Below are 72,089 nucleotides of genomic sequence, written 5' to 3'. Positions count from 1 at the left end.
AATTGTACATGTTTCCATGAAGACAAAGTAAATGTTTATTTACAAATGGGTATAAGCAGTACTCATGAATGTGCAATTTACAACCCTGTTGCCAGAGATTTACTTTTTTTTTCTCATGAGGAAATGAGGGGCACCTAGGAGAAGGATGAAAATAAATTCAAAACCAGAAATCCGTTTAGTAATTTTAATAGCACCATAACTGAATATGGAGAAGGAATTGATGTATAACAGTAGTGGCCATTTCATGAAGACTTAATGTGGCTTTCAGTGCTGTCATCTACTACATTCTGGAGAATTATGCCTAAGCCCTAAATTTAGAGTGCCCGATTGGTTTGGTCAGTGTATTTACATGTAAAAATCAGATTCCTGACTAGTTCTGGATTTGGTATCAGGCCTCTCCTCCATGTAATGTGAGTATGTTGGTGTTTTAATTCTCCATTTTGAACTAAGTATTATAACAATCTGTTCTGCATTTCCAATATTGTTCTCGCTTTGTTGGTTTGTTCTCTGGTGTTCCTCAATCCATATGTATATATCTATCATGTTATCAGTCCACTTCATGAATCATTTGGAGTAGCTGTTGCCTGTAAAACATTATGCTGCAATAAACCAATGAGTCTTTAAAGTGCCACAGAAGTTGCTGCTTCTTCCTCGTCTTCTTTAAAATACTATGACTATATTTCTGAAGTGTTCTCAGTATCAGTACAATTAAACATCTGCCACATATATTTCATAACATCTAACCTAGAATTATAAAATGTTGCTTAGGAAAGGCATCTATTCAGTGGGCCTGAAGTTCTGAAAAAAGCAGGGAGAATATCACAGTGTATGGGCTTCCTTAAGCATCTGATGACAGAAAGGAGAGATTTCAGAATATTTTGCTCTCTAAAGAAAAATAGAAGGAGAGTTAAGTGTGGCTATGAAGAAAATAGCTGGAATGAAATATTTGTATTCAAGAATATTGGCTACTCATACTTGGTACACAGTATTCCTCTCAAAGTAGTGTTTGGTAAGAGCATCAGCTATATGAAAATGTATTTTCTCTCAGTCTGTTCTTGGGCTTCTCTGTTCATATCTTTATTTTCCTTTAATGTTCAAAAAGATACTAAATTGGGAAGGGAGACATTTTGGAATGGTGTGTCTAGCCATATAACAACTAACATGCAGGGGTAGCTGTGTTGGCCATTTAACAAATCCAGACAAAAATCCATTAGTGATACTTTTATTGGCCAACCAAAGTGCACAATATACTTGTTGCAAACTTTCAAAGCTCCATGGGCTTCTTCATCTGGCAAGATGTTACAAACCAAACAGGTCAAAAAAACAATTGGAGATGTTAGATGCCTGCATGTTGTTTCAGTCCTTAGAAAAGATGGTATGCTGTGGAGGATATCTTTTTGCAGGCAGGCTCCTCTTCCTTCTGGGCATGTGGCAATAAGGGGGTTTTCAAAGTCCAGGAAATTTAAAGTCTATTTGCATCTCAACAGGGATCCCTCTTTTGCAATCCAATATTTCTCCATTCCAGTGAGGTCACAGGCCTCTTTGTAAGTAGAGAACAATGGATTCCTAAAGAAGTGGCCATGTTTTTGCATCAGGAATATTTGGGTGTTGTAGAGATAAAACATGCAAATTCAGTCCAATTTTAAGAAGAAGAAAAAATGTTTTACCTTGGTTGGAGGTACCAGTCCACAGGCCACTCTTCATCGTTCCCCTGTTTCAGCTACAGTACAGTATCTCACAACACAGAAAACATGCAGGGGTAGTTGTGTTGGCTATTTAACAAAGCCAAACTGATGCCAACTGATGTTTCAGTCCTTTGTTTAAAAAAAACAAACATCTCCAGTTGTTTTTTTCTCCTGTTTGGTTTGTAATATCTTGCCCGATGAGTAAGCTTATGGAGCTTTGAATGCTTGCATTCAATTATTCAGTATACATTCAATGTATATTGTCCATTGTATTTTTATATTGCATTGTATACTGAATTTCTAGTACACCGCTATGATCTATTTGGAATAGCGGTTTATAAATAAAATTATTATTATTATTATTATTATTATTATTATTATTATTATTGCAATAAGTATATTGTGTATTTTGGTTGGCCAGTAATTGATGGATTTTGTCTGTATTTGTTAAATGGCATCTGAGATGACCATCTAGCCTCTGTTTAAAAACCTCCAAAGAAGGAGACTCCACCTCTCTCTAAGAGAGTTTGTTCCACTGTTGAACAGCTCTTACTGTCAGGAAGTTCTTCCCAGTGTTGAGCTGGAATCTCTTTTCCTGTATCTTGCATCCATTGTTCTGGGTCCTATTCTCTGGAGCAGCAAAAAACAAGCTTATTCCATCCTCAATATGATAGGTAAAGGTATTCCCCGTTGACAAGGTTGTCAAGTTCTGTCTGACGTTACTAAGCCGAAGAGCCAGCTGTTGTCAGAGACTACTCTGTGATCATGTGGCCAGTATGATTGCACAGAACACTGTTTACCTTCCCACCTGAGTAGTACCTATTTATCTGTTAATGCATATTGAAGGTAAAAATGTTCAGATGTGACAATGGCTGCAGAAGTCTAAATTGGCTACAGCTAGAGGCCAAAGTCCAGAGCCACAGCCAGATGTTCAAGGTCAGCTGAACAAGACTAAATGTAAATATGATATGTCTTCAGTATGAGCAGGGATTGGTTTCTATGTTGCATAGCAACTTGTACAGAAGGAGGCTGGACTTAGTAGTCACATCGTGGGAGACTTGGGAGTCTGGGAGTTCAGAGTTTTGAGAGTTTGGTGATAGTGTGGTGTGGCAGTAAGAGTTTTTGTATAGTAGTAACTAGCTAGTGTTTATTAGAAACAAAGTAATAAAGCCCTCTAAGGAGTGAACTTGCTGGAGTGTGATTCTTTAATTAAGCAGCTGTTTCTCCAGGCATTGTTCCAGCAAGCTGAAAGCCTGTTTGGAGTTTTCGCTCTGATCCTGAATTGGAGAGAAACCGGCATCTTCATCCAGTTGGCACCAGACCGGGACCATGGGCAAGGTTCATCACCCAAAATATCAACATTATCTACTTGCATTTGCATGCTTTCGAACTGCTAGGATGGCAGAAGCTGGGACTATTGATGGGAACAAACCCCATCATGCGCCACCCAGGCCTCAAACTGCCAACCTGCCGATCTTGTAATCAACAATCAATGTCTTAGCCACTTGAGCCACTGCATCACATCAATATGATACCCCTTCAGATGTTTAAACAGGGCTATCCTATATCACCTCTTAATCTTATCTTCTCCAGGCTAAGCATGCCCAGCTCCCTATGTCTCTCCTCATAAGGCATGGTTTCCTAACACTTCACCATTTTAGTCGCTCTCCTTTGGACACGCTCCAGCTAATTAACATCCTTTTTGAATTGTGGTGCCCAGAACTGGACACAGTATTCCAGGTGAAGGCTGACTAAAGCAGAATAGAGTGGCACTATTACTTCCCTTGATCTAGACACTATACTTCTATTGATGCAATGTATTGGCCTTTTTAACTGCCACATCACACTGTTGACTCAGGTTCAACTTGTGGTCTACTAGATCCTTTTCACATGTCTTCTTGTTAAGCCAAGTGTCCCTCATCCTATATATGTGCATTTCGTTTTTCCGCCATAAATGCAGTACCTTACATTTCTCCGTGTTGAACTTCATTTTGTTAGCTTTGGCCCAGCTTTCTAATCTATTAAGGTCATTTTGAATTTTGATCCTGTCCTCTGGAGTATTAACAATTTCTCCTAATTTGGTGCCATCTGCAAATTTGAAAAACATGCCCCCTATTCTTTCATCCAAGTCATTTATAAAGATGTGGAATAGCACTGGGCCCAGGACAGAATCCTGTGGCAACCCACTGATCACATCTTTCCAGGATGAAGAAGAGACATTGCTGAGCACCCTTTGGGTTCGGTCGCTCAACTAATTACAAATCCATTTAACAGTTGCATTGTCTAGCCCACATTTTACAAGCTTGTTTGCAAGAATGTCATGGGTGACCTTATCAAAGGCCTTACTGAAATCAAGATATGCTATATCCACGTATTCTCTTCATCTTCCAAGCTGGTACTTTTATCAAGAGAGAGAGAGAGAGATCAAATTCAAATTCTCTGAAACCCGTGCTGACTTTTTGTGATTATGGTGTTCTCTTCTAAATGTTTGCCGACTCAGTTTAATGATCTACTCCAGAATGTTTCCTGGTATTAACTGAAAACATTGGGATCCTCTTTTTCCCTTTTGAAGATGGGGACAACATTTACCCTCCTCCAGTCTGCTGGAATTGCTCCTGTTCTCCAGGAGTTCTCAAAGATTATTGTCAATTGCTCTGAGATTATATTTGCCAGTTCTTTTAATACTCTTGGATGTAGTTCATCTGGTCCTGGAAACTTAAATTCATTTAGATTAACAAGGTATTCCTGTACTACCTAGAATCAGAATTGTAGAGTTAGAGACAACGAGGGCCATCCAGTCCAGTCCAACCCCCTGCCATGCAGGAAATCTAAATCAAAGCATACCCGACAGATGGCCATCCAGCCTTTGCTTAAAGACCTCTAAGGAAGGAGACTCCACCACACTCCAAGGGAGTGTGTTCTGTTTTCAAACAGCCCTTACTGTCAGGAAGTTCCTCCTAATGTTGAATCACTTTTCTTGTAGCTTGCATCCATTGTTACAGGTCCTGTTCTCTGGAGCAGCAGAAAACAAGCTTGCTCCCTCCTCAATATGACATCTCTTCCAATATTTAAACAGGGCTATCATATCACCTCTTAACCTACTCTTTTCCAGACTAAACATCCCCAGTTCCCTAAGTTGTTCCTCAGGGCATGGTTTCCAGGCCCTTCACCATTTTAGTCGCCCTCCTTTGGACACGCTCATTTCTCAATGTCCTTTTTGAATTGTGGTGCCCAAAACTGGACACAATATTCCAGGTGGGGCCTGACCAAAGCAGAATAGAATGGCACTATTACTTCTCTTGATCTAGACACTATACTTTTATTGATGCAGCCTAAAATTGCATTGGCCTTTTTAGCTGCCGCATCACACTGTTGGCACATGTTCAATTTGTGGTCTACTTGGACTCCTAGATCCCTTTCACATGTAGTTTCGTTCAGCCAGGTGTCCCCCATCCTATATCTGTGCATTTTATTTTTCTGCCGTAAGTGCAGTACCTTACATTTCTCCATGTTGAATTTCATTTTGTTAGCTTTGGTCCAGCTTTCTAGTCTATTCAGGTCATTTTGAATTTTGATCCTGTCCTCTAGGGTATTTGCTACTCCTCTTAATTTGGTGTTATCTGCAAATTTGATAAGTATGCCCCCCAATTCTGTCATCTAAGTCATTGATAAAGTGTTGAATAACACTGAGACCAGGACAGAGCCTTGTGGGACCCCACTGGTCACTTCTTTCCAGGATGAAAAGGAGCCATTGTTGAACATCCTTTGGGTTCAGCTGGTCAACCAATTATAAATCCATGTAATAGTTACCTTGTCTAGCCCACATTTTACAAGCTTGTTTGCAAGAATGTACCTCTTTACTTATTCAGTGCTGTATTTCCCCTATTGTGTCCTCTGCTCCATTTTCCTCAGGTTGAGCAGCCTTTTCCTTTTCTGAGAATAATGAGACAAAGACGGCGTTAAGTAGTTCTGCCTTTTCTCTGTCCCGTTAGCATTTCTCCATCTTCACCGTGCAATGGCCCTACCATTTCCTTCTTCGTCCTTTTGCTACACACATACCCTAAAAGCCCTTTTTATTGTTCTCAACCTGTCTAGAAAACTTGAGCTCATTCTGCCCTTTTGTTTTCTGACTTCCCCCCTACATGTGCTTGTTATTTGTTTGGATTCTTCTTTGGTGATTTCCCCCTTTTTCTATTTCTTATACATTTCCTGTTTAAAACTTAGCTCAGCTGAAAGTTCTTTAGTCATCCATCTTGGTTTCTTAAAGACATACATTAAGAGAACTAGTGCATTTGTTGAAGCATTAATTTTTTTTAATCCAAAGACACTAGGGAATATAGACGCTAAGGTTTTGATGGCACATTGGCTAAAGGTGTGTGTATATTTCTTTCTTATGATGTGGCAAAGGTTGCTAGACCTCAAAATAAGTGGCCCCATACAACATGGTCTTTGTCAACAAGTATAGCATATCTAGTTTTGTTGGGCGAGGCAGTACATGATGGGTTAGCTAGTACCATCAATTTCTCTTTCTATGCAACCCTGGGATGTGTCAAATTCTCTGAGAGGAATATGCCAAGCAGATAAGAAAGTCTAGCTAGTTGGTAGGAAAAGAGATAGCACCCTAAGCAACTGTCCCCAAGGGGATATAGCAGTGTACGTAGAACTTGGAAAATCCTGGAACTTTTGTAACCTAGATCTCATCGTAATGCTGAAACTGGCCACCCCAGGTGCAGAGTTACTATGTTAATGAAGCAGAAATAATTAAGTGAATATTATGGGATGTGTATGCACATGATCTGCCAAGCATACATCCACCAAAAATGTAACTGGTAAATGTAATTACATAGTATGCTGTAGTGCTTGGTTAAAATGTATAAACGTTTGGATGCTTGTTTCACTAATCATGCCTGCTCTGTGGAAACAATTCCCCAGACGCTCTTTTCCTGCAGCAAATAAAGAAAACTTTGTATCCCATCCCTAGTATAATTTCTGCCTGGCATTAGTTGCATTGGGGCAAGAGAGCTCAAATTGGCTTGAGAATAACAGTGGCAGCATTGTTAGAAGATGTCTGCAATGTGGCTGGATGAAAAGAACCACCAACCTTTATAAAGAACTGTAAAACAGACAAATACAGGCCAGCACAGGCCACCTTTGGGCACACTGTTTTGCAGTCTAATGTAGTCTGAGGCAGCCACAATAGCCCTATAGGAAAGAGCATTAAGTACACCCTAATCTTGTGGCTTGCTGCTCTGTGCCATCTAAAGAATGAAGGATTGATTATATTGGTATTTGCCCTAAAGGTTCAATACTGGATGGCCCAGAGCAGCAATCCACCATCACCCTAGAGTGATGGTTGCACCAAAAATAAAAGAATACACACATATATCAAACATTTGACCTTGGGCAAGTCACACACACAGCCTCAGAGGATGTCAAGGGCAAACACCCTTTGAAAAAAACATGTCAAGAAAACCCCGTTATAGGGTTTCCTTAGGATCACCATAAGTCAGAAATTACTTGAAGGTACACAACAGCAGCAAATAGTAGTAGTAAAGTGAGATAGTAGACATGAAGAACTTACCTATAGACTTGCCAATGGACTTCATTGAGGGATGCAAAAGCAGAAACATTCATGAGACAGGTGTGCAGCAGGCTTCAGAAAGAAACTAAAGTGAAGACACAGGAGTCAGCTGTATTGACAGAAAATAATCTTGGACTTAGCCCTTCTGCTACATGAGCTGGCAAATGGAGAATAATCCAGTTGCGTGCATTGCTTTTCCAGGACATCCTAGAATGAACCTCCACAGTAAGTACCAACCCCTTCATCTCCTACCTTTCCAACAGTTAATGACAGGGCTGGGTTGCTATCTGTTTTTCCCTGTCCAGAGTTTTATTGCTTTTCTCCCATGATGTGTGTATTCATTAACTGCAACACTGATTATTTGATACAGCTATCACAGGTTGAACACTACAGACAGAATGTTTACACCACCTTAAAATATACCTTTTCAGTCAAAGTTCATATATTCTGCTCTTAGAACGTATTTAAACCAACTCACAGTTACTAATCTTGTAATGTGGAAGCTTATTGGAAACATTTCCCTTTTCCTAATAGATGCACATACATACAGAGATTAGTAAAATTAGCCTCAGAGGATACCAATGGCAAACCTCCTCTGAAGAAACTTGCCAACTTTGTTTGCCTTTGTTGTCGTGTGCCTTCAAGTTGTTTCCAACTTATGGTGACCCTATGATGGGGTTTTCTTGGCCAGATTTCTTCAGAAGTTGTTTGCCACTGCCTTCCCCTGAGGCTGAGAGTATGTGACTTGCCCATGGTCACCCAGTGGCTTTCATGGCCCAGTTGGGAACTGAACACTGGTCTCCAGAGTTGTAGTCCAACACTGAAACCACTAGGCCACGCTGACTCCAAGGTTTGCCTTATGGTTGCCATAAGTCAGAAATGACTTGAAGACACACAACAACAACAATTACAGTCGTCCTTCCACTTTTGGCTGGGGTTAGGGGCACAGGACCCCCGTGAATGTGGAAAACCCATAAATAACAAAAACTGAAGGAGCTACAAATGCTTAGTGGAGTGTTCTCTCTAGAAATCTCTAATCCATCAGCGGGACTTTGGGTTAAAGTTGACCATAGAGTTGCGCTGGAGGACCTAGATATTCCTAGAGAGAACATATTAATAACAATCAGTGAATTATCAAATCCTCAAAAGTCAAAGCTGCAAATGTGGAGGGATGAGTGTGCTTTGTTTATTTCAAAACAGGACAAACCAACTTTGATGTGAGGGCCCAAACCCGTTCCTAGTGCAGGGGAGCAAGGAGGGGTGGCCCAACCAACATGGTGGTCTTGGCCTTCTTCCTCCTCTAAAGGTGACCAGACTTGGTCTTCCTTTTCCAGGACATGCCCTCCATTTCAGTCCAGGAATTTCACAATATTCAGGATGCCATGAATGTATGAGTGTTTTTAGCTTTTATATGTGGTCACGTCTCCCATTTTTCCTGAATGCCCTCCCTTTTGAGCAGGACTAAGAAGTCATGAATTTATATGAATGTTTTCAGCTTTCATATGTGGTCAAGTCCTCCATTTTTCTTCAGTGTCCTCCCTTTTAAGCAGGACTGACATTTCTATGAGTGTTTTGAGCTTTCATAGGTGGCAATTTATTTATTTATGTATTTATTTATGTAGTTCAAGGATTTATATCCCACCTTTTCCCCAGACAATGGGATTCAGGGCAGGTTAAAATAATTTAAAAAGATAGAACTAAAACACTGATTACAAAAGTTAAAAAATAATAATTAAATATAACAAGTATTAAAGCATACGTTTAAAACAGCATAGTTAAAACCAGTTTATATGTGCCCACGCCCCCCATTTTTCTTGAATGCCCTCTTTTTTGAGCAGGACTAAGAAGCCATGAAGTGACATTTCTAGGTGTTTTGAGCTTTTAGATGTGATAGTCTTCCCTTTTAAGCAGGACTAAGAAGCCCTGCATTTATAGGAGTGTTTTGAGCTTTTATATGTGGTAAAGTCCTCCCTTTTTGAGCAGGACTAAGAAACCATGGGCTGACATTTCTATAGATGTTTTGAGCTCCCTTTTTCCCTGAATGCCTTCCCTTTTAAGCAGGACTAAGAAGCCTTGAATTTATAGTAGTGTTTTGAACTTTTATTTGTGGAGATGTCCTCCATTTCCCTTTTCTAAAGAGGACTAAGAAGCCCTGGGTTTATTATGAGTGTTTTTGGGTTTTCCTATGTGTTAAAGCCCTCCCTTAAACGCCCTCCTTTTCGAGCAGGACTAAAGGAAGCCGAGGACGGAGGGGCATAATTCCTGGGAGTGTTTTGTGCTTTTGTTATACTCCATTTTGGACCTCTTCCTCTGAGGCAAGAGAGAAGGAGGGAGGCGCCTCTCCTTCCTTCCTCCCTCCTTCGTCATGACAGAGGCGCCATTTCCAGGGCTGCGTGCGCAGCGGGGCCCATTGCAGCGTCATCCTGAGGGGCCGGTTTGAATGAGACCCCGGCGGCGGAGCAGAAGGAAGGCCGAAGGAGGAGGAAGAGAAGGAAAGGGAGGCGCCGCCGCCCGAGCCCAGGCCCGCTCCCCTCGGCCCCGCTGCAGACCCCATCGCCATGCCGCTCTTCACCGGTGAGCCCGCCCGCCCGGCTCTCCCTCGCCAGGCCTCGCTCCTGGGAAGGAAGGCCGGTGCTCGGGCCTTTGGGCTCCGCAGGGTCTGGGGGGAAAGTGGCAGGGCTTGAATGGAGCCCGCATGGACATGGCGGGAAGACTCCGTCCTCCTCCCCCAGGAACTGTCCTCCAGGGCAGCTTTATTATGTCCAGGAGGGATTCCAAAGGGTCCTCCATTTTGAGCAGGACTGAGGTGGCCAGACTTGGTCCTCCTCCTTTCCCAGAACCTGTCCTCCATTACAGTCTTTTGAATCAAGGAGGGATTCCAAAAGGTCCTCCATTTTGAGCAGGGCCAGGGAGATCAGACTTGACCCTCTTCCTTTCCCATTACCTGCCCTCCATTTCAGCCTTCTGGGTCCAGGAGGAAATCCAAAAGGTCGTTGCAGGGCCCAGTGTGCCCAGACTTGGTCCTCCTCCTTCTCCAGGATGTGTCCTACATTTTAAGCCTTCTGTCCAGGAGGAGTTCCCAAAGGCCCTCCTCCATATTGAACAGAACTAGGGTGGTCAGGCTTGGTCCTCCTTTTTCAGGGCCTGTCTCCCATTCCAGCCTTCTGTCCAGGTCCTCTGTTTTGTCATGACTTAGTCTTCTTTTGACAGGACGTTCCTTACATTCCAGCCTCTGTCCAGGAGGATTCCAAAAGGTCCTCCATATTGAGCAGGACCTGGCCTCCATTTCAGCTTTCTGTCCTGGAGGAATTTCAAAAGGCCCTCCATTTTAAGCATAACTAAGAAGCATGGGATTTTTGTTTATATGACTGTTTTTAGATTTTATTTGGAATGTCTTTCATTTTCTTGCATGTTCTGCATTTTGTGGTGCCTTGTCCTCTTTTGCGGCACAGACATAGGTTTTTTGTTTTAACTGTTTTCCAGTGGCAGTTTCTCTCTGCCTAGAAAAAAATGGCTTTCCACATTGCCTTCCCATCTGGGGTGATTTCGAGCACTGTTTTATCACAGACCTAGCGCATTAATTTAAGCAGCAAACCCACAGCGTGGGACTGGCTTCACCTTACAGAAAAATTATACAAGTCGCCCCCCCACATTTGCATCTTGGACTTTTGCGGCTTAGATTATTTGCAGATTTGATTAATATGTTCTCTCTAGGCATTGCTAGGTCTTCCAGAGAAACTCTGCAGGAAGTTGACCATAATGTTGTGTTCCTCAAGAAAAGAATCCTCTAGGCATTTGTAGGTCCTCCAGCATGAGTCTGTAGTCACATTCTGGCATTGTTGACCACAGAGGTCTGCTGGAGGACCTAGAGATTCCTAGAGAGGTGTTCTCTCAGATTGAAAAGGTAAGGATAGGAGCTGGAGAATCATTTCTCACATAATAGTAGTCTTTTTTTTTAGCTGTCAGATTATGTTTCAAAAAGGTAAACATGGACAGTGGGGACAACAATTGGCCTTCCACATTTGTGGCTTTGACCTTTGAGGATTTAATATTATGTTCTCTCAAGAATATCTAGGTCCCCCATTGAGACTCTGTGGTCAACTTCCACCATAAGTCATTCTGGAGGAACTAGAGGTTTCTAGAGAGAACAGGCATTTGTAGGTCATCTAGCACAGTTCTGTGGTCAGTGTCCAGCGGATGTTGACCATAGAGTTGTGCTGGAGGACCTAGAGATTCCTAGAGAGGTGTTCACTCAGGTTAAAAAATAGTTGGTTTTTTATCTGCGGTTTTCCCACTTTCACAGGGATCTTGCACTCCTAACCCCAGCAAATGTGGAAGGCCCACTGTAAATGGTGGTGGTGCCATTATCAGCAGATAAGATATTATATTGGTTACAACCCCACTAGCTGAAGAGTGATATTATTTTTTCTGGACTGAATTACTCAACCGTTGTATATGAACTGAAGTCCTAAATATATGGAGAGGAAGAAATAGGCTGCTGGTATGATCTATGTATTTGGTGCTAATAGCTTATTAGGTATTGTATAGGGGAAAAGTAAAATTACAAGTGCAAAGGATTTGAAAGACACAATAAAGTAGATCCAAAACACACTGTAGAAATAATCCAGTTTGAAGAGGCCTGCCCTGGCACCAGAACTCTTCAATAGAAAAGACTAAATGTCTCACAAAACTACAGTTCCCAGAATTCCGTAGCATTGAGCCAGGGCAGTTAAAGCAGTCCCAAACTGGATTATTTCTGCAGTGTGATTTGGACCGTAGTTATGTTGAAAGTTTGGGATTTGACAGTGGATAATAGAAACAATGTGGCAAAATCTAGTAGAAGAGTCCAGTGAAGATAAAAAGAAGCTGCAGTGGTTTCATGAAAAACATCATTGCCCATTCTGAGATTTTTGTATGTAATAAGAAAACTTGCTCTTGTTGCTGTGTACCTTCAAGTAGTTTCTGACTTATGGCTACCCTAAGGTGAACCTATCATGGGGTTTTCTTGGCAAAGTTTCTTCAGAGGGATTTGCCAGTGCCCCTTTCGGAGGCTGAGGGAGTGTGACCCACCCAAGGCCATCAAGAAGGTTTCATGGCCAAGCAATGAATTAGACCTGTTCGCCAGAGTCATAATCCAACACTCAAACCACTACGTCACACTGGCTGGAGCTAGCTGAAGGTGGTGGTTGTGTGCCTTCAAGTTGTTTTTGACTTACGGGGATCCTAAGGTGAACTTATCATGGGGATACTAAATGTAAACAGTAGATCATAATGAAGGAAAGCATACCGAGTACTATTGGGACACTTCCCCCACTCTTAGTTGAATAGGTAACACATGTGCTGGTTCATTTGGCACAAAACTGATATGGAAGAAGGTATGGTAGTATCAGCAGGGGATAGTAAGGATAGTCGTGGGGATAGATACAGACTTTTCATAAAATGTCAGATTTTGTGAAGAAAACATAAGAAATCCACCTTACGATTTGATGCAGTTATCATTGTCTTTAGGGTTGTCTCTACAGAAATCAGTGGGTGTCTCCTGGGTCAGGCAGAGATACAGCTGGTTGATATAGCCAGCTGTGGTGCTTGGGGAGGCCCACGGCTAGTTGGGCACTTCCATGTGAACAGTGAGACTCCGGTGATTGTCCCAGAGGTGGCTTTGTAGACTTAAAATAGAATGGCAAACTCAATGCTAAAAGGAGCGGAAACTGTTACCTATCTTCCCAGTCCACTTCTGAACTGCTCTGTTGGATTCATATAACAAACTATTATCCACATACATGCTTGCAGGAATAATAAAACATGTCATGTACAACCCTGGAAGTAATCTTTTCTGATGGGGCCTGTTTTATAAGGTCGGTCAGTATGTATTGCAAAGTTCATTATTGGAAGCAAAGGTCCAATGCTACTGTTAAATGTTGGTAGATATGTTTATGTGACATGGCAAGCGAGGGATCTAGAATAACCCTGGTTTGTCTTACTGGTGCACATTGCTCCAGTGCTCCTGTTTGCACAGGAACGGCTAAATAAATCATCAAAATCTGCTTTGCAGTTGATTTATCATGCTGTGTGGATGAGCACATTTCTGCCTGCAGTTTATTTCCTTCCAACCAAACCAGATAAAGAAATCGAGAACAGATTCTGGATTCTCTATCTGGTTTGTCTGAAGGGAGCAAACCAGGGAAGGAAAACTGCCTTCTGCAAGCGTACCTGATGAACCAATGACAGAATGAAGCCAAGGCCCTCATGGATCTGTGGCACATGAGTCATGCAGATGAAATTATTTGGAAATATGCAGGTACTCAGCCACAAGTTTGCTCCTATTGCTTTTAGCAAAAAGTGAACAAGAGATCTGATGACAAAGCATCTAGTCCAAAAGTGCCATTTATTTATTTATTTATTTATTTATTGAAAGGTTTAGTTGTGACTTAAAAGAGTTTTGATCTGGAAGCTGGCTCACCTACAAAATCCTTTAGGTTTCATTATAAAACTTAAACAAACCTGACTTTACAGTATTTTATAGACCTGCTGTGACATTTCAGTGTTACTGCCATTGAAACACACATTGTTTCATCTGTCATTTATATATTGAAGCTGTATTGTTAAATTAAAATCTTAGTGGACTCAACTACATATGACAGTTTGCAATCTTAATGACTAACACTTGTTGACAGAATTAAGACCCTTTTTGACAATCTCTTTTTTTCCTTTTTTTACAGTTAATGTAAAATGGGGCAAGGAGAAATTTGATGGAGTGGAGTTGAATACAGATGAACCTCCAATGGTATTCAAAGCTCAACTTTTTGCTTTGACTGGAGTTCAGCCTGACAGACAGAAAGTAATGGTGAAAGGTGGAACTGTAAAGGTAGAGTTTGGTAATAATCTTATCGTGTTTTAGATACAGTATTATATTTATTTAATGTAGATTTGAGCAACAAAAATGTTGGCTTGTTGCTTTCTAGAAGAGCTGCGCTTAAGTAAAAAAAAAAGAAGACAAGTGACAGGAAATGATGTTTCTCTTTATGTACTCTTCTTGAGTCATAGCTATGATAATCCACAGGCTTGCTAATATCTTACCTTGAATTTTGAATTCTCTTTTAGTTCTGTGATATCTTAATGTTATTCCAAGGGAATAATTTATTTTGTTTTTTTCAATTAGGATGATGACTGGGGAAACATCAAAATAAAAAATGTAAGTACAGCTGAGTAATTGCATTAGATAATTGCTATGCCTTGGATCGTTCCATGAATAGAAAATAGTTAATATTCACAGAATGATGTTTTTCAGCCTCTTTCTGTTGGCTGCAGGCTGAAAATGTTCTCCATATATGAGGGAAACTCTTGGGAATGGCATGGGTATGGTGCAGGATAGGGCTGCAGATGAATAGTATTTTGGGGATAAGTTATGCTCTTGGTGTGTCAGAGTGGGGAGTTGTATTGCCTTCCAGACATTGTTGAACTGAAGCTTCGTGTAGCCTTTGGCAGCATAGCCAATTAGGAAAAAGTAGGAATTGTAGTTCAAAAACTGAGGTCTGCACAATTCCTAACCCTATCTTAGCTGAACAGAGGAGCAATTTAGGAGCCAACCATGCATTTATGAATTATATACAATTTCTTCTTCATATTATAGTATTGACAGTCATATTTGTTGCTATTATCTGTTGGACTTTTTAATGTTATTTGTTCTATTGTCTTTTGAAAGAAGTAAACATTAAGATAGAGGTTGGATGTCCAACTTAATCAATGATGCTTTTATTTATTAACAATAGTGATTACTCTGATATTCTAGTTAAGAGAAACATTGCTGCTCCAAAATTTATGAAATTTGTAAACCATCATGTATTTTGTTTCAAACTACTTGAGGACATTCTGAATTGCTGTCATCAGATGGACTGATTCAATCAAGGCCATAGCCCTGAGTTTTCAAGAACTGAGTAGGATATTGGTGACCAAGGTTTCTGGAGGTCTCTCATTCATATGGTGACTGTGGTTGAAACCAACTTGACAGCAAATAACAAACCTTTATTGCCTTTTTTTGAACAGGGGATGACGTTATTAATGATGGGTTCTGCTGATGCGCTTCCTGAAGAGCCAGTAGCCAGGCCTGTCTTTGTGGAAGATATGACAGAAGAACAGTTGGCCTCAGCTGTAAGTCTGCTTTTTCTTTATTGTCCCAAAGTGTGAATTACTGCAAAACATTGTATCACTGCATATTTAGTGAAAAACAAATGCATTACGAACTTGCTTACTTTTCTCACCAGAAGCCAGCATATACAGAGCTACAGAAGTAGTGCTGTAAACTTAAAAAGGAGTTGGGCTTACCCCCCTTCACTGAGAAGCAAACATATTGAGAGGCTATGTTTTTTCAGGTAGCCTTGTCTTACCGTATATACTCATGTACAAGTCGGCCCCATGTATAAGTCGAGGGCAAGTTTTGGGGACAAAATTTTGGATTTTGCTATGACCTGTGGATAAGTCGAGGGTACAATTTAGGGGCATGTAGCAAAGGATGTAAATGACAAAGCCCCCCTCATGCACGCATGCTCTCCTTGCAAAATACTATCAGGGCAGTTTCCCTCCTCCCTGGGAAAGAGAGAGACATACACACACACTCTCTCCTTGTAAAAAAAAGCAATCAGAGCTCTTTCCCAGGGAGCAGGGGAACAGCTCCAATTGCTTTTTGTGAGGCATGTATTTTGTGTTTGGACTTAAGATAACATAGATTAGCATTAAAAATTTAATGGATAGGAAATTTGATTTATCTAACTTTTGAAGAATGGAATTATTGATATACTAATAGAAGAGATAGCTTGATAGATAGGAAAACTGGTATATAGTTAGAGGTTTAAGTGTGAAAACAGAAATGAAAGCTAGATTGATTTAAATAGCACTAACCCTTTGAAGATAGGAAATAATTAATGAATTTAATTGTACTTTTGTAGTTCAAGAATCTGATTTGTAAATTTTAATAATGAAAATAATAATAATAATGACGACTGTGGAGTCCCAAATGTGGGGAAATGCCCCCATCTCCTCAGGCAATGTGTGTGGATGTTTTAATTTTTAAAAAAAAATATTTGAAAAAAGTTTGGGCCAGGAATTTAAGGGAGTCTGTAGGTGTATCAGTTCATGGGCTGTACTTCCCTACCGCTGTTCTGAACAGTGATAATAGTTATTAGCCAGTAAGCATCCTTTCACCCTGGTTATAATTCATAACAAATGTAATACTATTTAATTAATACATCTTCAGTTGTAATATTTATTACATTAATTAATACATCTTCAGATGCAATATTTATTGTCCAACATGTGAACATTAGTGATTGCACCATTCCTTTATACTGAATATAATGCTAACCAGCAATGTTTAAATGCTACAGCACAATCTTGTCTTATAGTCTGTCTTCCTCTCCTCCTTTCTTAACTGTGTTCTGTCATATCCAAATCCTGTTTAACTAACACATCTTCATTCTCTCCACATTCTGACAACTTCACCTATTTTTGTTCTCTCCACCAGTTATTGCCCACATGCAAAAATGCCTCTCCCAACGTTTGGCACCTCTCACTCAACCATCATATATACTTCTAATCATACTTAGCATCTTATATTATATTACATTATAATATACGAACAAAAACTACAGTTATAGTTTATGTGATGTCACAATAACCAGCACTTCAAATTGTGCCTGAAAAGGAACTGGTATTTAGTAAAGTTGTTGTACTTTGAGAGTAGCATGTTCTAGTTAAAAGTCTGAAACATTCCAAACTAGATGAAGTTGGTTTATTTGTGATGGCTTACAGATTTGTCTTAGATAAGATAATCATAAATAACCAATTTCTTCTAGTTCAGAATGCTTCTGCAAACTATCATTTGGGCCCTGAGGATGGTTCTGAGGGCAGTTTATAAAATAACATACAAAACAATACCAAAATTAAAAGAGAAAAGCAAAAGCAGCAAATTTAATCCTTTGATTTAAAAAAGAGAAATGTTTTTAAAGCTGATATCATAGTTCTTTTGGTGTCTGCCTTAAAAAGCTGATCTTTAACTCCTGGAGAAAATTGGTGGTAAGGCGTACAACTAAGCCTCAGAAGATGTCTGCCAGGTTCATAAAAAAATTTGTTGAACCATGATGTTGAGAATATATTCCTAGAAGAAAAGTATTAAAGTAACAGGTCTCTCTAAAATTTTCAAGCACTTATATATTTCTGTGACAGATGGAGTTACCGTGTGGCTTAACAAATCTTGGGAATACTTGTTATATGAATGCTACGGTTCAGTGTATTCGCTCTGTGCCAGAACTGAAAGAGGCCCTCAAGAGGTAGGTTTTATAACTATATAAAATATTGTTAATGTTTCTCAATTTAACTGTTCAAAATAGTTATGAAATGCCAGTACTTTGAGACTGGGTTGCAACTGTTCTAACATGAAAATTATTCAGTGAGCCTGCGTCATGTGCGGCTGCGCCGGAAAAAAAGCCTCTTGCGTCCCGGAAGGAGTAATGGGGCATGCGCCCGTGGCATGCACCCCATGGCACCCAATAGGCACGAGACCCATTGCTTCTTATGGGGCTTTTTCTCTTATGCGGGGGGGGGGGGTCTGGAACGGATCTCCGTGTAAGAGGAGGGCCCACTGTATTGATGGGAACTAAAGCACATCATAGGATGAAATTATTGGTAGAATTATAATCATTCAGTTCTGGAATAAGATCTACATCTGGGCAAATCACATTGTATACTGTAATTATTATAAAACTATTCTTGCATAATTTATTCTGTAATATTTTCAGCATCTTGTTAGCTCTTAAGAATGTGATAGATTCAGTACATTTATATTGCTTTGTAAGAATACTTATGCCTGACAAATCCTAATGTACTATATCATGGGATATGAAAGTAACTGATATACTAGTACTTTAATATTAAGTAGTTGGTACAAAATGAATTTGCCATGCCTTGAAAAGAGTGTCTTCATGCTTAATGTTACTTCTGTGTGTTCTTTACTGCCACTTTGCTCCTGGTCTTTGTGAATTCATCAAGAAGCAGAATAGGCAAAGGTTAGTCTTGCTAGCACTTTACAGATGTAGGAATCTAATGAATGACTTGTTTAACTCATTTATTTATAAAAGGGGATCTGCAATATTTTAAAAGCATTCCAACAATCTTTTGTAGGAATAGCTGTTCTTAAAATCCTTAATTTAGATCAAATAGTTCTTTTCTGGAAGTGGAACTCACTCCTTGCATACAGCAGTCTCTTAATTTTTGCCTTTCCTGTGGACCTCTGCAGCGTTTCAATCTACTGGACCTTTGATGTGACCTTTCAGGAGGTGCAAGGGGATGCATTAGAGAAAGGAAGGGTTGGGGATCCCTGCTATACAAGTGGAATTTGGATCCGTGTTCTTGACTTTTATCAGAACCTTCATTTTGAGTGTACTTTGAATGTTCCCCAAACATTTTAATGAAAAGAAAAGTAAGTCATGATAGGTCATGACTAGCTACATGACTCAGCATACTTTGTACCTAACAGTTAAAATTGTTTTAAAAATGCATCAAACAAGGTGATTTTTAAAAAAATAAATGATTGCAAAATGTAGGGGTTTGTTTGGTATTTGGGGGATTTATTTAGCTGGCAGAAGTGATGGAAGAGGAAATGGCATGGGATATTAAAGTGCACAAGCTGTTAGTACAGATATAAAGTTACTCATATTTCTTTGTGCTGTTGAGACCCCTTCTCATTCTTGAATTACCCTCACTATGTCTAAAAATGATTGGCTAGCTTATCTGCATAGCTGGAGAGCTTCTATTTCGAAATAAATGTATGCTCTCCTTTCCAGTTCCCTAAATAGGTCAAAGCAATGCAGTGATAAGTTAAACCTTCATCTCACTGAATTCAGCTGCAAGGGAGAAGCAAGTTTGTCAGATTTGAAGATACATGGACCTTAAAATGCTTTATAAGCATTGCATACACTTATTTTATTTTGCTTTGATTTATATCTCACCTTTGTCCCAAAATAGGATCCAAAATGGCTTTTTATGCTCACATCTACATGACCTTTTTCTATTAAAAATAATAATGCTAGTAAGAATTGTCAAAGTTTCTACCTTTCCACAAAATAGCTGTGCGACAAGTGCACAGAAGATGCTCATCTTGCTGAAGTCCACTTCAGTGTTATTTGTATGTGTTATTGCTTCTAAAGCTGAACTAAATTTATTTTAAATATTTCTTTAGGTATGCTGGTGCCTTAAGAGCTTCAGGGGAAATGGCCTCGGCTCAGTATATTACTGCAGGTTTGTATCAGAGCAGCAATGTGCAAGCTCCTTTTGGTTACTTGGAACAAAGCATACAGAATTCTGTTCATGCAAGAGTATTTTTTCCCTCTTTTATATTCAGATTTCTATCTCTCTAGCACCACTTCAAATATCAAGTGTCCTTTTGAACTCTAGGCTACTGCACTTGTGCTCTTTAAAATGTAGCTTATCAAAATAATGTCCATTGCCACAAAATTGCCACTTACAGATGTAAAGAGAAGCTTTTAAAAGTCTAAGGTTACTCTGAACTATAAAGTGCACTTTGGAATATAGCAACTGCTTGACCACTTTGTTTTCTCCCCCCCCCCCATTTGTGATATATGTCACTCCATTTAAAGAAAAAGAAAAAAATAAAGAAGGAAAGGTACAGGTTTGAATGTGCCTGCTGTTTCTAAAGGTTTAAAAGCCATTCCTTTTTTTTGCTCCTTGAAAACAAATCTATTGAGTAATATTTCTGAATGTTTTTTTGGCATTGTCCTGGCTTAGGACCACTTGCAAGGATGTATCATATTTGATCCAATTGTGTGATTATACTGATCTTGCTTTCTTAAGCTGTTATAGAAACAAGCATTTAAAAACAAAACAAAATGTGTTTTGTTTGGTTATTTAAAGTTGAACTTTTTATCCAAAATGGTAATCTCTGGATGAATTCCATGTTTCAGTGTTAAGTTAGCAAAACAAAACAAAACTGTTGAGCAGCTTGCATTTAGCTGCATCTGTCAGGGAATTATAAAATTGGTTCTGTGACCATCACAGAGGGTTAAAGAACATAGGGCTGTTCTGTGGTGATCCTCTTTCTCATTTATTAAAGGGAGGGCTGGGAGGCAACTTGTACCTTTAATTGAAATGAAAGAAGAGGCATTGTATGCAGAGCAGCTGTTTATGTCTCCCCTTTGGGTGGTTTACTTAAAGTGCTGCTGGACTGGTAGTGGTGGGTGTGTTTGCCCACATTCCTTTCATATATTTTATATATACTTTCATATGCTTTGTGACCTAATACCAAATATGCAAAGTCTTAAAGAGAAGAAGCAAAAATGGAGACAAATCCAGGAGAGTCCACAGAATAAGCAAGAGACATACTTCAAGATTCCTAAAAGATAGTTGCTATGCTAAGAAAGTCCGACATGTTTTGGAATATGTGTATTTATAAGGTCTACTTCAAGGAACTATATAAAATAATAAAAGGAAAAAAATGTAAATACATAATATCACATCACATTGTCAATATCACATTAATAATAATAATAATAATAATAATAAACTGTTTATTTTTATACCGCTTTTCCTTGAGATCAAAGCGGTGTATATTTATACATCACCTATAATCTTTACATACTTAGAATCAAACTCTAGAAATTTCTGAATCAGGGATTCAAACCAAAAAGGTCAGGTGAGTAGTGTTTATTGGTTTAGGAGAACATTTATAACCACTTGCTGATCAATAATGTTTGTGATATTATATAAATTGTGAAAAATGCTTTTATTTCTATATTGTGCTTTAATGTAATTTCAAGTGTATAGCTTTCAGAACATAATAAATCTTCCCTTTGAAATCTCAGGTATAATATCATGACACACCATTTTAATCCTTGCAGATAGGAAATTGCACATTTATGTAAATATGTGGGTCCATTTTTAATGGCTTACTTGAATCTTTGTATGAGGAGGGTTTTCCCCCTTTATATACACTGACCACTGGGATATTATTGAAACCAACTGTCATTGAACTATGTATGTGTATGTTTCATCGTCAACCAGTATTTCCCTATTTTTTTGAGATACTCAGATTGTGCTTTAAAATATGACGGTGTGAAGTGGCAATTGTCAAAAGAACAAAATGTGTTGCAAGAGTAGTGCTGCAAGAGTAATGGTCTAAGGAGCATATGTTAAATTTTAAAGCACTCATTAGCAAGTGATTTATTGATTAGGCAATGTTGCCATATAGTAAGACGTAAATCCTACTCTTGGTCTCAACAAGCTAATTGAATAATTATCAGTCTGCAATTTTGTGAGTTCCATTGATTCTGTGAGTTTAATAGGAACAAACAATAGGGTTCAGGTCTAAGCTTCCCCATGTAGTCTTTGGCAGCTGTGTGATATATTCAACCTTCTTTTGTAGGTAGACTGGTTGTGCAGATGATTCAGAAATAGTCCTCGACTGAAAAGTTCTACTATAGGCATAAGGGATTTTATGGAATTGGTAGCATTGATTATAATTTTAGTACATTATGATGTAATACTTAATCTCTTTTTTAAACTAATTCTATTTTATTTTTAAGCTCTTAGAGATTTATTTGATTCCATGGATAAGACCTCTTCTAGTATCCCTCCCATCATTCTCCTCCAGTTTTTACATATGGCCTTTCCCCAGTTTGCAGAGAAAGGAGATCAGGGCCAGTATCTTCAACAGGTAAATGCTTTTCATCCATTTTCAACGTGTAGATAGCATGTTTTTTTTCTAAAGGAATACATGTGTTGTTCAAGAAGCCTCACAACTTTAAGAGTTGAGGCAATAGCATCATGCATATGTTCATGTGTACTCGAAATTAGTGGTTGTACTGGTATGGTTCCTTAGTGACCTCTGTCAAATAAAGAAGGACATTTTTTAAAGAACATTGATACTTTATTTATTTATTTCATTTATTTATATGCTGCCTTTTTACTGGATTAAGGGTGGTTTAGAAAATAAGCTAAAAACAAAGCACCTTCCATTTCCATAAGAAGCTTTCCTGCAAGCAGTTGCTCATTAATAGCTTGCTTAAATGGTAACTCCCCAAGAGCCATCAGGAATACATCTAGATCCATAAGTCTCCTGGGGCAGACCATTTTAATTGACTCCCCACTCCTACAGAGTTTCTGAGTCAAAGTGAGTCTAAACACCACCAAGTAGTGCTCAGTTCATAACAATGAAACTACATAAAGTTCCTTCACATCCAGATTACTGTCATCCCGCCAAGTCTTGAGCTGCTTCAGATATAGCAGTCTCCATGTACAAGAGATGAGGGGATTCCAACATCAGTGCTGGGACAGACAGGAATACTATTGAGCATGGGGTGGGTGGTACACCATCAGATTCTGTCCCAGCCATCCACTTTCAAGAACACACCCTCAAACACAGCAGACTGTGGGACAGAGACATGGCATCCTGATAGATCGCTGCCACTCTGTTTCCCCACCCTCCAGGCCTTGCCAGCTGCCCTAGAGAACACAGGTGGATAAAGCTGGGGGAGATTAACCCTTCTACCTTCATCCAGCCAACTCTCTAATACAAGCCAGGTCAGCATGCTCATCCAGGATCATGTCCTGGATCAAAGATGTTTTTCCATTTATCAATCTGCCATTGAGCAGCAGCATTTTCAGCCTATGAAGTTTGTTACCAAGGCTGCTTCAGATTCAAATGTTTGTAGTTGTATCCAGTCAGTTGGATCCATTCTCCATTGCAGATAGAGTTCCATTTAAATCACTGGCACACAAATTATCGTGACTATCTTAAATCCTGTTGATTTAAATATGCCTAAGTCTACGTTATTTGCATTATTTTTGTCAACTTCAAACTATCAGTATGTCATATATTGGCTTTTGATCTGTTTCTTACATAGGATGCCAATGAATGTTGGGTACAGATGATGCGAGTACTGCAGCAGAAGCTAGAAGGGATAGAAGGTGATACAGTTATGGAAGTAAGTTACCTTTACCTTATAAAGGGAAGAAAATACTAGCACATAAACTAGCACACAAACTCTGTTTAGCCAGGGTTTTGACTATTTTCTCATTCCCCGATTTTTTAACCTTTTAGCCTTTAATCAATAACATTCCTAAAAGCTTAGTGAAAAGCTGAAGTGTTAGTGAATTTGTAGAGACTTTTCAAATGTATATTTTATGGCCTAAGAGAAACCGTATACCATATACTGTGGGGTTGGAATCTTTACACGCTAACACTTGCGTATTGAAATACATGAGAGTACTTTTGAGTAGCCACAGTAGAAATATGAATTCATGAGTGCAAAGTGTAATTATTAAGAGTTGGCAATCAGTGGCTTTTGAATGCAGAGAACCACTAGACATGTTCATGAAACCTGGTCTTATTAATGTACTCTCTCTCCTCTTTATCCCAAATGTTGTAGGATGGTTCTCATAGAGAGCCCCCCCCCCCAGCCCTACCCCCTTTTGTCCAAGCTGAGACTTATACGCAGCTCTAATCAACAGAATACTTAAGTTGTAGGAGTGAAAGGAGTTAGCAACCTATATATTGTGGCTTACAGAAATTTAAAATTTTAAAAATTCTTTCTTTCTTTCTTTCTTTCTTTCTTTCACAGACTGACTCTGGAGCTTCAGGAGCAGCTGCAGCACCTCCTAAAAAGAAGAGCTTGATTGATCAGTTTTTCAGTATTGAATTTGAAACTACGTATCCTATACAAATACAGAAGGGGTGGTCATGATAATATAGGCAGAGTTGGGATTTGTAAATTTTGCTTTCATAGGAATAATGCTCGCTAGCTTGTTTGTGATTATTGCCTATGTAGTTTACAAAGCAATAGATAGATGGAAATGAAAAATGTAAATTAAGAAAATTTCAGAAAGTAGGAGCTACACTTGGCTTGTTGTTGTTTTTTTTAAAAGAATGTAACAGAACAGCCATTTTGCATTAAAACTATGTTTTTTTAAATGTCATGATGCACAAACGTATCCTGTACTGATTACAAGCAAAACAGCTGGTCACTGCAATTAAAACAGTTGATATAAACACTGAACTTAATTCCTGAAAAAAGAATTAAGCATTGCTGACACATTTCAATATTACATTAAGCTCTATAACTTTTAAAATGGAGCAGTAACTCGTGTCTTCACAATTTTTATCCTTAATGTTATGTGAAGCATGAAATGTACAGAAGCAGAAGAGGAGGAGGTCACAAAAGGAACAGAGAATCAACTCCAGCTTAGTTGTTTTATCAATCAAGAAGTTAAATATCTTTTCACAGGTCTTAAATTGGTGAGCAACTTGTAGTATCTTTAGGAGAGCTTTCTTTCTATAGAAAAGGTATTTGAAAGGCCCTAGCTTCAAAACAAACCAGAAAGGGTTGTGGATGGTATTAGCAGTATTGCTTTGAGTTTAAGCAGCTTTTTATATCACCATGATTTTGCATCTTATTTCTGTCACCCCCTCTTTCCATATGCTGTAGATAATCTTGGAGTATGACTAAGTGAACATTTGATGCTAATAAGAATACCAATATTGAAATAGGGCAACAGAATAAAATATTGCATACATGGTTTTAGTATGGGTTGTTTATGAGAGGGTACTAATGGTGGAACTGTTTTTGAGATAACTATGATTATGCACCGGATTGTAAACAGAGAGAGGATGATTTGTAGGCCTAATCCAGAAGGTCTGAATCTATAAACTTAGCCAAGAAATTCCTACTCTTATCTCCAGTCTGATTGGAGATACCAGGATTTCCCTTTCAGTTAGTAGTTTCCGGAATTGTGGAAACCATCTGAAATTGTTTTGTATCTCCATCCTTTTCTTTACAGAGAGCAGAGGGTGGGAGAACAAAACAAAGAACTTATCGCAGGTGTTCCTGGGGGCTCCTGGAAATACAGTAGGCCCACACAGGCTAGCCATCTGTTGATTGGAGCTCCTTCAGATCAGTCTGCCCCAGATTAGTCAATGGTAGTACATGCATGCAACTGTGCCAATGCAGGCATGTGCATGTCACAATCCAGTGACTAATATAGGCTTGAACTCCCATATTTTTCCTATCAGCGAGGCCACCCTGAATGGAACCACTGCAGATGGGAAGAGTGCACTCTACTCACTGAGAGTCCTTAATTACTTCCCCATCCTCCTTCCTGCAGAACTCTTCCCCTTTTAGTTCTGCCAGAAGAACTTTGTCTTGACTGATGCTACACATAATAGAAATTGAAGTAAAAGCTTGGCAAGGGCAGGTTTAAAAACTGAGATGATAATCTGACATGATATGATATAATGTTATGTTTCTGTTTCAGCGCCTTCAAGAAGAAATTACTAAACTGTCTCCAACCTTGCAAAGAAATGCCCTTTACATAAAATCTGTGAGTAGCCTTGGTTATCTCTTGTGTTGAGTGCCTTATAATTGCATATAAAGGCAAAATATAATTAGTATTCCCAGTTGTGAGCTAGAACATGGCCACATAGCCCGAAAAACCCACAAAAAACCATGGATGCCGGCCATGAACGCCTTTGGCTTCACGGTTTCACAGTGGTTCATAGAACTGCAAGTCACTATTTATTGTAAAGTTGGGGGTGGAGAAGAGATGCTGCTCTACATGAAAAGTGATAGGGTGAAAGCTCCACCTATGAAAGCAGAGTCCTGTTGTCTCTGTTGTCCCCCGGAATCCTTGGAAAAGGGTGGAGGAATCATTCCATTCCCTTGCATAGAGAAAAATAGCCTGGTGGCTGTCACAGCTGGGCTTTGCAGACACGGTAGTATCTGTGAGCTAACATACATCAGTGGCATCCTTACCCACTTGGTGTGCACAGGGGTGGGGGTGGCAGTGGCCAAGAGGGTGTACTTGCCCTTTTTCTTTTGCATTGGCAATTGCCTTCTGCTGAGAGCGAAACTGCCACCATGGTAATACCTGGAGGGGCGCACTTACCCTTCTACTTAGTGCTAGTGGCCCTCTGAAGAAGAAGTTGCCCCCACTGCAGCAAAGCCAGAAGGGGCATGCTCATCCCAGTCCAGTCATGGATAATTTGCTGTTGTTAACCTCTTTTCAGTGAAACCTTGAGTGTCTGTGTTTGCAGCTTAAGAATTGACTGTTTATCATGTTTTGTTGATCAATTGACTTATTTTTCTAGTCAAAAATAAGTCGCCTACCTGCTTACCTGACTATTCAGATGGTTCGTTTCTTCTACAAAGAGAAAGAATCTGTGAATGCCAAAGTTCTCAAGGTAGTGTATTTCAGATTCCGTAGGTTTTGGTATACAGTCAGCCTCGTGATTGGCCAGTCCCATGAGTCGCCAAGCTTCTGTCTGTAATGAAAGTGAATGCTGTATCACCATACTCATGCCTTCTACTTGATTAGGTTCAAGATTCTTCTGCTAGAAAACTTGGTAATTAAGTTTGTAGGACTGGATTTTTATTTACAGTGGGACCTCGATATCTGCAGACATGCCATCCTCAGATTTGAGCATCTGTTAATGGCAAGCCCGCATTGTCCCCAGTGGCAGCGTGTGTATTTGGCTGTGCCACCATTATGGACAATGTGACTTGAGTATTCATGGATTGTAGTATACGCGGGGGGGTGAGCATGGTCCAGAACGGATCCCCGAAGATACCGAGGTTCTACTGTGTTTATTGAATCTGAATTTATGAACTGCCTTTCTCTGGCAAGTGGTTATGAAAGGCATAGTATTACAAACTGTTATGCAAATGTTGCAGTTTAACTCAGCACTATTGTATTTATGCTATGATATAGTCTGCTTAAAGCTTGGGAATAAATGTGGTGAAACATGCCTAGTATTTCAATTTTTCCCCGCAAGTCTTCACATTTTTAGGGCCATATCTCTGTGGGAGAGAACATGATTTGCATTCAAGACATTCCAGGCTTTGACTCTGGTATGTCAGTATAGGGCAGGAAAATTAATTCTCTGAAACTCAGGAAAGATACTACCAGTCATTGAGGATAATATCATGTTACGTAGACCCATACTCTAACTTGGTATAAAGTGAGACATTAAAAAAAAAATCTTAGGTCTCTATTGAAAATACTTGTTTAAACATGTTAAATGAATTGCATTTAAAATAGTAGTGGACAATAGTGTCTCTGGTGTTGATTAGCTAAACATTAAACCTTTCTTTTAATTGTCCTTAGGATGTTAAGTTTCCTCTTATGTTGGATGTATATGAATTATGTACACCAGAACTTCAAGAAAAGATGGTTCCCTACCGGTCAAAATTCAAGGATTTGGAAGATAAAAAAGTAAATCAACAGACAAAAAATGTAGGTGATCCCATTAAGTTTGTTATATCAGTATACTAAATTTTAAACCTTAAATTCTAGTCAGTTGTGTGTAGGTGAACTCTTATTGCGGAAGTATACCATGCTGAACTTTTTAACAGTAATAATTTCAAATCAGTTTGAGGTATGATGAGTTGTTGTGGTGTCTAGTAAATCCTTGCAGCCACACTCGTTTTTATATAGATAACGAGTTTCACTTCTTTCTCCTTTCCCAAACTTCACATTAGTTTCACAAGAAAGAAAAGCTTATGAGAAATCCTACTTGTCCAGAGCAAAGTGACTAACTCTATCACTTATGTTTCTGACTTGACTTTTATTTTTGGAGTTTGAGCTTCTAACTTGGCACATTTGGGACTGCTGTTCAGAGGAGGGGAAACATATGTGCAGGCTTGAAGGACATGCTGCGGGTTGAACCAGTGTCTGAAATGATATGCAACTTTCAGATTTCTTTGTGTTGGTAATGCTTTAAACAGAACATTGAAATCCCTTTTGAAATCCAGTTGTCAGTGCCAGACAAAACAAAACAAAAAACATGCAGTGTTAAGTGCAATGTTTTTAGAATTAAAGGCTGATCAAACTTTCTTTGATGTTCTATATTTTGACAGAAAAATCTTGCTGTAATAAACCGTTGTTAAACCCCTGTGGCAAAGATGGGCACTGTATCTGCCAGGGGTCATAGGTGTGCCGCTCTCTCTTCCCAACTCCCTGAGCGCTATATTCCTTGGTAGTCCATCATAATCTGTTTTTTAAAGGGAGTGTCTTTCATTTAACAAGATAGTTCTCATTTAAAATAAATTTGATGGAGAATGAATACCTTGTTCAAGAGCTAAGCAGGCTTCCAATAACACAATTTTTATTCTTAAACAAGGCTTTCAGATTCTATGTTATTACATTTTAGCTCTTTTCTAATTGCTATAGAATTTCTATAGGATTTTATAGTGTGTTTTACTTGTTTTAGTGTTATTTTGTGTTATTTTAAAGTGGCCTAAGGGCTAATCAATAAACATTTCTTCTTCTTAAACAAGGCATACACTCCATGTCCACCTACCTTTACTGAACAAATTCCTTTTTAAAGGGGAAAAAAAAAAAACCAAGGTTTCTTCCTCTGGTGCACGAATTTTAGCAAAGGGGAATGAAATTGGCCCAGCAAGCAGTTGTATCATATGGCCTAGATATTGCCTTAGACAGAGGGAACCAAAATAAACTCAGGAATTCTTCACAGTGGTTATTATATAATAGTGAAGCTAGAATGGACTTCAATCAGAAATTATCAGAACAGTAAAACTTCATTGAAATTAGATTGGAAATATGAACTGTTTAGAAATGGTTTGAATCTAGAATCCCCACTCCCCCAGAGAATTGTGTGTATCATAGAGAATATGTGAAGATTAGGGTTTCTGAATGTTCACATATTCCTGCAGCCTCTCCCTGACCCTGCCAGACAAAAGGAAATTTCCCACAAGCCATAACACGTAGCGTGGGTTAAAGACTTGTTTTTATATTTAAATGATTTCTTATTGGGAATGAGGCACTTGGATCAGTTGTTAGGGTTATCTTTTGATTGTATTTTTAATGTTACTTTACATTAAATTAACTCATTTAAACTAAAACCATGTTAATTTTTAAGTCTAGTAAAGGTGATGGTGCACAGAAAGAAGTTAAATATGAGCCGTTTTCCTTTTCTGATGGTAAGTGGACACTGAAGGAGGTATAGTCCCCAAATTTCAAGTTCTTCTTTTTAAAAATCGCACTTTAATTACCATAAGACAATATTCACTAATAGAAGGAACTTTAAACAACCAGTAAACTTTATTATTCTCATTAATTTCTCTGAATATAAAATGCAGTATATATTTTGGAATACCAGAGTGAAGATGTAAGCTTATCTTAAATGACATATACTGTTTTGCAGTAAATAATTAGCAAAAGGCTTCAAAGCTCATAAATGCTATAGAAATGGAGCATGGAAGAGCAGAAATGAGTGATTAGGAAGCTATTTTTTCTTTCAAGTAATAGCTTATAAACTTACAAGGGATGCAGTGGCTTAGCAGTTAAGACGCCAGTTCTAATGATCTGAAGATCAGAAGGTTGGCAGTTCAAGGACCGAGTGCTACATGATGGAGTGAGCTCTCTTCACTAGTCCCAGCTACTGGCATCCTAGCAGTTCAAAAGCATGCATATGCAAGTAGATAGATAGGTACCACTTAACTGGGAAGGTAACAGCATTTGGTACAGTCATGCTGGTCACATGACCGCCAGAGCAGGCCTTGGAGAATGCTGGATCTTTGGCTTAGTAACGGAGATGAGCACCGCCCCTACAGTCAGTTACAATTAGACATTTATGTCAAGGAACTACCTTTACCTATTTTTATAGCATATGCAGTCAGCCCTCCTTATCCACAGATTTTTTTATCCATGGTTTCAAGCATCCACGGCTTTAAATTTTTCCAAAAAAAAAAAAAAAGTATAAATTCCAAATAGCAAACCTTGAATTTGCTATTTTATATAAGGGACGCCACTTTGTTGTGCCATTGTATTTAGTGGGACTTGAGCATCCATAGATTTTGTTATCCACGGGGGGTCTTGGAAGCAAACCTCAGTGGATAACAAGGACCCTCTGTATATTACTTCTCCAGCTGTGTGCACTGTGTGTTACAGTGTTATGATTTCATTTTTCTTGACACTGATAGTTTTTTATTGAATTTCCTTATGAACTTTTATTTATAAATTTTATTTTGACACTTATTTACTGAAGGGCAAGTGGAAGTTTGTTTTAGTATTCTGCTGCAGGTAATTGATTTGAACAAAAATAATGTAGTCAATGACTTATTTTCATCAGGCTACAGTTCCTTATATGGTCACTATTTGGAAATACTGTGAAATCGTACAAATGAATAAGGACATGAGATCAAAATGCCCTTGCACCTCATATCCAGCATCTTAAGACCCAGGAGAGTCTTCTCTATGAAAAGCTCATTTTGATTTGAACTGAAGGCCATTCATACATACCAACCTATGCCTATTTGCACAAAAGTCAGCCTCAGATTAAGAAACTGGTCCTGCATACCCGAAACAAGCAGCACGTCAGCCCAAATTATGTCACATCCAGAAGAGTCTCTTCTATGAGATGAAACGTTTGAATTCCATCTCACGGAGACTTTCCTGGTTTAGAAGCAACTTGCAACTTGTTTTGGGTGCTCAAGACCAGTTGCTTAATTTTGAGCTGGTTTTTGTTCCAATGGGCACAGGTTGACATATTTGAATGTGTCTAGAAACACATTTGGGCGTTTCATCTTACAGAGCAGACTCTCCTAGATGTTTGAATCCATGTTTTGGGTTGATCTACACCTTGTTTTGAGGTGTGCAAGGCCAGTTCCTTATTCTTGAACAATACATAAAATAGACTGTTTACAAGCTGGATTTGGGGCGTAGGCCAATTTCAGCCTTGTGGATTTATTCATCTGTATGATTTAGCTCATTGTAGATATTTTGTGCAACTGGGAATGAGGAACCATATTCATGTTGATCTTTGTTAGCATTTCATGTAACATTGTTCCATGTGCTATGTATGTCTGTACAGTTCCTCAACAGCAGACACTCAGCTTAATTTTGCAAACCATTCTTCCTTTCATATTGTCCTTTGTGTACTTACATACCTTGGATGCTTGCTTCCATGGAAATGTATGTGGACTGGGATTTAGTGGTAAAACCCCAACTGACATTGGTTTAGAACTAACTTGTGTTAAAAACCTTAGTTTGATTTTTCTGGGGCTCTAATTCTGAAGTTTTGCATGAGGGTAACAAAAGGACATAGATAACCAAGTGCAAAGTGTGTTTTTCTGTGGTTACACTGTGGTGTTTTCTCTCTTTATCCTTCCAGATATTGGCTCCAGTAACTGTGGTTATTATGACCTGCAGGCAGTGTTAACACATCAGGGAAGATCTAGTTCTTCTGGACACTATGTATCTTGGGTTAAAAGAAAACAAGGTACTGAGGCAATGTTAGCAAAATAACAGTGTAACAGTGTTATTCAAAATGAAAAAGATACTATTAAAATATAAAAAGCAAAACAGTTCATTCTAAAACAACATAGCATCCTCAGACTGTTCTTTAAAAACCTTCAGTTTTAAAAGCTAGTTTAAAAATACCATTTAAATGCAAAGGGTGGAACACTGAGTCTAACAAGTATACCTGAATGTTCTTAAGAAAAAGCAAAGAAAATGATGAAATGGGGGAACATAGTCTACTGCCCCAATAATACATAAATTACAATAAATAATCTTTAAGACAAGACTTAAGTGTTAACACTTAAGCTTGCTAAAGCATTGAGAGATTTTAAAATGAAACACCAATCTGATTTCTGAGTAAAAGTTCAGGACTACTAGAATATGAGTCACACACCAATAAGACTAAATGAAGGCAAAGTCAAAATTGAAGTGCCTGAGTTATGCTTTAGTTTCTGCAAACCCTATGTCACATTTCCAGACATATGACTGCATGTTCGATACAATTTAGTACCCTCAGAATACAGCTAAAGTGCATCAACATTTTCTGTAGTCAAAGGGCCAAATCAGTCCATACAAAATTACCTTATAACAACTGAGTGTGTTAGTTTTAAAGACCTTTGGAGCTAGGGAACACTGAGGTAACCATGTATGCAGTAAACGTTAGTTCTGCACTGGAATTTGCAAGCTCTAAGTGTTGCAAACAGTTTTCCTCCAGTTGGAACAATACATTTCTTTAGAAAACTGGGCCAATGCAATTACTATATATATTTGACTATAAGTCAACCTCATGTATAAGTCGGGGTCAGATTTAAGTGCCAAAATTATGGATTTTGATATGACCCTTGGATAAGTTGAGGGTAAAACCTAAGGACATATAACAAAGGACCTAAAGGATGAAGCAAAGCAAAACAATGTCAAAGAATATCCAAAATTCCAGTCGGCATAAATCTTTGTGCTCACTTCTTAAGGTTGGATGGACAAGAGAGTAGAGAGGGTCAGTGCTTCCAGGACAGGTTATACTCTTGCCTTTCACCAGGGTATGGTTCCTTCTGTTAAATAAGAGTTAAGATACAGTACTTACATTGGCCCGTGGATAAGTCGACTTAGGTTTTTTGGGTCAATTTTTTGACCTAAATTTCTAGACTTATATATGAGTATATCCATTATCTAATGTAATTTGCCAGAATCTTAAGGACAGATTTTCCTTTTAGCAAAGCAGAGCTGTAAGATTCCTGAAGTCCCTCAAACTCGGACTTGTATACTACAATATAGAGACTTCTGTTATGATCGTTTTGGTCATGCTTTTAGACATATTAATCAGTCTAACATCTGGAACCCCGGTAATGTACTGTGTGTTAGTGGAACTGAATACATTGTACCTTTGTCTTATTGCTCCTTTACTTTGAATAAATAATGTGGCTGCACTGGAACACTAACTTGGTAAATTGGAATCAATAATAGATCAATAATAATTTAGTGCTCTGTTTTTATTCACAGATGAATGGATTAAATTTGATGACGACAAAGTCAGCATTGTTACACCTGAAGATATCTTGAGGCTATCTGGGGGTGGAGACTGGCATATAGCTTATGTTCTACTATATGGGCCACGCAGAATTGAACTAATGGAAGATGAAGCTGAACAATAGACTTCAATTCTATCTAGGTGTGAAATAAATTTCTTAACTCCCGAGCTTCATAGATGCCGAAAAATTGGTTCATATGAACTCTCATTTGGAGCCAGCAAGGAAGCCAGACCAGATTTTAAAAGATCTGCGTTAAAGCCAGTACACTATGCAGCCACTCAATAGTGGCAGCAGGTTGATATTTCAAACTAGTCTTAATTGTTGTGTTGCAAAAATCCATTTTAAAAACCATCTAACTATTGGTAAAATAAGGTGAGATTCCTCTCTTCTCTAATATTGTCAGCAAGATATTTATTACACACCTACTCATGCATCATCTGTTGTTAACTCTTGCATGGTTTTTACCAGTTCAGTAGCTTTCCATTCTTTCTATTGTGTCTGATAGCTTTGTCAGAAAGGTGAAAAATCAATTGTTGCCTCAACATGTAATTCAGTGCTGCTGCCCATAGCCTATGGAAAAAATGGCTGCAATCACGTATTTGTTCAGCCTGACGTGCCAACTCAGTCTGTTCTGTTGCTGGCATTTCATGACTTTAAATAAATGGTGTCAGTAATGACCATGCTTCTTACATAACCATGGTTGCTGTTTGATCTTCCAGTTAAAGTTTAAAGAGTATGGTTGGATAGTTGGCTTTCTATGCATACTGTTTGCACAATAATACTTCCCTCTCCCCACACTTAAAAACTATCCATGATAAAAGAACAGAAAAATATAAATCTTGAAATACCATTCATTGGGATTTAACTACAGAAACCATACAAAGGAGGTAATTATGTTGAGCACTGGTCACAACAATGCCACCTGCAGGTAACCCGTGGGGGTTATTTTTCAGCACTTCCAGCACACATACCAGTACTTTCACTGGAATCTCCCTTAAAATTATGGCAGGAAACATGACCACTTCAGTTGCCATTTTGAGAGACATTTCAGCTTGGGGGAACTGGACCCTGCACAGCTGTTACCTGGAACTAGGTTCAGTCAATTAAAGCAGAGGAAATGTTTAGTGAGGCTCAGCAAGAAACTTTATATTTTATATAAAATAGGATTCATTCCATTCATCCATTTGTTCATTGCATTCACTTACAGAGTTGCCTACTAAAACATAGGTCAGCATAATATGAAAGATGTTATAGTAGGAGTGAGAAAGTGTAGCAGTGGGCAAATTTGGTGTTCCCAAGACCTTTGGGCTGTACAACTTGTCAAAAAAAGGAGTGTGCACAAGTTGTATTTTTATTTTGGGAAGTGGGTATTAATGGTAAATCGCTGCTTTTGGGGGCATCAAGAAGAGGCAAATAACTTGGCAAGAAAATCAGGCAGTATAGAGAGGAGTGCATCAGCAGATATGGAGGCCCACACTTCACACAACTGGTTTACAGTATATGCGCCGATTCACCCCACTCAGATAGCTGCAGTCCAGTGAGCCTCTGAGAGGAATGACAGTACAGTTGAATTTCCTTGTCCACTGATTCAACCATTCATGCTTAAAAATGTCCAAAAATATAAAGTCCAAAAAGCAAACTTTGATTTTGCTATTTTATATAAGGGACACCATTAATGGGATTTTGCATATCCATGGATTTTGGTATCCATGGGGCGTTCTGGAACCAAACCCAAGGCGATACGAAGGACCCACTGTATTTTTTAAAAAAAATCATCTCATCCAGCAAAATTGAACTGGAACAGTTAAGAGAGAAAAACAACGCTAACAAAAACAAACAAAGCCAGATAAGATGATGGTGCTGGGGGGGGGGGCAGTGAAGAAAATAAATTGGCCAATAAAGCTAAGAAACCTGAGCTACCTCTTTGGTCAAGGCTAGAAGCTAAGGATTCAGATGCTGAGAAATCTCCATATGTTGCTTCAGATTGCCATTTTGGAAATGGAGGTTCCAAGGAGGGGACAAAGCTGAAGCGTACAGCATCTGCAACCAGGACAGCAAAGAGAAGTGAGAACAAATGTGCAAGAAATGATTGACAAACCAAGAGCAAACAATGAGATGAAACAGTGCCAGAGGGAGCAGCACATCTTCCGAATAATACAAAAACACAGCCTTCATTCCCGTTCTTTTTAACGACAATGACATCAGAAACTCCAGTACTGGGAAAACAAATAACACAACTCCATCTGGGAGATAATTAACAAATTTGAGAAGCTACAAAGTAACCTAGGGAAGGAGACGCTAGAAGCAATGAATGAGAGTTAAAGCTGAAAAAATGGAGGTTATAGGGAGAAAATATATTTAAAAATCTATTAGAAAACATTTAGTATTCACATACACATTTTGGTTGATTGTGGGCAGAAGTAACAATAGACCAATGTATAAATCAGGTAGTTACACAAAATTACAAAATTATATTTGCCCTCAAATGAAGCAGCAGATCCCTTCCATCACTGGCACAGAAAAATCAAGAAAAACAACATAAAAATAAAACTCCAGCCCCTCTCCCCATAATAATAGTGGTAACAGATGTGAGTCTTCCAGCTGCTGAGGCTCATAGCAAAAGCCTTTTGGTCCAAGGTGAATTGACTGGATTGGTCTTAAAATACAACATAGATTATTTAGAGTGAAAAGCAATGAGACTAATGCAGTTGGTACTTATGAAAAAACACCCATGTTGAGTTCCACAGACAAGTCTCACATCTGCAAGTAGGGGGTTCACATTCAGTGCCATTAATTCAGGAGGGGGGCAGGATCCTCAGATGAGCAAAGAAAGCAGCAAAGTCGTCATGGCAATTTATTTGAAAGGATCAATGAATGGAAAAGACAACTACTTAAACAGAGACAAAGCCCATTGGGGAAATCAGGTGTTCCAATACTTAAGATGCTGCTTTAGTCCAATTAGACTTAAATTGCCCCTGGAACAAATTTCAAACTAAAAAGATTCTCTTCACCAGTTGGAAGCGGACGGGTGGAATAACACAATGCCTCAGAGGTAATTAAGGCACTTGGTATATTGTAGGCCTTCCAACCAATGACAGTAGTTCAAAAGATGCTAACAAAGATTTGCATAGAAAGGGCCATGGTAGTCTTGACACCACTATATTGGCCAACACTGCCTTGGCCTCCATTGCTAGTGCAGATGTTCAAAAAAAGCCAAGCAGGTCAGAGCTACTTCATCAGGGTCCATTTCTTCACCACAACCCAAAATAGTTGAAGTCTATTGTACTTGAGGCAGCAAGGTTATTCAAACTCAGTGATAAAGCTTCAAGGAAGCCATACACAGAGGATATATAATATGTGGAAAGCTTTCAGAGCCAGGTGTACAGATCTAGTGCAAGCCAGTCACATATTAGAACTAGGCACAATAATAAAGGATGTGTATTTTGATCCCATCTACCCCCCCCCCCCCAAAAAAAACCCATGTTTTTGAAGGGGACCTTACAGCCTCAAGAATATTTCCTAGGTTTCCCAACTGAAACTTGAATCTAATGTTAAAATAGGTTAACAAGTCCTCCATTTGAGCCAGTAAAAAGGCATAATTAAGATTGCTAACTTTTAAGATTGTTTTTCTAGTAGGCATTACATGAGCAAGAAGGGTATCAGAGTTTGCAGCACTATCAATACATCTAGATTTATGCAGCTGGGATAAATTAACCTTAACAATGGACCCAGCCAAATGCTGTTTAAATAAAGGTAATTAATCTATTCATTTTCCAAATTTCTGCTCAAATTTCTTACATCCACTAGAAAAATGGCACACTTTAGATGTGCGATAGACAGTAAAAAGATACAGTAACAGAATAGGATTTTAGATCCACAGAGTCATTATTGTGATCTAGCTATGATGCCAAGGTAAAAAAAAAATGTATGCCCGATTCTATATGACCCATGGCAAGAAGTACAGTTTATGCAGTCTCAGCAATATTACATGGTATCTGTAATGCCACAGGGTAAAAGAAGCCATCCATGTTTATACAGCTTTACAACGTCAATAAAGTGAAGTCAACTCAGGCAGCCTGTGGGCAGACTGTCCTGCAGTTAGTAATGTAAGGAGTGGCTACATCCACTCTGGCTCTGAAGGACTTGGGTACATCCCAATAGTATGTGGGTTGCTCCTCATGCCATCCACAGAATGAGGGGTTAACATTCATTGTTCTTACCATGAATGTTCATCTTTGGATGGTCTGGAGGAGCAATCCATCCACTCCCATGTAGCTACATCATCACCACCACCATCATAATCTTATAAATAATAAATGAAAATGGTAGGGATAAGATAGGTGGAATTGAGCACTGAATCTTAATAGGCGGATAGGATAAGCTTTACACTGCAACTGGCAAGAAGGACGAGGACTCAACAGTAATAGAAAATAACCTTTGAGCTAAGGGCTCCTGTCTCATCTACTGTTATGTGGGGAATAACTCAACAGTATGTGGATTGCATCTTAGGGATGCCCCAAAATGAACATTCATGGTAAGTACCAAACCCTCATTTTCTTTCATATGAAGTCATGTGCTTTGACTTTCATTCCCATCCAAAATTGTGGGGGTAAGGTGACAAAATTGCAGGCCCAGACAATTAGAATGCTATTGTCACAACAGCATTTGAACACTTCCACAATGGCAGAAAAACTTTGTTTAGTGATTTTCTGTAAGTACAGGTTTGTTAGCAATTTGGATACAATATCTTCTTATATAGTACACCCTTAATTTTCTTACTTGACCAGACTGAACATCTACTTTTTTAATATAGGAAAGGGGATAATTGGTTATTCATCTTCACATATATGTACCTTGTGGAAGAGTCAGTATCAAAAGCAATGGACTTCTAAATACCCATACACTAAGTTCTGACTTATATAGAAAAGATCACCACACACACACGCACACATACACCTCTTCTTGTCATAGTAGAATGACTCCTGTTGGGTCAGGAGTACTAGTCTTCTGGAATTTCTAGACAATGTTATTAAAAGATGTTTATTGTTTACCAAATTAAATTGGCCTAGCAAATGTTAGGCTCCATCACTTAGCAACAATAACTGTTATAAAAAAAATAGTCCCAAATTAGCTATTGTTTTCATTGTCATTTGTTAGGCTGTCAGCAAGGTCATTTAATCCTGCTTTGGTCACTGCAGTAATCAGATTTTCCATTGTAGCATGGATCCCTTCTTGATCTTGCCAAGTAACAAGCAGCTGCTTAGCTCTCATCTTCACATCTTCGCTATCTGATTCAATCTGCCTTATATCAGACTCTTTCATTTCCAAGTTTGGAGCCAGAATCTCCCAGTATTCTCCAAGCTTGTTTGCAAACAGCTCTATCTGTTCTCCTGTTACAAGTTTGTCCCGTTGAACATCCGGGCCTAAAATTAGAACAAAAGAATAGTTAAATAATAGCCTTTTTAGAAATGACAGTTAACAAAGTGGTTCCTGAAAACTGACCAACCACACTTGGTTGATATTTACCAGATATCAGTTAAGAATTTTCCTCTTAAAGCAGCGGTAGGCAAAGTGCAGGCTGTATGCAGCCTTATGGCTGTTCATGTGACCCTGCTCCCCGTCTCCCAAGGCTCAAAATTCTTGTGGTCCAAAATGTCTTCTAGAGGTGTGAAAGGCATTTCCATCACCTTTGGGGCCTTCATGCTGTTTTGCAAAAAAAAGTTTTTAATTTTTTTTTTTTTGCAATGAAACATCATCTTGGGAGTGTGGGGGGCATTCACACTTTTTTTTTTTGGGGGGGGGGTATTTATCCCCAGGAGACACTTATTTTAAAACAGGAAGTGATCTGTCCTGTTCAAAATGTGTCCTCAAAAGCTAATGCAGCTCCAGCTTTAAAAAATTGCCTAGCAATGTCTTGGATGGATGCTTGGGTAATTTTATTTAAATGCCAGTATTGTGACTTTTTATCTCCGTGATAACTATGCTACAGAAACGATATATAACAGTTAAATCATTTCAACATGTCTGCCAGACTTCACTCCCCACGGTCACTACCAGAGCAGAAAATATTAACTATGCTGTGAGCATGGATTTTTGTTTTTTTAAACACCATTACCTTGCTTTTATTCTGCAAAGCTAAGCCAATATCATAAACAGCATAAACAGGAACAGCCTATCATCCAAACATGGCTGAGGGGAATGATCTCATTCTTGCCATTTTGGAGGCACTTCCCTGCTCAGGCCACAAGCCACTGCTGAACTTGCTTCCAAATATAAACATGTACTGTATATTATATTGATTCTTAGCAGCAATTTTATCATTACGTTTCAAACCACATATATATGGATTATGTGACCACTGAATAGCACTCTCACTAAAGACTGGATACCAACAGACATCCCAAAAGGAAACAAAGCAAACTGAAGTGCAAAATTACTCTGGTTGATTTCATGCTCTTGAAACAACTAAACTGCTCCACAATATTGGGCAAACCTCTCAGCAATTGCTTATAAATCACACCATGTTCATAACAGATTAGAAACGGTATGCTAGCCAATCTCAATGCTTTGTAAAAGATTGCAATTTGCATTAATTTTTGAAAGGCCGAAAGTAATCCTTAATTGAGATAAAGAAATGGCAATAAAAAAGCCAAAACTGAATAGGCAGGACAGTGAGGAGCTCACTGTATTTGTTGTTAGTAAGAGGCTGCAGCACCTTAAAAAAACTCATGTGGGTACTCTGATTTTTTTTAAGGTAATAGGAAGTAATAGTAATGGGTTGGGAGGCATTTCAGATGGTCTAAATGAGATAGAAGATGGCAAGTAAAATTAGTAGCAAAAAGAACAAATAGTGCCAAAATGAGAAAGTGCAACTGAAAAGGACAAGCATAAGCAGAATTCTGTTGAAGGGAAATGTAAAACAAAGATAACTTTTATATATTGTTTTTAAGACATAAGACAGATCATAAGTGGAAGCATTTATGACAGAATAAACAACATTAATAGTAAGACTGCATGAAGTATACATAATTCACAGCAAGTGGAATATGAAGCATTCACATGAGAAATGGGGAAGGAAGAATCATGCAAATGACTTTAGCAGCAGGAATAACTAGACTGAGGATGAGGGAGGAAAGGTCAAGGATATGCCAAGATTACAGACATATACTGATTCACAAAATCAAGGAGATGGAATTGGGTAGGAAATGGACTTGGGGAGCAGGAAATGCTTTAGATGAAGATGGATTAAAACTATCATATTGACTTCATAAGTCAGGAATATGCACCATTAATTTTGCCAATCCATAGCTGATGTGTGATATTGCTAAACAAGTTTGATATTGTTTTAGAAGAACACAGCTTACCAAAGGGAGCTATGATTAGAAGCAGATAACATCCAGAAAGGACTTATTTTCAAGGTCTATTCATATCAAGCATGGATCCAGTAATGCTAGATGAAACACAATCAAGATGGCAAGATTTCTAATAAAAGCGTGAGGAACCTAAGCTTTAGCACAGTAGGATTATGAAATCTCTGTTCAGTGCTTTCAAAGAAACAAACTATAGTTCTTTATTCTGAATACACAACACAAGCAACAATTACTGTAATGGATCAGAAGCAGTAAGCGACCAACTTGGCAAGAAAAAGTGTCTGCTTACATACTCGTTTTACAACATGTGTCAAAGGAAATGGGGAGAAACCCAAGAACACAGTCTTACTTTCATTGTTTTCCTTTAACAAAGCATCATTATCTTCCTCATCTTCATCTTCGCCTGTTTTAATTTCTTCAGAAGGAGGCTATAATGAGAGAACTGAATATCACTGGATGAATTTGCTCAAAAGGACTGCTGTGTGGTGATCCTCGAAGCATATTTAGTAGAACAAAAAGTTTAGAAATACATTTGGAAATTTCTGAAGATTATATCTTGTTTAATAATATAGAGACCTATTCTAAAATCAAAACTATCCGCTAAAGTTCAGAATCAAGATATTTATGCTATTGTTCACTGCATTTTTGAAACTCGGAAAACTAATATTTTCTAAATACAAATAAACTTCCCAGAAATCACTCAAACTTCATTGTCAAGATTCATTCTCATTCTTCTTCACTGATGAATATTAAATGCCAAAAGAATGTCCAGTGCACAAATATACCTTCTCAAGAAGCTCATGAAACAGGGAAAAAATAGATGTAGAAAGCATGACTTTCTTAATATATCATTAACTAGAAAATAACCAGGAGGGAAATCCAAGATTTCTGCCTTTTCTCTGCTGAGATTTTGCACAAACAATGCAGATGGCAAATGTGTTTGTAGGCATGTTCGAATCACAGAACTGCAGGCATAGAGGGATGCGAAGGATGATCTAGTTCAACATCCTACCAATGAAGTAAATCTACAGCTAAGGATGCCCAATAGAAGACACCCAACCTTTGTTTAAAAAACCTCCAAAAAAGGAGCCTACCATCTTCCAAAGTAATCTGTTCCACTGAAGAATATCTCCTACCATCAGGAAGTTCTTCCTAATGTGTAATCCAAATCTGAATCCACTAGTCTGGGTCTATCTAAAGCAACAGAAAATAAGCCCGCTCCATCTTCCACATGACAGCCTTAAAAATATTTGAAGATGGATATCATATTATCTCTCAGACTTATCTTTTGCAGGCTAAACATGCCAAGCTCCCTTCCCTAACAATTTTTTCCCACTGGGCCTGGTTTCCAGACCCTTTACCACCTTGTTCATCTTCCTCTGAACAAGTTCAAGTTAATCTTAATATGATACCATGCCCAGAATTTGACACAATATTCCAAATGGGATCTCACAAAAACGATCAAGTGGCTCTTCCACTGATTTGGACACTATAGTTCTATTGATGAAGCAGCAAAACTACAGGCAAAAAAACTCATCACCATAACATTTGGTTAATAATTAGAAACATCTAATGATTAGTTAACAATATTTATTTATTTCATTTTCTGAGCTGTCATAATTAAGAGTACATGTAAGAGAGAAAATGCTAGGGTTCGGGAAACAAGAAATGATGCTGGCATAGAAATTTAAAGAGAAAATAAAATATTTGCAATACTACTACTTACGGGTAGTTCTTTAGCTAATTTGATGACCATGTTTTCAAGATATTCTGGTAAACTTTTAAACTGCTGGTTGGTGGGCTGGAAGAAGTGAGGACTTCTGCGTGCCAACAGCCTTAATGCTCTCCAGCCATAGTTAGAATTATTCACAACTCTGTAATGATAAAGTCAAAATCAGTCCACCATGTTTCAAGACAACTGTTTTCTCAGTGGTGTCATGCTGAGCAAACTTTAAGTTTGAATCAGACATACATAAATTGGGTAAAATTGAATAGATACAAATGTAAAAGAGCAGAGAAAAGGATTCACAATACATACTTAAATTCTTTATCAACCATATTTTCAGGATCTGCCTGTTCAATAGCCCCTTCAAAGAATTCTTCCAGCGTTGGCATATATTCTCTAGAAAACAAAGATAAATTAAAAACTTAAATTTCCAAAGTCCTCAACTTTTTGGTAGTGCAGATATGTTTGAAATTTTGATAGTGTTGAGGATGCCACCATAAAATGGCTGTTGTGGAAAAATACAACTAGTTACAGGACGGTAATGAACTTTAAAGCTGTGGCTAATTTATTTATTTTATTGCACTTACATCCTGTGTTTCTGCCAAAATGGGAAATCAAAAAGAAATCCTGTGATGAGATGTTCTAAACTCTTTTTAATCCTTTTCCACACACAGTTGGGAAGTCTAACTCTAATTTGGTTAAGCGGTTTAGAATTTTCCCCAAATACTTTGACCAATTCATTCAGTCAGTATGCTTCCTCAGACTTCTTACATAGCCTTTCCCAAATACCAATTACATGTTTAGATAAGTCACTTGAAAATTTTAAAACATGTCACTACAAAATCTATTAAGTAAATAAAATGAGGTGAAGCAAAAATATGTGAGAGAAAATGCTCCTTTCATATGCATTTAAATAAAAATAATAAAAATAATAATACAGGTTGGTTATCCCTTATCCAGAATTCCAAAATACTCCAAAATCCAAAACTGTCCACATGGGTGGCAGAGATAGTGACACCTTTGCTTTCTGATTGTTCAGTGTACACAATTTTTGTCTCATGCACAAAATTATTAAAAATACTGTATAAAGTTATCACTAAGGTTATGAATTTCACGTTTAGACTTGGGCTCCATTTTCAAGAGATCTCATTATGTATAGGCAAATATTCCAAAATCTGAAACAATCCGAAACCAAAACACCTCTGATCCCAAGCATTTCCAGTAAGGGCAACTCAACCTGTAATATGCAGTGGTGGATCTAGAAAAGAGCTACTTCTCATTTCCCTGTAGGCATCTTCAGGGTTCAGGAAGCCCTGCTGAATTGAGAAGGCTGTAATGCAGACATGAAGGTAAAAAAGTGGAATCCTCAAAAGTCAGGTGGATGCGATGTTTGCGTTTTGAAAACTCCTATTTCTCTTTAGTTCTCTGAATGCCCAGTACAGAAGAAATGTCACTGTCTGCCTTTCTCCCATGGACTCCTCCCTGAGCCCAACCACAATGATTTTGGTATCATTGGTACACTTGAGATATTTCTGGATGCATCTACGACAAGATCTAGAATCGACTTTAGCCCAAAGCCCTCCCTGCCTTCTTTTTCACATGCTCACCGGCTCTCAGATTTACAGGCTTCCAAGTTATCGGGGCATAAATTCCAGAGCCGAGTCAATTCTTCACTGTAAAGAGAAATGCAAATCAGATGACTTGATACATTTTGTGATGTTTTGATGTGTCAAGCATTTGGGGGGCAGCTATCATACTAACACCTAGAGTAATTAGCTCAACAACAGATATCACTGTCTGCATGCGATTTCTTCAGTTTCTGACAGAAACCAACACCATTGACTGCTGCTATTCTAAACTGCTCAAGTAACAGAATAGATTTTAACCTTGAAAGCAAAATAATAATAATAACAACAACAACAATAATAATAACAATAATAATTTTAAAAAATGCATTTATTCTGTCTTGGTGCTTCCTAAAAGAAAAACTGCACAACAAGTTAACAACCCAACTCTAGGATAAAAGGTAAGGAATGCAAGAGATGCTTGTAATTAAAACAAATATTCTTATGCACAAGCTTGATATTCACAATTAAACCTAATCTGCACATCCTTACAGCTTCATGTAATCATTCTACATACCATTCTATATCTACACAAAGCAACAAGTAAAAGCATGAAACAATATACATGCTTGACTCACTTCCCCATGAGAATTTTTTTGTTGGGTCCTTTCCCCAGGAAGTCTTCAGGAGCAGGTCTCTTACGCACAAAAGGTTTTATTGGCTTGGAATCACTTGGTCTACAGAAAAAGAAGGCAGAGGGGATCAAATAAGAAGTTAGCAAAGTTCTTTGATGAATTCTGAAGAACTTGTATGCAGAAGTCTTCCCTACCTTCCCTGTGTCAGAGAGGATGGCCTTGGAGAGCCCGCATAGTGGCCTTGCACTGTAATTTTGCCATTAGCCTGGGGGTAAACCTGACAAATGACTACAGTGGATCCTTGTTATACGCTGGGGCTTGGTTCCAAGATCCCCCGTGTATAACAAAATCCGTGTATGCTCAAGTCCCATTAAGTATAATGACATAGCAAAATGGTGTCCCTAATAAAAAAATGGAACATCAAGGTAAATTTATACTTTTTTGGAACATTTTCAAACCGTGTATGCTTAAATCCGTGTATAAAAAATCTGTGTATAAGAAAGGCCGACTGTACTTTCCTTAGAGCAGAGCTGGGCAAATGCTAGAAGGCCAGGAGAGATTTTTAAGACAGCTAAGAACTCACTTTTTTTTGAGGAAGGCATTATGAGGGGTGATTTCACTGCTCTACACTTCCAAAGAGAAGCTTTCTATAATTTAGAAAGGATACAAAACATATCTCCCTTATTTTCCCATATGAACCTGCCACAGTTTTAAGATCATCAGAGGAAGGCTTTCTTGTAATCCCACACCATCACAGGCTCACCTAGTGAGAACTTGAGAGCCTTCACGGTCACTGCTCAAATTCTCTGGAACTCCTTTCCATGGGGATCTAGATTGGTCCCCTCCCTGCTTTCCTCTCACCAGCAGGCAAAAACCTTTTTGGTTAAGCAGAAAGTTTTGAATATAGATGCTTTTTATTTGTTTTTAACTGTTGTACAATTTTTCATTCAGTTTCATAGTGTTTTAATGTGCTGCTTTAAACTAGTTTTAAACTTTTTGTAAATGTTTTTAATGTGTTTTTATGGAATCTGCTTTGGGTCTCAGTCTGGGAGAAAGGTGGAATATAAATAAAGTAAACAAATAAATGAAGAAAATAATAAATCTCGTTCCTTACCTATAAGTAGCCCTCCTCCAACTGTCTTTGCCTTCTAATATTTTTCCCTACCCTTGTCAAGAAGGCTACTCAGCTCTGTACTCAGAAGTTAGATTCAGGTACCACTACCACCACTTTGCTTCTGAAACTTTTCATCATGTGGGGGGGGGGGTCTATTTTCAGCCCCCTTGTTCTTTACTATTAGTATGAATTAATCTTTTATTTAACAATTACAATTTTCTTTAACTGTTACAGGTACAGCATTTTGAAGGGACTTGAACCAAATGTACTTGATCTGCTGCCAATGAGTCCATCAATTTTGTGCAAAGTTTTTTTTAAAAAAATACACTTGTAATGTTCTTTAATTTTTATTTCGAAGCACCTTTCTTGAAAATAGCAAGAAGTCAGAATTCACAATGATAAATTCCATGAAATGTAAGTCCAATCTGTTTGCAAAATTATAGATCAGTTTAAGACAACAGAGAATGACATATTGTCTTGAACAAGGTAGGATTTATGCAGGTGTTATATGAATATGCAGCCTGTAATGTAATATTCATCCAATTCAACTTCTAAAGGTTATTTTTTTTAGTTTATTACCTTTCTTTCACAAAACTTGGACAACCTTCATTCTTCCATGAATTCCAGTTTTCTTCTGTGTTTAATATGTGCTGTAAAAGCAAGCATACAAAATGTATTAGCACACAGTTAATACTACTTACGGCTTTAGTGCTGGGATTTGTTTTTAAAAAAATCTGACTGTATCAGATAGCATTCAAAGGTAATATTTTTATATGGATATACATATTTGAGATATAATATTTTTACATAGCTATGCCTTTTTAAATGCCTTTTCAAATGCAACAAATACAATGCATTGCAATGATTCAGCTTAGAGATCACCTATATATAGGTAACTGTTGCTAAGCCGTCTCTCTCTAAATAAAGTCACAATAGTACATCAGCATAGACTGGTAAAAAGCAAGACATAGCTCCTGAAACCTCTTGAGTTTCCAGTGACAATATTAGATCAAAGAAAACCCCTAATCCTTTCAGGGGAGTGAGCCCTACCCCAAAACATGCTGAAAACCACCCAAATGGGCAAATGAAACATTGTATTAAGTTGATGGCATCCATCAATTGAAATTCAATTCAGTTTAGTTTATGAAGACTTACCTCCACCATTTTTGAGAATCTCTCTCCATCTGGGGGGTTTTCTGAAAGTAGCTGCTTATTGTAAGAAGCAACATGATTAGCAACAGTGCCTTTGAAAGTCTCTTTCCAACCAATATTATGATTAGACATTTATCAGTGTAAAAAATGTAATACTCTCTGGGCTCTAATTGTTATCCAGTATTTCATTCACAGTGTATATTACAATAGCTTAATTTGGTTACCCAACATAAAAACAACAGTACGTAGATCCATAAAAGCAGACTACAATAAAAACAAGTATCACCAACTTTATATCGTGATATTTTTGTAAATTATAACACACAATCTATTTATATATAATTTGTAGTATAAAGCACTGACCTGGTAAACTAATTTGGTAGTATCTTCAATCCACAGTGATTGCTCATCTGTCAGAATGTAGTTTGAACTAAAAAGCAAACAATCAGTCAAAAAATGAAATACACTGGTTTGGATCCAGAACAGTTTTCCATCTGTGATGTTCTGCTCACAACGCATCAGATGGTGGGCAGGGAGAGAGAGTGGTTCTCATTGATATTTTTTCTCTCCCTTGCAGTTACCAGGAAGCCCCCACCCCCATCTCAATTCTGAAGGGCTTTCCAGAGCAAATTCTCAGGTGGAGGATGGGTGGCAGCAGGAAGGGGAATGGAGACACAGATCAAAAATATTTTATCCCTCATTCTGCCAGTAAGGTTGTTTGGCTGTATCAGAATCCTTTCGCAGATACAGTACAAGAAGAAGAAAGCATATTTTGGATCCAATCCTACCTATTTAAGTTACTCACCTGAACAGTAACACCTTTTAAAAAGAGTTAGTGTAACTACATAACCATCTGAAAGATAGCAAAGCTGAAACATCATCCAACCAAAGCTTTGTTTCAATTAAAACAACTTGAAATAAATGCTTAATTTGTTTAGGTTGGGTGTATGCACAACCAGGAAGAGTCTCTTCCAAGTGCAATGCGAACACATTTGTTTTCCAATACATCATGAAACAGGAGAAAGCACTGTACAGTAAAAACCAAACAAGCACAGTCTCTGAATTACATTCTCTTCCTTTTCACTGGATTAAGCAGCAGCACTTTTCAAAGAACTGCATACAATGAAACGCAGAGCAAGAGTTGCAGTGTGTCATATCTTAATGAAAATACACTAAAGGTAAACTTATGAAAAAGGTATAAGTTTAAAACCAAGACTAGTTCCTACCTTACCTTTTAAACTTCACTTGCCCCTTGAGGTACTGAAATAATATTAAATATTGCAATAGGATGTGGCGGCGGAAGTTGCTGTCACTCAGCTGTAAATCCATTAGCTGTTAACAAACAGACAAACAAACAACTCATGTATGGCTTTCTACAGCTCAAATGTCTTTTACAGCATAAAAATGGTTAAATTCCTACTTCTCATCTGCTATGATCACAGTTTTTTTTAAAAAACAGCACATTAAGAACAAAGATGCATTTCATCTCACATCTTGTTTGGTCTTAAAAGAATATCATAGAAACTGCTTCAAAATATTAGAGTCAAATCTGTTGCCTCACAGATTTTGCCATTATATTTAATGTTGCTGAAGCAGTTGAAGTACTCTAGCACCACTGATTTAGTGACAGCAACACTGGCTGTCAATTATTTTTTTAACCAAGGCCCGGTACACACCATCAGGAAGCAACGTTCTGGTGGTGATAATAGGGCTAGGGAGCGCGCACCAACCACACACTCCCAAGCGCTACTATTTGCAGCCGGTGCCATTTTTGAGCAGCACCGCCTACATGGGGGACATAATGACAACGTGTGGGGGTCTCAGCACCCACACGTCTCTAAAGGCTGCTACACAGCTCTTACGATGTTGCTAAAAAGAGCCGCTCTAGGCAGCTTCTTTTCTGCTGTGGAGCTGTGCCATGCGGTTTAGTTGCTGTGGCAACGCTGCAGCCAAAAGGGCTGGTGTTTCACTGCTGATCTGTACTTAACCAAGTTAAGTATCAGCCCGTTTTCCATGGAAACTGATATTCTTATGGCAGGATCACTAAGTACAATACCTTTTCACTTGTGAGGAATTTAGCAAAATAAACATGCTCTCCTCCAGTTTTTAGCTCTTCTAATTTCTTTCTTGAAGCCTGGGTGTCATCCAACTTGTAGCTTTTAAAGACAGCTAGCACCTCTTCTGAGTACTTCAGAAAATGAGAAAATCAAATCTCAAAATTTAAAGGAAATCATAGTCATGAAGAATATCTGCAATTTTATCAAATGTGAAAGATGCTGATATTTCCTATTACACCTTTCTGTTCACCCATTTTGTCTCCTGGTGATAAGGAGTTTAGATATGCAAAAAAAATTGATATAACATTACTATGCTTACTGTTTAAGGTAAAGGAAACTGGTTAGTTGTTTTTTTTTTAATTTCTGGAAGACAAATTTACTTCCCAGCTCTATGCAGAAATGCCTTGGATGTTTGGGAGCATCAGATAATCCAAACTTGGAAGTTTATTTAAAAATAGTTAAAAAAAATTAAATGACATGCCCATATACCTTCCCAGACTATTGAAATATTTTTTCTAAAATGTCAGTAGAAATGGGGGCCACCACATGTATGCTAGGCCCTTCACCTTCCTGGCTCATTACACAGGCTAGAGAGGAACTGGGTGAGTGTGTGGAGGGGGTAGTCCATGCCTCCTTACAACAAAGCAGAGTTCCAACTTGCCTATAAAATCCCCCTATAATGGATAATTATCAGCCAGTGTCCAACTGTAGAATTAATGATTTCAACAAAGTTTAAACTTTAAAGTGCATAAAGACTTTCATTATGTTATATACTTACAAAAGAATGAATACAATCTTTTATAAATACTTATTTGTAGACACGGTGTATCTTATATATGGAAAGTTTGAGAAATAGTAAAAATACTTATCTTCCCAGAGATGGAGAAAAATGTACACCAGAGCCATTACCTTAAGAAATGTTTTCCATGAAATCTTTTCATAACATTGTACAGGATTCCTAAAATAGTCTTGAAGTGACCAGAATTTTCTGTACAGATTGTAATCTATTGGAATGGAACTGGAAAAAATAAATAAACAAACATACCAACATTCTGTTATTAGAGACAAACTTGTTTTATTCACTTAAATTTATTCCCTGCCTTACTGCACTAAGCTCCCAATCCAGATGAAGACACAAACATGGAAATCAAACAGGAAGTGTGTCTGAGACTGTCAATATATCCTAGAAGAGCACACAATGATTTGTCAATTCACAGTGCTGATGTACTAATATGTAAAGCTCCAATAATTCAGTAATAAACACCTCAGAGCGTGGCAGAGTCTCCTTCTTTGGAGATTTTTAAACAGAGGCTGGATGACCATCTGTTAGGGGTGCTTTGATTGTGTCTTCCTGCATGGCAGGGAGTTGGACTAGATGGCCCTTGAGATTTCTCCCAACTCTATGATTCTATGATCTCTTTCAAACATCTCCTCTTTAAAAAATGATGTAGGTTGCTTAAGCAACTGTGAAATGGCTCCTCTGGAAGGGCAATAACTATAGTTCAGAAATTTCATGAACACAAACTACAATGTTATCAATTCAGCATTTAAGAGGGCATGTGCACCTGGAGAAAAGTAGTATTTCTCTGTTGTAATTAAGCAATGCTATAGTTATTTATTTTTCTCACTTGGCTTAGACATGGCAACAAAACCCTCATGATACAATTTATCCACATTTTCTCAAACTCACAAATATATGGCAAGGGACATTTGTGTAAAATTTAAGTAAAAACAAACATGCTGTCAAGAAATGTCTAGCGTTTCATACTGTTTAGGAATCAAGAACAATCTGATTGTAGATGTTTCATGCATATTTTACTTTGAATACAAATAATGACTCCAGTTTGCATACTCTTACCAACTAGTAGAGGCTTCATCATCTCCCATTTCCCCTTCCTCTACTTCCATTCCTTCTTCTCTTTCCTCTACATGCTGAAGGAAAAGAGCACATTTAGGATTTGTTTGTTTGTTTGCAGCCTTTCTCCCAGAAGGGACCCAAGGCGGTTCACAGATAAAAACATTTTAAAATCTCAGTAAAATTCAAAACAATTAAAATAATCTACTCACAATATAAAGCCACATTAAAAAATACAAAAAAAGCATAAAGAAAACCCAACTGTTTCATAAAAACCATCCTGATATGAATTATACATTAAATTATATATTAAATAAAAATGCCTTGGTTTGCTGGCGAAAAGCAAGCAGGGAGGGGGCCAGCCACTGAGAATGCTCTGGCACTATGACTTGAGAGTTACTGGAGAGTTACAGCCATATAACTTTCCCAAAGGTTTGTGGTGCCAACAGAATTTGCATGATATACAGAGACTACAAAGACTATTGTAACCTTTTGTCCAAGGGTGCTCTCTTGCTCGCTGGTATTAAAAACAGTGATATTTTCCAAATTAAATTGACTTTGCAAGTTAAGTCCTGTAGGAAAAATAGGTACACTTTAAAAAACTAATATGTATTAAGAGATATAACGATACATAATATGAGATGACGATACTATCAATACATATCAATTCCTTATCCGAAATTGGGACCAGAGAGGTATTTTGGATTTCAGATTTTTTCAGATTTAGAAATAATTACATATACATAATGAGATATCTTGGAGATGGGGCCCCAGTCGAAAACTAAAATTAATATATGTTTCATGTACACCTTTATACACATAGCCTGAAGGTAGTTTTATATACAATATTTATAATAATTTTGTATATGAAATAAAGTTTGTGTACACTGACTATCAGAAAGCAAAAGTATCACTATCTCAGCTACCCAAGTGGATAATTTTCGATTTCGGAGTATTTCAGAATTCTGGATAGGGATACTCAACATGTATTATTATTTTTACTCTTGTTATTTACTCTTTTATATCCTGTTCTTTCCCACAAAAGGATAACTAAAGGTAGCTTACAAATTGTTGAGACATATAATGGTTACATTAAAATGTAATAAAACTGTGATGTTATTAAATACAAAGCACACAATTAAAATAAGCAGTTTAAAACAGTACAACTAAAAGCAGTAGAGCACACTTTCAAAAAAGTCCTTGTTAAAAAAAACCATTTGTTTCTTAGAGGTCTGTCAGAATAAAAAAGTCTTTGGCTCCTGACCAATGAACATCAAGGAGGGAGCCATTCTAGCCTCTTGTAAGAAGGGAGCACCAGGACCTTGGCACAAGCACCAAGATGGTCCTATCTTCCATTCCCAGGAAACACACATGTTAAAATTGTGGGACTGAGAGAAGGACTTCTCTTGCAGTTCTCTGAGCCCAGGCAGGCTCATCCTAGCCAAGATTTAAGTTATACATGGATTTGTAAGTCATAACCAGCATTTTAAGTTGTGCTTGGAAACAGACCTGTAACCAGTAGAGCTGTTGCAGCAATGAAGTTATTTGCTCTCTGTGAGGGAGGCCAGTTAGCTTAAAAATAATTACAATGTATGTTAATTATAATAACGCAAGAGAGACTCCTGGATATGGCACACAACACATCTAAAATAATTAGATCCTTTGTAAAATACAGAATATAATTGAAACTGAAATATATGTGATAGATTTCACTTCAACCTTTTATTTATACTGTTGATTATGCCTTGGGGAATGATCAAATCTCACCTGATTTTTCTGATAGTGGAAATAATCTAGCTAAGAATAGTTGGATTCTTCCACAAAATACTGTATTTTGCGATTTAGACAATCTTCTTAAAAGGTCTAAAATAGATACAAAAACATTATTTATTTATTGCGTGTCCAGTAATGTTAAATTTCACAAGCAGAGATTATAGTCTTGGGAAAAAACCCAGTTCCATTAATCAACTTGTATTGCTTTTTCCTACTTTTTTTTAAAAATTATTTTCTATTTAGTTAGGCCAGCCATACTAAACTCACTTACTGAGAAAAATGTCCAGGGTCCAAAACACACTGCAGAAATAATCCAGTTTGAGACTGCTTTAACTGCCCTGGCTCTGTGCTAGGTAACTGCTTTTATATAAATAGGATTTTAAAATGAATTTTAATATGATAATTTTATCCAATATATTTGGAGACTAATCAACTCTTTATGAATTGCACAATAAGCTCCCAGGTACATCTGCAGAAAAAAGCTACTCACCATTGCACATTCTCAGCAAATAATTCTTTCCTGCTGAGTAAAACGTGTTCTAAAAAAAATACCAATCAAGAGGGAAACAATTAGTTAATATTCTATAGTTAGTGTTAGTTACACTGATGCGAATGATGAATTCACTTGAGCCTTAAAGCCAACTGCTAGTTCCAACTACAGTAGGCTCACTCAGTATGTGGAATTTACATCACTGCTCACTTAGCTAGCTCCCACTGGTTTAATGGGTATACACTATCTGGGACTATGAATTTCATTTAGATTAAAGTAAGAACAGTCACTTCATATCAGATGTAATCCAAAGCAGATGCAAATATTTTCATCCAGTCTTCACTATAAAGAGCTACCCAAGTGGCTAACTATGAAGAAAAATACTCTATTTTCATTTTCCTCCTACTTCTCAAAAAGGAAAAAAACTAAGATACATGTGCTTAAGCAGTACAGAGTATCTCTTTAGTAAAAGATAGGTTCACACTTTTTATTGTACCAACCTAAGGTTTCATATTTTATTTACCATTAATAAAACAGCCAAACAGTATGGTTTTATATATTAATTAAGTTACAAATTAAGCATTTTAAATCATTTTATGTCATTTAAACTATTAAATTAAGCTTAGGTTTGAGGTGAAAAAATAAGTATAGCACATCATTCATTTTTTCCTTAAAATTTCAGTTATTTTTCTAAAAGCACCAGGGAGGAGTTGTCTACAGTGTCAAAATTTTTGGAAATATGAGAACACATGATTCTCTAAAAAAGACAGTGCTTGGTATGGTAAGGCTACGTTTGCCATCACTGCAATAAAGAAAGCCATGGCCCTGAGTAAGCAAAACCTGAGCAGGGCTATTGATGATAGGATGATTTGAAGGTATCTTATTTAGAAGCTCACCATAAATGGAAGTCAACTTGACAGCAGTTATGAACAGGAAAGGAATAAGAAATAGAAAAGCTTATGGACCTAAGATAATGGACATGGCATAAGTTGTTGTTTGTTGTTGTTGTTAACTGCCTTCAAGTTGAGCCCGACTCACAGCAAACCTGTGGATAAGACACCTCCAAGACCCCCTGTCCTCCTCTGCTCTGGTTAGGTCCTGAAAATTCAGGACCATGACCTCTCTGGTTGAGTCTATCCATCTGGCATGTGGTCTTCCTTTCTACTACCTTCTACATTTCCTAGCATTATTGTCTTTTCTAAGGAGTCATGCCAAGATTTAGGCAAAATATGACAGCCTCAACTTCATTATCTTGGGCGGGATACAGACCGCCTCTTTCCCTGATGGATCAGGGCCTGAGCTGCCACAGCGGCAGCCGCAGAGGCCTCGATCCGCTGCTTTTCCAGGTTTCGGGGAAGTGGCAAAATGCCGCTTCCCTGCGGCCTGGAAAGGGGTGTCCTTGGGGCTTCATGCCCCAAGGACACCCTGACAGCAGTGGGGAAAGGGGCCACTTGGCCCCTTTCTCTTTTGTATCACTGGCATAGCCGTGTAAAGGCTGCGCCAGCGATACGTGACACGAAGGGAGCTCCATTTCAGAGCTCCTTCCAGCACTGCTGAAAGGGTGCCAGAGGTGCCATGCAGCGGCGCCAGGACGTAACGGCCGCACTGTGTCATTTGGACACGATGCGGCCGTTATGTCAAAATGGTGGTGCCCATGTAGACAGGGTGCCGCCATTTTGACGTCCTGGCGATGTACTATGGTTGTGGGGTGTATATAAGCAACGCCCCGAGGCGACCCTAGTACATTGCCAGGACGTGCTTAATGGCCCATCTGTACAGGGCCTTGGCTTCCAGGGAGATTTCAGGCTTGATCTGTTCAAGGGCCCATTTGTTTGTCTTTTTGGCTCCACCATCAAAGTAGCTACAAGCACTGGAACACACTTTCATTTTAAAGTCAGAATATTAAAATAAAAAACAGTAAGTTGAAGTATCACATATTGTCCACCTGAACAAATCAATTTCTATTATTTGTTTTGGAACAACAGGTAAATAATATTTTTTAAAAGATATTCATTCAAATAACTTGTACAATCCAAAGTCTCATAAAAAGTAGACTCTTAAAATAATATGACTTACTGATTTCCATGTAGTTACATTTTTTTCCACGAATGTAAAAATTCTGTCACATTGATCCAAAGGAAGGCAATCCAGAACATCTCCAAGGAGTACAAAAGGAGTTGATGCTGTACAGATACCTTCAAGGGACAAAATATTTTTATGAATCGGCTGCAGTAACATTAATTTTTAAAAACAGAACTCTTTTAGATTTCTGCTTTTCTATTATCAGTTATCTTATTTTGTAAGAGTTAGCAAAATGACTCTGCAGATTCTAAACAGAAATTTTCTACAGTCTCTGTGTGTCTTAAAGTAGATAAGCAATATATCTAGGCTAAATGAACTTTTGCAGTAAGTCGGTGAGGAAAACCAGAAGATATCCACTAACAACCCAAACAAAGAGCATGCAAGATAATTTTTCAACAAATTTCCTTTATTCCAAAATAAACAGAATGTTTTGGCCCATTTATATTTTGGGGCACTAAATTTAAGAGAAGTATGGTGAAATGTGAGTTACATATTTTGAAGTATTTTAACTATCCCTACACTTACCTTCTGTGACCCCATTAATAACAAGAGAGATGATAGCCAAGACATTTTCACATGGAGCTTTATTTATCTATGGAAAAGTAGTAGAAGTTTGTGTGTAAGTTGCCTATAACTGAAATATTACTAAAATATATAAATCAGATTTTAAAAAGTTAGAGAAACATAGCTATTTACAACAGCTAAATGTGTATATTCACTAACTTGCAGTTACACAGTTCACTGACCCATTCAGTGAACAGGCAGATCCAGATATCTACTGTATCTTATTTTGTTTGCAATGTATTAATAGCTATATAATGACTATGGAGTGAAGCAGAGAGCCAGGAAGGTGTGGTCTCTGACTGCTCCAGCTGTGACTGGACTAGGACCACAGTGACTGCTCCCAAAATTTTCAATCTGGCCCTTTGGACCAGAGTAGATTCTGGCCACTTTGGCAGTGTGCATAATCTAAACACCAGGCCCCCAAAGCAGCCACAAGCTGCCACTGTCAACAAAAGAAGCTTGCATCAAGTATTACTCACATGAAAGTGTAAAGTGTGCAGGAAGAGGCTGTGAGATTCTTTGCAGCCTCAGCTCTGCTAATCCTATGAAAAGATGAAGCAGTTGCACAAAGACCCAGATCTTGGAATCTGCTGAATCAGGCTTTCTGGTTGAGTGCCAAAGTGGCACAGAGTGCTACACTGAATCAGTTGCTCTCTTTCTTAGCCCGACTTACCTTACTTCTTTTTTTAATATATATTTTATTTTTATTTCCTTTTTGAAACATAAAGGCGGGATACAGACGGGCAAAAAGGGGTGTGTTCATGACGTCATGAAGGTAGAGCCTTCAGACGGCCCTTACCTGAATGCCACCATGAACACGCCGCCCACACGCCCCAAGCGGGAAGAAGCGGCATTAAAAAGGTGCCGCTTTCCCCCCGCTTCTTTTCTCTATAGTGCGCAGCTGCGCATCTCCGTCTGTAAGCTGCTGCACCAGTACGCCAGAATTGCTACGCCGCTAATTTAAGTTGCCCATTTAAAAGCTCCGTGTCTGCTGCGTCGCATAATGAGTCGGGGTCCTGGAACATGCGCAGTTTGCAGTCAGGCTTTAATTGCAGCGTCAGCTGCCATGCAGGTGTGGAAGCTGCAGCACAGCTGCAGCGCATTTTAAGACTCGTAACCCTAACCCTAACCCTAGAGCTGCATGTACGCATGCGCTGCTAGAATCGTGGAAAGTTTGGAATTTAAAGTGCACCCCTACACACATTCCTGCGCCATTTTCACCTAACAATAAAAAAACGCTAAAACTTTAAATATTTACATATGTACAAGGGAGGTGATGGGGGATGGCAGGGGGACAGCGGTGGCAGCGGTGACAGCTGTGGCTGTGCATTGCAGATTCAGTAAGAGCACGGGGACCAAAGGAGAGGAGCCATCCATGATGCTGGTGACATTGGCAATGTGCAAGCGGACAAGGATGCCAACACCAGCTGATCACCAGCTGGCAGGAGACCACCTTTGTTCTTGGCCAGGGCGGGGGAAAAAGTTTTAAAGGGGCTTGGGTGCTTTAAATGTGCACATATGCTTTCTGCCGCCGCTGCTGAGCGTCGCAGCTGTGCAGCTGCGCATCCGCCAGCCGGCAAAAGAAAAAAAAGCCCCGTTTTTGGCCGCCCGTGAGGAAGCTGCCTCTCTCTTTGCGGCGTCCTCCGAGGCGGCGGTATGGAAACTGTGGGTCAGAAACGGCCCCAGGTGAGGCGTCTTCACTGTCCCCCATGTGGAAGCCCCATACACCTGAGCCACGCCCCCGGGGCGGGCGGTCTGGAGGCTCCGTATTCAGCAGAATACACCTCTAAGACGTCTTCCCCTGCCCGTCTGTATCACGCCAAAATCTCGATTCAACAAATTGTTATCAGGATTACATATTTTTGTAGTACATAGTCCTCTTCAGTAATATTTTTCCAATAACTTCCGTCTTCCCATATCCCACCTTTAAGATTATTGTTCCCTTGTCTGTTTATATCAATAAATCTGTTATCTTTCTTTGAAATTCACCTGAAATGTCATACGTCATTAAATGTGCTAACCTTAATTAACCAAAAGTAAGTACTTATATTTCAAATACATTCAATTTATAAATGGACCTCTTCTTTATAACCATCTCGATTTGCAAAGTAACAGTATCAGATACCAATCTCTTTCTACTCTATAATTGTCCTTTTGCTTCACATATGCTGTACGTTTGTCCATCTCTATTGTGTCCATTAATTTTTGTAGCCATAAGTCTAAGTCCGGTATGTCATTTTTCTTCCAATATTGGGCAATTAGTAGTATTGCCGTTGTTATCAAGTAAAGTAGTATTCACCAGTATTTTCTATCAATTTTTGGTGATATTTTATTTAACATAATTAGTAAATATATTTCAGGTTTTAGTTCAAATTTTATATTCAACATTTTTTCAATTATTATGTGTTTATGTTTCCAGTATCTTTTCAGCTTGGGACAATGCCACCACACATGAAACCATGTACCTCTTGCTGCTTGACATTTCCAACATACATTTGGTTTTTTCTCAATAATCTTGGCCAATCTGTTCGGGGTTAAATACCATCGATTTTCCATTTTTCAATCATTCTCCTTCAAATTTTGTGACAATGTGAATTTTTTAGTTTTTTCTCAAAATTCTTACCTTACTTCTGAGCATAAAGCAGGGAAGAGATAAACCATGTAAACTGCCCTAAAGTGGATTATTTTAAGGTGGAATAGAAATGTAACAAATACCAGTAATTTCTGGTCTCATCCACCAGCCGTGTGCCTAAGGGCCAGGGGAAGACTGAACTTTCTGTTCCTCCTTAAGAACATCATGTCAATTAGGAGACCAATCTGGCCCGTTGTTGTCAACGTATAAGGCCAGCCCCACCTAAACAAAAGTCCTGGATTTGTCAGTTGTGCTGGTGTGTGCACACAGCTGGTTTTAATTTTTTTAATGATTTAATCTCTTTTTTAACATTTGTATTTTGTTTATGTTTTAACTATGTGCTTTTTTAATTTAAGTCACTCTGACTTGCCCAAGCTTACCCAATGGGTTTCTATGGCTCAGGAGGGATTTGAACACTGGTCTCTCAGTCTTAGTCCTACACTCAAACCATTACACCATACTAGCTCTCTTAGATCAGGCAAAAAAGGAACAGCTTCAGACAGCTTTCTTTGCCCTTCCATTCCAGAAAGAACACTGCCCAGAAAAGAGTCTAACCAGATCCCATCTACTTGTCAGAGTCAGGGCTGCTGCAATGAAAGAAAAAATCTTTCTCCACCGCACTCCTTTTTTGATAATACATGTAATAGATAGTGATCCTCCAGGTGGATGCTGTCCTTGTCTTTCAAAATCTGTACTTTGTTTAAAACATACTTGACACCTTATTGCTGAAATTATTATTAATAATATACGGCTGATAGATGAATTCAGATAAGAACAGAGCAGGGTTTAATAAAGCTGTAGGTTAGTTGTTGTTGTTTTTTAAAAAAGGAGACCATATGCTTAAAAATTATTTAGAGCCGAAACAGATGGCCTCATAGGGGTGGCTTGATGCCGCCCCTTTGAGCACCAGATTGGGGCTGTGGCAATTGAATGCTGCAGCCCCGATTCGGCTTTTTCCCGGCACAAAAAGAAGCAGCAAAATGCCGCTCCTTTTTACACTGGAAAAAGGGCACCCTTTCCACCACTTTTTGGCACATCTAGGGCATGCAACATCTAAACACCGTGCTGCTGAAGTGTCGAAAAGGTGCTGTCATGTAAACGGCTGGAAGGCTTCACTGCAATTTAGTGCCACCTTGGGGGTGTGTGTGCACTGTGTACACACCATGCCCCCAAGCCGCCGGGAAGCTGGCATATTTTGCTGGTCTGTTCCAGCCTGGAGTGACTTCCCTTAATGGTAACGTTTTCTCTGATGCATCATAAATAAAAGATGTTATTGATGTTTTACTTACTATGAAACTCATAACTGAATAATCATTATCTAAATTAAATTGTTTTATTTTCATATTCACATGCAGGGAATTTTATCAATATTCATAGAGAGTTATAACAAGAAGTACTCACAATTTCTTCTTCTACAGCAACTCTGAAAGCTTGATCCAGGGTAAACTTTTTTTCATTTTCACTACAAATGGACAAGACTATGAGACTGTTTTGCCAAAGACTTCACATTAATTAAATTATGTACAAGTTATGCAAGAAAACACAAAGTGGGATGTGTTACCTTCCAGGTATCTGAGCGAATGCACTCAGTAAAGGTTTAATGTTTTTGCCCTTGAGGGCCTCTCGAGTAGAATTCTGAAAAGATAACAGAATGAAAAACGGCTTGTTGTTAGCAGAAGTATTAAAATGTTTTATTAATATGTGCAAATTTAAATAAATATTTCCTAAACACCAAATATTTACATATACTCTTTCTTTCATGACAGAAAATGGCATATAGTATAAGTCGGAAACAATTTGAAGGCACACAGCAACAACAATCACACTTGGACATACACAAGATTCAGACCTGTTTAACTCTGGCACTGATGCATCAGCTATCTTCAGGTTATCCTATGTGACTGAATAGCATTTACGTCCTATATTTACTCAGCATTGCTCTAACTACATTCAGTTTACCTTCACTGTCATTTGGTTAAGCATATGTAAGCTTAATTAAATAACACAAATAAAAATTTTTGCCTACAATCAAGGCACTCCTTAGGCATGTTAAGGAACTTTTACATTAATGGATACACAACAATTCTGCCTAGCACAGAACAACCTAAACCAGGATAGAAATTGTGTTGACTCCAGATGTTTCTGAACTGCAAGGCCCACAATCCCTTCCCAATGGCTATGCTAGCTAAGGCTACTGATAGTTACTGAATATTATGGTCAAAGAATGTCTAGAGAGTTGAAAAAGCCCCAAGCCTTGCTTAAGCCAAAACTAGTTAAACTAGTTTCACGTTATATTAAATATAGATATAAATTATGACAATATCTTCAGTAAAGGCATTCCTTGCCTAAGAAATTCTTGGGGTCACCTTAAGACCACAGGTGACTTGAAGGCGCACAGATACCCTGCCAAAAGGGACTCAGTCAAAAGCATCTTTGGGGTTTTGGCGAGGAAACCCCATGAAACAAAACAGGTCTTACTTCTTAGTGGAAGGCTTCAAAAGGTTGTGTGGGAGCACAGTGGTGTGGTTTTTGGACTATGACTCTGGGGACCAGGGTTTGACTGATCCTATGACTCTATGGAGTTTATCACAGGGGGGCAAACTGCAAAAGTCCAATGCAGAAATGGGATTTAATAACCAGAAAAAAATAATGCAATAGCGGGTAATTTTTCACACCTGACAGGGTTAATGTGACATCAACGCAAACAGAAAGTAGACAAAATATGCCCCTTTTATTTTCGGGATTTTCCCAAAGTAAGAAAATCCATTCACTTTTGGTGCTGGAGAAGAGCGCTGAGGATCCCAAGGACAGCCGAAAGGACAAACAAACGGGTTCTAGAGCAGATCAAGCTGGAAACCTCCCTGGAAGCCAAGACGGCCAAACTGAGGCTGTTGTACTTCGGACACATCATGAGAAGGAAGGACTCATTGGAAAAGACAATAATGTTAGAAAAAACAGAGGGAAGTAGGAAGGCAGGCCCCATGATGCCAGATGGATGGACTCTGTTAAGAGGTCATGGGTTTTATAGGGTTGCAGGAATTAAGCAGAGCAGTGAGGAGAGAGGGTCTTGGAGGTGTCTCATCCATAGGGTCGCCATGAGTCAAGATTGACTTGAGGGCAGCTGACCCTCCACCAAAAGGAGCGGGTTTTGTCTAGTTTCCGTTTGGGTTAATGTCACGTTAATTCTCATGAATGCTAACATTGTCTGAAAAACAACCTACTTTCTGTTAGGGTTAACCCTGAACGTTGTCTGAAAAGGTTTCCCCCCCCCCCCCCTTAAACCCACCCCCCCCCCGGGGCTCCGTCTCGTGTGATAAACCCCTAAGGTTCCCATCTCAGCCAATGAAGCCACCGGGTGACTTTGGCCAAGTCACACTCTCTCAGCCTCAAGGGAAGGCAATGGCAAACCTCCTGTGAACAAACCCCGTGACAGGTCCACCGCCTTAGGGTCGCCGTAAGTCAGAAACTACTTGGGGCACATGACAACAGCAACCCCAAACAAAGGGCTGTGCTCTATGTATGCTGTGGCTCTTGGCTTTCAGAGAGTCAGCCCCATCAGCATGGCTTCAGCTGAGCAAAGGCACAGAGCAGCGGCACAGCTGGGCCTCCATGGAAGAAAACCTGTGGCCCTCCGACTGTTGTTGGAGTGCAGTTCCCATGAGTCTTAGACCCCAGGAGCAATGGCCAGGATCAATGGCATGGCGGGCCAAGAAAGGTACCTGGAGGCCACAAGAGCAAGGCGGCCAGAGGCCCTCGCTGCCAAGGAGGACGAGGCACCACAGAACAGAGGGCACTGAAGAAAGGAGGAGGACTCTGCCCCATACGAAAGCGAAAAACATGCTCCTTCGTCCTCCCCAGAAGGGAGGACATTGGCAAAGCCCTCCTGGAAAGAAGGGGGAAATGCACGCGCCCTGGAAAAGGAGGACGCCCGGCCAACCCTGGTTGTGACCCCAAATGGAGGACGTTTTGGAGGTTCTCCCGGACAAAAGGCTACCCTGGCCAGGGTCAAAATGGAGGACGTTTTGGGTGTCCTCCTGAGTAGAAGGTGGAAATGGAGGGCGTGCCTCTTAATCATGCTCAGAATGGAGGACGTTTTGGGGCCCTTCCAGGACAGAAGCCTGGAATGGAGGACGCCTGGTCCCCTTCTCCAAAGGCGGAGCTCACCATGAAGCGCAGCCGAGCCTCGGGCAAACTGAAGAGCGGCGGCGGAGACATCCTCCTCGCTCCTCACTGACCCGACAAGGCAGCGGCAGCGGCAGCGGCAGCGGCGGCGGCGTCGTCTCCTGATGATGTCATCGCCCCGCGCCAGCGCCGCTCGGCCGCCATGACGAGTGCCCCTTGCGCCTGGCGGCGCGACGGGTGAGACGGACGAACGCGCATGCGCGGCCCCAACTGCAAAAAAAAAAAGAGGAAAGAGGGAGGGAGGGAGGAGGGGTGAGGAAGAGAAGGGAGAGGCGAGGAAGCTCCGCCCACTCGCTCCATCTGGAAAAGTTTATACAGTACAGTTTCCTCTTTTTTTTGCAGTTGGGGCCTGGCGCATTCGCGCGGCTGGGTGATTGACAGTGCGCGCGCGCTCAGGGATTCCGCCCCACTGCGTCTACTGAAAGCCGAGCGAGCCAATTAGCGACCGATGGAGCGAGTGTTGCCAATGTGGTGACTTTCACACGAAAACGGGGATTTTCCAGAGCTTTTGGTGTGATTTTGGTGCCTGGCTCTATTTCAGTGCGTTTTTGGTGACTTTTGCCCATTTCAGCCCTAGCCCTGACTCTGAGAGCGAGGCTGGCTACAGAGCCAGCAACCAACCCTTTGGAGTGTCACACAGGAACGGTTTTCAGCCAATCAGAGAGAGGACTGGAGAGTGGTCGCCGCCCCGCCCTCAGGAAAAGCTCTCTAGTCTCTCAGCCCCCAACTCCCTCTTCAGTCTAGCTTTCCTAGACTATACTTCCTCAGATGCATGGGAATTGTAGTTCATTGTGGCACCAGAGCTCTCTCACAAAACTACAATTCCCAGGATTCCCTAGCACTGAGCCAGGGCAATTAAAAGGGTGTCAAACTGGATTATTACTGCAGTGTGGTTGCAGCCGAACACGTTTCTATTTGGCACAGAGCTTCCTGGACCCCCTTCATGTCAAAATAAACATCTTAAAAGTATTAGAAGGGCTGAAAGATTCTTTGGTTGGTTTTAATGGTCATTTTGAGAGTTGAAATAAGTTCCAATTATTTTTATTCAATTAGGGCTACATTTTATTGCCATATTAACATTACGGGGACTTTGCGGGGATTTTGACTGAATATTTGGTGAGATACGGGGGGGATTTGGTGAGTTTTGGCCAAACGTTTGGGGAATTATCTTCGCGGTTTGTTGGCAACACTGGTCTGTGGATTTCTCTCAGACATAGAGGCATCTCATTCACAGGTTCACCATTAAGTTGACTGGACACCAGTTAACAACAATAAAACACAGAAGAACTGCCTATTACACTTTCTTGCTTTTCATAAGAAGTTAAATTGACAAAGCTTCCCGGTATGTGCTGCAGAGCTGGACAGAAGAGGCAGACAAGTATTAATTGATATACACTCACAAGTACTGTATTAATTGATGTACGATAACAAGAAGAAAAATGTCTCTACAATTGTATGAACATTGGCCTGGTTAGGCACAGGAAGGAACAGAAGAGGCAGAAGGAGCAAAGATAGCATTTCTGGATGAATCACCAGGTGGAGAAAGTCCATCTGCTGCTTGGCCAGAAACCTGATGACATCAGTGGGTGCAAAATCACCTTCCCTAAAGTAGTTCACCATTTGTAGTCTACGTGGTTATTGGGATTGAAATGCAAGCGCTTCTGGGACAGGATGATGTAGTGACTTTGGTTATCTATGATAGGGTGACTGGGATGTCTCTAATTCACAGGGTCGTCGTAAGTTGAAATTGACTTGGCATAATAACAACAGTGAGTTTGGTCTCTACTATCAGTTTTGGAGGCCTTGCTAGCATCTCAGCCAAACATTAACTGCTGCCCAGAGTCAATTTTTATTAATGATCTTGTTTGAAACCTTTTGCATTAATGTGGCACTTAGCTTGGCCTGGGGCTACACTCAGTTCCAGAACAGAACAGATGGGACTCTACATACAGTAGTAGTTTCTTTGGAAATTGCAATTACTGTACCTACTTGTGGAGCAATCCAGAGAGGGAAAGTAACTTGAAGTTCTCATATGAAGTGGTAATAAATGTGATATGTGAAAGAAAGATATTTGGATCTTCAGTAGTGAGTACCTAATAACTACATTTTTGTGCTAAAATAGTTCATGGGAATATGACTCAAGTTATACGATCTGGAAGAATGTAGGAGAGTTAAGTAAATTGAATTGTGAAGTAGTTGCTTGTGGTTATTTTTTAATAAAAGTCAAAATGTCTGGAGATTAATATTGGAAGCACGATACCTCCAATCTGTTCTGAATGGAGGAACACAACAAGTTAAAGCAGCATCAGACTACATTAATTCTGCACTGTGCAAGCAGCCTTTGTTTCTGCTGCATGTCTTCTCATGCTTGTCCCTTCAGCTTTAGAACATGCTCGCAAGACAAACTTGGGTCCAAAACACACTGCAGAAATAATCCAGTTTGAGACCGCTTCAACTACCCTGGCTCATGCTAGGGAATCCTAGGAATTGTTGTTTATTGTGGCACCAAAGCAATTTAGAAGGCTAAATATCTCACAAAATTACACTTCACAGAAGTCCCTAGAATAGAGTGAAGATGGTTAAAGCGGTCTCAAACTGGATTATTTCTGTAATGTGTTTTGGACCTTACCTTTCTTTTCCTTCCCAGCTTTTCACTATGTATCAAAATACCTTACTTTTTTGAGCAGAGTTTCTGTTGTCCCATGGCATGCTGTTGACCTCAAGTGGCTTTCTTTGTAATTCTGACACATATTGGAGCCAAAAAATACATAATGCTCCTTTTTTGTCTCTTAAAAAAATAGTTATAGTGCTATAGCGCATCAGTGAAATGAAATTATAACATTACAATTCCAAGAAGAACAGAAGAACAGAAAGGTGCCTCAGCAAAACATGCACTACGTTTTTTTAAACACCTTTGGAAGAGCCCTAATGCAGATCCCAGAAACTGCTACAAAGAGTTTTTAAACAATGGAACAAATGGTCAGTGAGGCAAGAATAACTGGCAAATCCTGGCAAAATCCAAGGAGGGTATTTTGAGAATTAAAAGTATAGCCCAATCTGAAAGTGCCCATTGCTGTCTTCATTTTTCTGAGTGCTTTCTAGATTGTGAAACTGATAGTGGAGGAGGAAAGTAAGGATAGTCATAGTAAGATCTCTTTAGCAATAAGAAGTGGAAGAAAATGGCATCTACAGTAGTTCAGCCAAAAAGAATGGCTTCCCCCTTATGCATATGTGTTTCATCAGTCGTAAGAGACCAACACATTGCTACTCTTTTTTAGAGCAGTGGGAGCTATAAGGAAAAACAAAGTTGTTATGAAACGGTGGCATTTACAATTTGCTCATGTGTCACTGAGGATAGCACTGTCGACTGAAACAAGAAAAATTTCATTCAGGCTTCCCTAAAGACCATAAAAGCAATCTGGAGCAAATAGTTTTGGGTTTGGTTTGGTTTTCAATTGAGAAGTGTGTTATGTGATTTATTAAAGACAAGCTGCAGAATGGCCTTAAACCCCCCCCCCCCCCAATGAATCTGCAGCGTTTTAAAGCTTGTGATAGGAGAAGGGTCCAATATTTGGAGAGTTAAGGACTGAAAATATCTAGCTATGTAAAAGTCTCAGCAAAAAAATCTAAAAAAATTTTTAGATTGTAAGCCTGAGGGCAGGGAACCGTCTGACTAAAAAAAATTGATGTACAGCGCTGTGTAAACTTACAGCGCTTTATAAATAAAGGTTAATAATAATAATAATAATAGCAAAAGGACAATTTCCTATTGAGTTTTCTTAAAGATTTGTACAGAATCAATCGGGGACAACTAGGCATGGCAACTGATAGAAAAGGAAATATCACCTTTCTCTGAGAGTTCTGCACTATATTGGAATTGAGACCTTGTCTGCACCAATGCCTTACTGAACATTGATGTCTATTAGACCCTCCAGAACATTGTGACAACATTAGCTGAAGTCACAGCAGGGAAATGATGTAAATGTTATCACATCACTACATCAAAAACTCTCCAGAGCTCAACAAAGAGCTATGGGAAGAAAAGACACACACAATAAATTACAATGCAATAAAATGTGTATTGATTAAAAAAAATACTGCATTTAACAGTTAGTATTCTGAGAAAATGGCATTATGTCTGATTACTGTTTCATTCATTACTTTACGTATTTCTTTAAAAATAGAAATAGAAAAAGAACAAAGTACGAGCCTAGTATGAGGGCTAACCCAGCTCATATTAGACCTTGTGTCCTCTTCTTCTCATCAACTTCCTTTTGTTTCTTTTTCTTGAATAGATCAATGAACGCAGATGAACCCTTTCCCCCAACCTGGTTCACTCGTTTTAAAATTTCTTGTGCAAGCATCCACTAAATGATACCATTTTGGGCTCAATATTGCGTTAGTGTGAACTTCTACAAATCAGAGAAGGCTTGGTCATTTCAAACAAACAAAATCAAATGCAATAATTTGTTAAAGAATTATTAAATTAGTTACTCCATCGTTTCAGTCTACAGTTGGCCCTCCACATTTACGGCTTGACTTTTGTAGTTTTGATTATTGATTTATTTGATTAATATGTTCTCTCAAGACATTCTTAGGTCTTCTAGAGAAATTCTGCTGGAAAGTGACCATAGAGTTGAGCTGGAGGATATTAGAGATCATTAGAGAAAACACTTCTCTAGGCATTTGTAGGTCCTCCAGCATGATTATATGGTCAACTTTTGGCAGATGTTGACCATAGAGTTGTGTTGGAAGACACAGAGATTCCTAGAGAGGTGGTCTCTCAGATTAAAAAGAAGTAGGTTATTATTGTTATTATTCTTCTCACGAAGAAGCATGGGACGTCGGATAATCCGGAGTGTCGGTTAACTGAAGGTTGGTTAACCGAGACTCTACTGTACAGTGGAGCCTTGTTATATGCTGGGGTTTGGTTCCAAGATCTCCTGTGTATAACAAAATCCGTGTATGCTCAAGTCCCATTGAATATAATGACATAGCAAAATGGTGTCCTTTATAAAAAATGGAAAATCGAGGTTTGATCATTTAAATTTATACTTTTTTTGAACTTGTTCAAACCGTGTATGCTAGAATCCGTGTATAAAAAATCCGTGTATAAGAAGGGCCGACTGTATAAACTTTTCCAGAGTGGGAGGAAAGAACCCAAGGGGGAAGGTGAGACCCTCATATAAATATATAGATACACATGCTCAAACACACACATATGAGAGGCTCACCTTTCCCAGTATATATTACACACACACACATACACACCCCAGATCCCCTGACCCACCATCCAGGGATTCACAGGGGCAAAGAGTCCCCCGTGTGTTTCCATAGAGAGGGAGAGAGGGAAAAGAAAGGGAAGCCTAGCTGTGATGTCCTGCCAGGACTATTTGAATCTCCCCCTGCATTTTCTTTCGTGTTGGTTCAGGCCATAGAATATTTTAGTGTAGGAAAATTCATTGTATTAGTTGTGGGAGGATCCGTAGGATCCCCTGCATTTTTCCAGGTTTGGTTTGCCCTTTCCCAGCATGCTCTGCTTTAGCTAGAGACTTTTTAGTTTGGAGCAGTCTTTGCTGTGAGCAGGCAGAGAGCTGTCTTTTGGTGGCAAACAGGCCCAGACAGCCGGAAAGGGCATTTCTTACACGTTAGCTGAATCAGTTACCAAGAACAAGTTAGCCAAATCAGTTACCAGAAATTAGTTACCTACTTCAAGACAAAGAATTCAGGAGCTGAAAGACCCTGCACCAGCTCCATTGAGAGAGGAGACCAAACCAAGATCAGACCCAGAAAGATGACACCCTGAAGATTGCTGAAAGTATGTAAAGTATCTTTTATTTCAAGTTATTTAGAGCCGAGGAGGAGAAAACTCTTTATTTTTGTTCTTTAAATTAAACTTCCCCCTTTTTTGAACTTTACATTCAGCATCAGAGCATTTTTGGGTAGAAGAGTTTGATTTCACCAGGGTACCGGTGTTGCACACCCAAATTTGCCACCATCTTTAGTTGGGTGTGTCTTCACACTAGCGCTTCCCAGGCACCTGAAAGGAAGGGGAAGAAGGACCGGGGCCACATTGAGGACTCCTGGCCTCACCTGCCTCCAGAGGGCCGCTCCAAGGGCTGGGGGCTGGGGGGAAGGCGAGCCCTGGGCGGAGATGGTCCGTCCGTCTATCTTCCCGGCCGTCAGAGCGCCCTGGCTTCCTCTTCCTCCTCCTCCAGGGACAAGGGTTGGGAGGCAGGCGGGATCTCTTCGTCTCGCCGTGACACTTCTTGGAGGACTAGCGGCATATCTTTGTCTCACTATGACACTTCTCCAAGGGCTAGCGGGATCTCTTTGTCTCGCCGTGACACTTCTCCGAGGGCTAGCGGGATCTCTTCTCTCGCCGTGACACTTCTCAGAGGACTAGCGGGATCTCTTCTCTCGCCGTGACACTTCTCGGAGGGCTAGCAGGATCTCTTCTCTCACCGTGACACTTCTCGGAGGGCTAGCGGGATCTCTTCTCTCGGCGTGACACTTCTCGGAGGGCTAGCGGGATCTCTTCGTCTCGCCGTGACACTTCTCGGAGGGCTAGCGGGATCTCTTCTCTCGCCGTGACACTTCTCCGAGGGCTAGCGGGATCTCTTCGTCTCGCCGTGACACTTCTCGGACAACTAGCGGGATCTCTTTGTCTCGCCGTGACACTTCTCTGAGGGCTAGCGGGATCTCTTTTCTCGCTGTGACACTTTTCGGAGGACTAGCGGCATATCTTCGTCTCGCTGTGACACTTCTCTGAGGGCTAGCAGGATCTCTTTGTCTCGCCGTGACGCCTCTCCGAGGGCCCTCAGAATAACCTCACCATCTCGTGCCATCTTTCCGAGGGCCATTGGCATAACTTCGCCCTCTCTTGCGACGTCAGCGAGGCTCCTTAGCACATATTCACCCTCTCTTGCGACAGCTGCGAGGGCTTTCTGCAAATCTTCGCCCTCTTGTGGAACCCCTGCCAGAGCTTCCCGTGGTTTTTTTCTGCCTTCTCCCAGTCTATTTTTCCATGCCAGCCAGATCACCAGGAGTACAGTTAGTACCGACAAAATTAAAGATGTAACTGAAATTATAAGAATGGGTAATTCCATTGGGGATTGGGCAACGACATCATTGTGGCCCCATAAACGGGTAAGTGGGGATATTACCCACAAAATAAACTCTAGGAGAGAGTACCCTTCCATTGATTTAGGTCTTCATGAAGGAGGGATTCTAAAATTCTGTCGGTAAAGCTGCTTCTTCTCAGGACGGAGGACTCCAGGACCAAAAGACAAGCCTGCTTCCAGTCCTGGTAGTACGCAGTGAGCTAAGAGCTCTGTTGCTATGATAAACATTCTGTATCTAAAGGCTACCTTCATTATGGTGTCATCACCATGTTATGACCTGGGTTTCAATTTGAAAATATTTTCAAAGCAAGGAGGCTTTAAAATACACACACACACACACACACACACACACACACATATGAAATGGTATTTATGCATTGAGAAGGAACGAAAGCTTAGGCATGAAGGGATGCATAGGGAAACCGTATCCAGTGTTGCCAACAAGCCTCAAAGATATTTCCCTGCACGTTTGACCAAAACACACCGAATCCTTCCCCCACATCACACCAAATATTCAGTCAAAATTCCCAGAAAATTCCCGTAATGTTAATATGGTGGATCTTTTGCAAATAAACATAACCCTAATTGAATAAAAATAATTGTAACTTATTTCAACTCTCAAAATTACCACTGAACCAAACAAAGAATCTTTCGGTTGTTCTAATACTTTAAAGATATTTCTTTTGGCATAAAGGGGGTCCAGGAAGTTTTGTGCCAAATAGAAAAGTCTTAGACTGCAACCGCACTGCAGAAATAATCCAGTTTGACACCTCTTTAACTGCCCTGGCTCAGTGCTAGGGAATCCTGGGAATTCTAGTTTTGTGAGACATTTAACCTTCTCTCTGGTGTGACAACAAACTACAATTCCCAGGATTTCATAGCACTGGGCCATGGCAGTTAAAACGCTAGGAAACTGGATTGTCTCTGGAGTCTGGAGTGAAGATGCAGCCTGAGTTGGGTCCAAAACACACTGCAGAAATAATACAGTTTAAGACCGCTTTAGCTGCCCTGGCTCAGTGCTAGGGAACCCTGGGAATGGTAGTTTTGTGAGACATTGAGTTTATTCTATCAGAAAGAGCTCTGATGCCAAACAAACTACAATTCCCAGGATTCCCTAGCACTAAGCCAGGAGAGTTGGCTGAGCTTTTCCTGAGGGCGGGGGCAACCACTGTCCTCTCTCTGATTGGCTGTTAGTGTGACTCCCAATAGGATTGGTTGTTCTGTAGCCTCGCTCTCAAAGGGAGTCAGGGGCTGAGAGAGAGCTTTTTCTGAGAGCAGGGGCGGCGACCACTCTCCAGTCCTCTCTCTGATTGGCTGAAAACTTAGTGTGACACTCCAAAGGATTGGTTGCTCTGTAGCCAGCCTCGCTGTCAGGCTGGAGCTGAAATGTGCAAAAGTCACCAAATCTGCACCAAAATAGAGCCAGACACCGAAATCACACCAAAAGCTCTTTAAAACCCCCATTTTCATGTGAATGTCACCACATTGGCAACACTGCCTCTATGAGACCTTGTCATCAACAGCCATGCTCATGTCTTGCAATCTCAGGATCATGGCTTCTTTGATTGAGTCAATCTACCTGTGCTTTGGTCCTCCTCTATTCATACTACCTGTTACATTTCACATCTGATGTAGCATACTATTGACAAAAGGTCCTGCAGTAAAGAACAGTCAGCCTTCCTTATCCACAGATTTTTTTATCCACGGATTCAAGCTTCCACATCTTGAAAATATTCCAAAAAAGTATAAATTCCAAATAGCAAACCTTGATTTTCCATAGAGATGCCATTTTGATCTGCCATTATATTTAATGGGACTTGAGCATCCAAAAATTTTGTTATCCATGGGGGATCCTGGAACCAAACCTCAGCGGATAACAAGGTCCCACTGTAATTCTCTCCTTTCCTGAACCTGTGGACTAGACATATCATTGTGATGGACTGGAAAGCTTGTGCAATGGGAAAAAATGAACTTGGCCTTGGCTGTTTAGTGTTTGTTTTCATGTCAATCCAAAAAAACCACACCCCCTTCCTGTCATTTCAGCTGAGTAGTGATGTGGGGATACTGTGTATGTTTGCTTGTTTAAAGACAGAATGAATGGATCAAAATAACATTTGTCCCTTTCATGGGTATATCTATGGGGAGGACAAAATGAGGTTGTTGACCCTTCTCCAAGTAAGAATTCTGCCCACCAATGAAAATTTCCTCTGTCACCCACATTTCTAGTATTTCAGTAACTTAACATTTCACTTGAACGTTTAGAAATATTGTTTAGGCAGACAAAGAAAAATAGCAGAGAAAGTTACTAACAGAATTCAAACATAGCAAATATATCATCAATGTTTCTACTCTCCGCTTTGCTACAAAACTGGAGACTAAAAAAAAATTTAATTGAAGGGCAGAATTCTTATTGAGGGGGGCAATGCCATCGTTTTATACACCTCAGGTTCCTTTGGATAACTGTATATCAAAGATGTTTTTACTTTATTTTCCACTTCCCATTACAATAACATTTTGTTAAACTTATTTCTGAAGTGGTGATCATGCTAGTCTCTAGTGGCAAACACAACAGAGTCCTCTGGTACCTTAAAAGTTCACAGACGTATGATAATATGCTAATGATCACAGATCTACAAGAATTCATCCTAGATAACAAGA

The 72,089-nt window shown here is 39.3% G+C and overlaps 2 protein-coding genes across 4 annotated transcripts; one reads left to right on the top strand and one right to left on the bottom strand.

Annotated features, from left to right (window-relative positions):
• The first annotated feature begins 9,616 nt into the window (after positions 1-9,616).
• LOC121917338 (ubiquitin carboxyl-terminal hydrolase 14) lies at positions 9,617-33,804 on the top strand. The gene is made up of 16 exons (XM_042443237.1): positions 9,617-9,840; positions 13,986-14,131; positions 14,426-14,458; positions 15,310-15,414; positions 17,485-17,588; positions 19,496-19,554; positions 21,855-21,985; positions 23,175-23,255; positions 23,892-23,980; positions 24,451-24,565; positions 25,582-25,647; positions 26,414-26,506; positions 27,430-27,558; positions 29,204-29,264; positions 31,457-31,564; positions 33,082-33,804. Exons 1-16 carry the CDS (start codon positions 9,825-9,827, stop codon positions 33,231-33,233), a joined length of 1,488 nt encoding a protein of 495 aa, XP_042299171.1. The 5' UTR covers positions 9,617-9,824; the 3' UTR covers positions 33,234-33,804.
• Positions 33,805-38,134: 4,330 nt separating this feature from the next.
• LOC121917337 (THO complex subunit 1) lies at positions 38,135-62,481 on the bottom strand. Of its 3 annotated transcripts, XM_042443234.1 has the most exons (22): positions 62,290-62,478; positions 59,687-59,760; positions 59,527-59,587; positions 55,455-55,521; positions 54,924-55,042; positions 52,848-52,896; positions 52,352-52,447; positions 52,094-52,156; positions 51,074-51,156; positions 50,588-50,661; positions 49,639-49,747; positions 48,729-48,860; positions 47,904-48,004; positions 47,036-47,102; positions 46,676-46,726; positions 46,100-46,170; positions 44,410-44,508; positions 43,814-43,879; positions 42,519-42,602; positions 42,207-42,354; positions 40,830-40,908; positions 38,135-38,533 (listed from the first exon to the last, which is right to left on the bottom strand). In XM_042443234.1, exons 1-22 carry the CDS (start codon positions 62,338-62,340, stop codon positions 38,238-38,240), a joined length of 2,040 nt encoding a protein of 679 aa, XP_042299168.1. In that variant the 5' UTR covers positions 62,341-62,478; the 3' UTR covers positions 38,135-38,237. The 3 variants fall into 3 exon arrangements, with proteins under 3 accessions (XP_042299168.1, XP_042299169.1, XP_042299170.1); XM_042443235.1 differs by lacking the exon at positions 52,094-52,156 and having other exon boundaries at positions 62,290-62,476; XM_042443236.1 differs by lacking the exon at positions 40,830-40,908 and having other exon boundaries at positions 38,363-38,533; positions 62,290-62,481.
• Positions 62,482-72,089: the final 9,608 nt, after the last annotated feature.

Source organism: Sceloporus undulatus, unplaced genomic scaffold, assembly GCF_019175285.1.
Source record: "Sceloporus undulatus isolate JIND9_A2432 ecotype Alabama unplaced genomic scaffold, SceUnd_v1.1 scaffold_15, whole genome shotgun sequence".
Taxonomy (NCBI): domain Eukaryota; kingdom Metazoa; phylum Chordata; class Lepidosauria; order Squamata; family Phrynosomatidae; genus Sceloporus; species Sceloporus undulatus.
This window is presented reverse-complemented; position numbering and strand designations above follow the sequence as displayed.

Coding starts and splice junctions, on each gene's coding strand:
- LOC121917338 (XM_042443237.1), top strand. Junction 17,589..19,495: donor CTGAAAGAGGCCCTCAAGAG/GTAGGTTTTATA, acceptor ATATTTCTTTAG/GTATGCTGGTGCCTTAAGAG. Junction 21,986..23,174: donor AGGGCCAGTATCTTCAACAG/GTAAATGCTTTT, acceptor TTTCTTACATAG/GATGCCAATGAATGTTGGGT.
- LOC121917337 (XM_042443234.1), bottom strand. CDS start 62,340: ATGTCTCCGCCGCCGCTCTTCAGTTTGCCCGAGGCTCGGCTGCGCTTC. Junction 52,897..54,923: donor ATGTAACTACATGGAAATCA/GTAAGTCATATT, acceptor TATTTTTTTTAG/AACACGTTTTACTCAGCAGG. Junction 38,534..40,829: donor GTTAAAGGAAAACAATGAAA/GTAAGACTGTGT, acceptor TTCTAATTTTAG/GCCCGGATGTTCAACGGGAC.